The sequence below is a fragment of the Carassius auratus genome, chromosome 26 (assembly GCF_003368295.1).
Source record: "Carassius auratus strain Wakin chromosome 26, ASM336829v1, whole genome shotgun sequence".
NCBI classification, from domain to species: Eukaryota; Metazoa; Chordata; class Actinopteri; order Cypriniformes; family Cyprinidae; genus Carassius; species Carassius auratus.
The window spans coordinates 6109614-6181702 of record NC_039268.1 but is presented as its reverse complement, the minus strand read 5'-3'; the positions used below and the strand labels follow the sequence as shown (position 1 = coordinate 6181702).

At 38.8% G+C, this 72089-nt stretch overlaps 1 protein-coding gene and 1 long non-coding RNA gene across 2 annotated transcripts; both read left to right on the top strand.

Annotated features, from left to right (window-relative positions):
• The first annotated feature begins 23453 nt into the window (after positions 1-23453).
• Positions 23454-25244, top strand: LOC113044766 (uncharacterized). The gene is made up of 3 exons (XR_003275912.1): positions 23454-23564; positions 24422-24531; positions 24609-25244. It is a non-coding gene; the product is annotated as an uncharacterized LOC113044766 (long non-coding RNA).
• Positions 25245-41407: 16163 nt separating this feature from the next.
• LOC113043955 (uncharacterized) lies at positions 41408-43467 on the top strand. Its single transcript, XM_026203508.1, has 2 exons — positions 41408-41554; positions 41835-43467. The coding sequence occupies exons 1-2, from the start codon at positions 41408-41410 to the stop codon at positions 43395-43397; spliced, it is 1710 nt and encodes a 569-aa protein (XP_026059293.1). The 3' UTR covers positions 43398-43467.
• Positions 43468-72089: the final 28622 nt, after the last annotated feature.

Genomic DNA, 72089 nt, shown 5'->3' with positions numbered 1-72089 from the left:
AAGTTTGCAGGTGTCCAGGTACAGAAACCGTATACATAAATGTAAGATAGCACTACATAGTCTTCAGTTTAAAATAAAATATATAGTCAAACCAAAATGTATTCAGACACCGTCAACATTTTTTACATTATCATAGTTTATTTGCTATAGTTTAGAACATGGTAATAAAATAGAACAAGAACTCAGAGATAAACTGTCGGAACAAATTCATCTTGATAATGTCAGATAACTTTGATAAAAAGGATTACAATGAAACAAAACTTCTGACAACTGTTAGTATGACAATATTTACACATCCATCACTTTGTTGACCAATTACCAAACAATGATTAATTTCGTTCAGTCTGTGGTTCATTAGCAATTCAAGAAAAAAAACACTTAACGGTCCCGTTCTTCATGATCCCATGTTTTAAACTTTAGTTAGTGTGTAATGTTGTTAGAGTATAAATAATATCTGTAAAATTATAAAGCTCAAAGTGCAATGCCAAGCAAGATATTTTATTTAACACAATTCGCCTACAAAAAACGACATTTGGACTACATCCCTCTAGTTCCTGGGGAGCGTGGCCTTGTTGCGCTCCGACGAAGAAGAGGAAGAGCTGCATTTGTGTTTGTAGCCATGTCGTCGAAACGCTGTTATTTTCATCTCGGAGCCCAATCACCTTTGTTTGGGCTTCCCAGGGAAGCTGTACTTGGAGATTAATGGTTATAATTTATCTCATTTAACTCAGTTCCCGAAAATTATAATCCACATGTAAAACTATGTGCAGCACATTTTGCTGAGGACAGCTGCCTCAATCTCAATCAGTTAAATGCCGGATTCAAACAAAGATTATTCCTGAAAGATGGAGCTGTTTCCTGTTTGTCTGGAGAAGGCGTTGTTTAAGGAACACAACCGGTAAGTGTATTTTATTATTTAAGCTGGTGCATTTAACAGTTTCTGTAACTTATTACACAAAGAGCTTTGTTAACTAGACGTTAAGGCTGTGCAAAAAAAATTAGATGCGATTTTCATTCGCATCTCGTCAGTAAAAACGCTCCTGTGATTATAAGCAGATCTCCAGCACATGCTCCTGCCCATTTGCTTCTCAAATTTAGTCCAAAACTAGCCCAATCGCATTTCCAGGAGGGCAGCACGTGCTAAGCTGCTGTCGAATCACAACACAGGAAACGCTGGCACAATCAGAACTCGTAACGTATTTCTGAAGGAGGGACTTTATAGAACAAGGAAGTCATCAGCCCATTTTTATGACAGTGAAAACAGCGGTATACAGATGAATTGTGTGAAAAATACTGTGTTTTTTTACACGCAAAACATATACACATGTTATATTGGAAACTGTAAACACAATCAAAGCTTCAAAAAAGCGCTAAAAACGGGACCTTTAAGCAAAATATGGTCAGGTCAAAGTGTCTGAATAATTTTTGTTCACAAATAGTTTTTGATCAATTTCAATGGTAATCCAAAGTAAATGTTGGGGTATAATATGTCACAGTTCACTGAATTTTGCTGTACTCACTTACATAAACTGTAGTGTCCTTCACCCACTAATAAAAAATGTCAAAAAAAATATATCTGGTGACTGAATAATTTTCAGTTTTGCTGTGGATTCATTCTTGTTAAAACTACAAAGTAATTCAGTCAAGAGCAGCAAGTGATTTTAAGGAGGGCTCGGGTTCGGTGTTGCTGTTCGTGAGACGCGTCCACTGATCTATATATCTCTCTTGCACGCCGAACACAAGTACAGTCTTGTGTTTGAATGCTTAAATTTGCAAGGCTTAAAGGGGGGGTGAAATGCTATTTCATTCATACTGAGTTTTTTACACTGTTAAAGAGTTGGATTCCCATGCTAAACATGGACAAAGTTTCAAAAAATTAAGTTGTACGTTTGAAGGAGTATTTCTGTTCCAAAAATACTGCTTCCGGTTTGTCACAAGTTTCGGAAAGTTTTTTTTCGAGTATGGCTCTGTGTGACGTTAGATGGAGCGGAATTTCCTTATATGGGTCCTGAGGGCACTTCTGCCGGAAGAGCGCGCGCTCCCGTATAGCAGAGCACTGAGAGCACAACAGACATTCACTTATCAGAGCGAGAGCGTCGCGAAATGTCACAAAAGAAATGTGCTTTTGGTTGCCAGGGCAAGACAACCCTGCACAGATGACCAAAAGAGAAACAGCATTAAGGGACCAGTGGATGGAGTTTATTTTTACAGAGCATCAACGGAGTTGTGCAAGTGTTTGTGTTTGTTCCCTGCATTTCGAAGATGCTTGTTTTACAAACAAGGTCCAGTTTGACGCCGGATTTGCACATCGTTTATTTCTTAAGGATAATGCAGTCCCAACGAAAAAGGGTCACGATCGTGTGTTGGAACCGCATGCGGTGAGTAAAACTGCTTAAAATATCTCTGTGTTATTAACTTAGCTATCGGCGTGTAAGCACATCAAGTAAACAACATGCGATGTTGTCATCAAACTGCACTTTCAACATGTACAGCTTAAAAAAAAAAAAGACGACAAAGTGGAACTTAGTCATTTTCCAAAACCGCTAAGCAAATATATACAGTTTCAGTACATACCACATAGAGACTGGTTGCTGATGCTGCTCTTGTTCAATTTCAGCCTCTGGATCTGATTCTGGATCATAAATATATGCTGAATCTGACTGTTAGCCATGGATTGTTTTGGTTGGTTTTGTACTCTTGGTGTCACAGCTTCCAGACGCGCTCAACTCAAAAGCCTACTGGCGCTCGTGATTCTTTAGCTCCGCCCACACGTCACGCCTCCAGCCTGTCGTGTTTTTCCGGGAAAAATCGGTACAGACTATGTTTCTCTTATGAATATAATAAAACAGTACTACTCTATAGGTACTCAAGATTAACAGGATATTGAGTGAAAACGAGCATTTCACCCCCCCTTTAAAACACGTGAAAATGATAAGCTATGTGAAGAGCACAGCAGTGGCAGTCTACTGTCTTGAGCATCTTTTTAGGCTGGCCTCAGCCAGTGGTTGAGATTGTTGGTCAAATGGGGTTGCATACTGAGTTTAAAGTCACATCCCACAATCAGCAATGTAGTGGTTTTCTAATTAATGGTGGATGATCTTGTATTTCATCAAGTTTCTCAACATTAAAGGCAGCTATATCATGATTAAAGGGTTGTTACTTACATCAGACCTTTCTCAGATTGGGTTTAAATGAGTTTGACTATGTAATAGTGGATATATGTGCTGTAAAATTCCTTCTTTTTCTCTTATTGACTTTATTTGCCTTAACAGCCCTGTTTGAGAGCAAAGATCCAGGCTGAATAGAATATATAAATGTAAGCTCTTTCTATTTCGAGACATTGTAATTATCTTTCTCTCCAACATGTGATTTTGGGCTGCACTCCACTGCTCTGACTGCAGGGATTCATGCTAGCAGAATGCTGGCAAATGCTTTCTTAACATTGGCAGAATGTGAACCCGTGCCACTCAGGCTGAATTGGATAGCAGAGCTTAACACAGATTTCATTTGCAGTGTGGAAGCTAATTAGTTTGGGAGCATGAACTGAAACTCATGTGAGGCAAGTCCATAATTGAATATTAATGAGTGCAGTTGGATTTGACATTAATCAAAGCTCCCAGCATTCTTATCTGTTTTAGGTAGAGGAGATTAATAAGTACATGTGCCATTTGCTGTACTCATGTGGTAAGTTAGCCTGTGTGTTGATAGTTGTCATAGTGTGTGTGTTAGACCATGCGCCCGGGCGCACCAACCATTTTTCCATCATTAAAATAGCAAAAGTGGATTTGGACACGCCTTGAGTGCACCTGCGCCGTGCGCTTTACACTTTGCATTTAGATAATTTAAATAGGGCCCAAAGTGTTTTGGTCTAGCAACCAGGTGTTGACATTATAATCAAGGTATGCAGAACATCTCTGAATGCGCATCTCGTCAAACCTTAAAGCAGACGGACTTGCAGCAACAGAAGACAACACCAGGTGCCAATCCTGTCGGCTAAGTTCACACTGGCTCACCAAAATTGAAAATTGAATAGAATAGAAAATTAAAAAAAAAAGATTGTCTGGTCTTGTGAGTCTTGATTTCTGTTGCGACTTTCAAATGGTAGAGTCGGAATTTGGTGTAAATAATGTGAAAGCATGGATCCATCCTGCCTTGAATCAGTGGTTTAGGCTGATGCTGGTTGTTTAATGATGTGGGGGATATTTTCTTGGCACACTTGTGGTCCCTTAGTACCAATCTAGCATTATTTGAACACAACAGCGTGTTATGTTACTGACGTGAGTTCATGTCATGATGGATCAGAATCGTTGAGGAATGTATGCAGCACCTTGTTGAATATGTTACAAAGAATCATATAGGGCTGTTCTAAAAGCAAAAGGGGGCATGGTGTACTTATTAAAGTGGCTGGTGAGTACATAAATCATTGCTATTTTTGTTTATGCAAAAACTAAGGTGATGATCTTGATGAAAACTATTTGTTCTTGATCTAGGGATTTTAAGAACCATTAGAATACTTAATGTGTTTTTATCCAGCTGAAGTGGTACATTCAGTATGCATTGGTTTATGATTGTAAGGCCATCAATTATTAGTTAGAGGCTTGTGAGCACATTATATGGAACACATGCCAGTTGTGTGCCTGTGGGAATTGAGGTAATAAAGGAAGTACTGTCACTGAGCAGCCAACATCCTACACAGACAGATTTCAAACCCCAGTGTTCCTGTAGCATGGCCTCCTGTCAGCTGAGTTAGATCTGAGAGCTACAGCATACATGGTGAAAGAGTGGGAGTGAGGGGGAAACGGAGAAAAATCAGAAGCAGAATGAAATAATACAAACCTTTAACAAAATGCACAGTCTGTGTGAGACAAATAATAAAGAAGGAGAGGCTACAAAACGAGTGAGAATTCAGGTATATTTTATGAAAGATTCAGGGTGAAAAATATTTAATATTTGAATAGGTATGTTGGCCTAAGGAACAAGAGAGAAAAGAGACAGGGCAGAGGGAGCTCACATGACTGAGACAAGGAAAGAAACTAATCAAGTGCGGATGTGTGAAGAGTGAGAAGTATTAACACAATATAAAAGTCATTAAGTCATGGAGAAAATGCTGGTAGAGACAGAGGTGGTTAAAAAAGAGGAAGAGATTGTCAGACAGGACAATACAGAAAATATGAAGTAGTATGTTACATTTTTATTTTATTTATTTTTATAAAAAAAAAAAATTGTTAATCCACCTACAATGTTTGACAACCGATCTTAAACTATATATAAAATATTTCATAAATATTTCCAAAATGTGGATTGCCAGCCTTACATCAAACCTTATTCAGAGATGGTTGCTTATAAATAAACACATTTCATAAAATAATGAAGAGTGTTAATACAAATATTTTTGTTCAATATTATTATTATTATTATTATTATTATTAAAGTAGTATTTTAGCATATATTTATTTATGGAATGTATTATTATTATTATTAGTAGCAGTAGTAGTAGTATCAGTTTACATATTTAAAAAAAAACAGAAACAAAATCGTGTTTTATCATTAAATAATTCTTGTGAAAGTCAGATATATTACACAAAGCAATAATAATAGTAATAATAAATGCCTTATGAAATATTTGTAGGATGTAGTTGCCCTTAGAAATGTGTGACAGAAGAAAAGCAGCAGAGCAGGAGAAGAGCAGCAGAGCGGATGAATTATATATTAACACTCGCTGCTCTGTCTCTGCCCATGAAGTGACTTCTGCTCTGAATGTGTGGATGTTTTCAGAGCATTTATTCCTGTTCTATCATTAATTAATAAATGTTACTGTTTTCATGTAACTCAGGAGGGATATAACCTTACACAACAACATCATTCTCAAGTGCTTCTCATAATCTGTTATCCCTAAATCAACATCCATCCCTAAATCACTTCATTATAAGCTCAAGATTTTAATTAGGACCTTTAACACTGTAGACAGCGCTCACTTGTGTAAGTCAATTGGACAATTAATTAGTCAAATAAGTCTCACAGCATTTTGAATCATGTTAATCGTTGGTTGTTTCCTAGCCTCCTCACTTCACATTTTTATGTTATGTTTGCATCATCTCATGAAGTGATTCTGCATTGTTCATTAATCAAATCATTGTAATTCTCCATACAGGTATATCACAGCTCATATATGCCACAGAGTTCCAACTAAATTTTATTATTGAAGTTTATTATTAAGGTTTAAACCTGTTAGATGTTGTCAAAATATAATTTTGGATCATTATCTATCTATCTATGTAGAAAAATGTAAGCTTGTTTACACCAGGGGGAAAAATGTCCCAGGTCACATATATAACCATGGTTCCCGGAGGGAATGAGACACTGTGTTGGAAAATGCTTTGGGAACGCCCCTGTGTGCCCACACTCTGGATCATGTGAAATCAGTCCAACAGAATGGTGAAACATCACAGGAGGGATGATGTAGAGACCAGAGAGCTTGAAACAAGTAAAGGTTAGCTTCTGACAAGTTGTAGAAAGTCGCTCACAGGGATAAAGGAAGAATGGGAACGAGACACAGCATATGTAACCTGGGACGTTCCCAATCGGGAACTCACGCTGCGTCAGAAAATACTTAGGAATGCCCACGCCCCTATTCTGACAAATGCCTGTCTAGTGTGAAATCATGGAGAGTCTGGAGCATTACCACCTCACAGAACAAAAATAAAACATACCAACAGGTTTCACCCCAAAAGACTGACCACCCAAAGGGTAGTGGTAAGCAGCTATGGACACCAAAAACAGTCTAGGGTGGAGGGGGTCAAACCTCCGGAGAATTGATCCTGCAGGAACTCCAGAAATGAACCAGCCGTGCAGTTAACTGGGACCATCTGATTATTTCCACACTATCAAGTGAACACAATCCACTTCAAGGAGTGCAGTTTCCTCATGGAGGAGCTCTGGACTGGAGTATGGTCTCAACAACCTCAGTTGAGATACCAGAAGCTATGAGTTGTGCCCCCTCAGGGACTGTCATGTGACGTGATTCAGAGCGTGGGCACACAGGGGCATTCCCAAAGCGTTTTCCAATGCAGCGTGAGTTCCCGAAGGGGAAAGGAAATTGCGACTTCTTACAATTGTGAGAATTGTTGAGATAAATGTAACAATTACTTTTTAAGTTTTTTTTATTTTTTTTATTTTAACCCTCTCAAGGTAGGCATTGCTGATTTGCAACAGTTAAAAACTAACTACTAAAAACTTGTTACTAAAACTTAATTTGAGCCACAGAAGGTTAAGACAGCTGACTCCACTGTGTGACCCTCTCTCTCTCTCTGTCTCTCTCTCTCACACACACACAAGCTCATGTGCACACACACACACACACACACACACACAAAAACTCAACATTTGCATATTCAATAGGAAATACTTAAACTTATAAGAAAACATACTTACAGTAGCTGATTCAGAAGCAGCAGATTGTCGTAGCATAGTCAGAATGACCTCCTCTCCTAGGTTCACGAAACGGTCGTCCATAAAATGCATTGCTGTTCTGTTGTAAGTGATCTTAAAGGATTCTTAAATGCATCTAATTTCGGAAGGCCAAATAAAGCACTTTTGTCTCGCCTAGAACTGGGGTAGGCAAGTTCAGTCCTAGAGAGCTGCAGTCCTGCAGAGTTCAGCTTTAACCCTAATCAAAGACACCTGAACAAGCTCATCAATGTCTTCAGCATTACTAAGTTTACAGGCAGGTGAGTTTTTTTCTTTTTTTTTAAGGGTTGGAGCAGAACTCTGCAGGACTGCGGCTTTCTAGGACCGAAATTGCCTACCCCTAGCCTAGATACACACAGCATCTCCCTGACATGGCTGCTTCAACAATAATTTCAGTTACTGAAACCATGCCTTTCTTTCTTTGTGTGAACATTTGGGCGGTATTATGCTAATATTTCCACATAGTGATGTAGACGTCGGGGCGTGTTGGAATGAGCCATTTTAGGGGGACGTGGCAGAGTCTTAACTTTGATAAAGAATATCTCTTTGGATTTGAGAATTTAGTCTTTGCAACTTTACAGATCTTTTTCATGCACCAAGAGCTTGTAACACTACAAAGAAAAAGGAAAATTTTAATTTCATCAGATGCCAAAAAAAATAAAAAAAAATAAATGTAGGTCAACATATTGCATTTTAAATCTTTAAATCTTTCGAGAAGACACATTTCAGGTTATCAGCATTTGTTTTGGATGCTGTTATGCTGGTGTACTAGGCTTCTTAACTAGATTGAACAGAACGCTTCATTTTGTCAAACTAGCTAAATCAGAAAGACATTGCTGTTCAAATTGATCCACTATCAATATAATTTAATAATTAATTTAGTATCCTTCTGATATTACCATGATTCAGTCAGATTTACTTTCAGCATAACAGAAACGACGTTTTTTATCATTATAATCTTTTTTAAGCTTAATAATCTCCTTATTTTTTGCTGAGGTGATTGTGCTGTGTGCGGCAAAAATATGGTGCCACACAGTGTAAATAGTATAACCTGCTAAAATGGGTCTCAAAATAAATATGCAGACCTAACATATAATGCAATATGTTACAAGTAACATTCCCCAGCTGTACTGTACCTCAGAATAAACCTTTTTTATTCCCTTTGGGAAGAACATGTGTTGTATTACTCAGGAAGTGACAAGAGCCTCTCGCATGGCGGGCAAAAATTAACACTAAACTACAAATACTAACTCATCAAGTACAGAGCCAACATGGAATCGGTATGTAAAAGTAAGATAATCTTAGAACCTGCACCTGCATGCAAGAAGCAAACATGTGCAATTATGTGTCATCTAGGCTTATTGACAAACCAGTGTATCCCACAAATTTTGTAGAACTGCACTTGCAGCAGTCCTCAGATTTTCATGAATCAAAACAGCTGTCGTCTTTAAGGCCTGGCCTGATGATATTTGTGGTTTTAAATGAACTAGAAGAATGAAGAATGATTGAGTAAGAAATTAATATTGACATTTTTGCTGCCTGTGCATTTGTGTCAGCTTGTATTTCTTATTATATTATTTTCTAATTATAGATATGATTACTTTAATTTAGCAAGCTTTAAAATCTCAATAAATAACATTTTGAAATATATTCAATTAGAAAACAGATATTTTAAATAGTCTAGTAAAATATTTCAGTTTACTGTTTTGCTGTACTTTGGATCAAATAAAAGCAGAAGAGACTTGACTTGTATACTATAGGCAACTTTAATTATTCTCTAATTTCTAGCTTTAATTTGCTTAGAAATATATAACTGCTTGACAATAACAAATATTATATATATAATATTATATATATATATATATATATATATATATATATATATATATATATATATATATATATATATATATATATATATATATATATATACAGTATTGTTCAAAATAATAGCAGTACAATGTGACTAACCAGAATAATCAAGGTTTTTAGTATATTTTTTATTGCTACGTGGCAAACAAGTTACCAGTAGGTTCAGTAGATTGTCAGAAAACAAACAAGACCCAGCATTCATGATATGCACGCTCTTAAGGCTGTGCAATTGGGCAATTAGTTGAAAGGGGTGTGTTCAAAAAAATAGCAGTGTCTACCTTTGACTGTACAAACTCAAAACTATTTTGTACAAACATTTTTTTTTTTCTGGGATTTAGCAATCCTGTGAATCACTAAACTAATATTAAGTTGTATGACCACAGTTTTTTAAAACTGCTTGACATCTGTGTGGCATGAAGTCAACCAACTTGTGGCCCCTCTCAGCTGTTATTCCACTCCATGATTCTTTAACAACATTCCACAATTCATTCACATTTCTTGGTTTTGCTTCAGAAACAGCATTTTTGATATCACCCCACAAGTTCTCAATTGGATTAAGGTCTGGAGATTGGGCTGGCCACTCCATAACATTAATTTTGTTGGTTTGGAACCAAGACTTTGCCCGTTTACTAGTGTGTTTTGGGTCATTGTCTTGTTGAAACAACCATTTCAAGGGCATGTCCTCTTCAGCATAGGGCAAAATGACCTCTTCAAGTATTTTAACATATGCAAACTGATCCATGATCCCTGGTATGCGATAAATAGGCCCAACACCATAGTAGAAGAAACATGCCCATATCATGATGCTTGCACCTCCATGCTTCACTGTCTTCACTGTGTACTGTGGCTTGAATTCAGAGTTTGGGGGTCGTCTCACAAACTGCCTGTGGCCCCTTGGACCCAAAAATAACAATTTTACTCTTATCAGTCCACAAAATGTTCCTCCATTTCTCTTTAGGCCAGTTGATGTGTTCTTTGGCAAATTGTAACCTCTTCTGCACATGCCTTTTTTTAACAGAGGGACTTTGCGGGGGATTCTTGAAAATAGATTAGCTTCACACAGACGTCTTCTAACTGTCACAGTACTTACAGGTAACTCCAGACTGTCTTTGATCATCCTGGAGGTGATCATTGGCTGAGCCTTTGCCATTCTGGTTATTCTTCTATCCATTTTGATGGTTGTCTTCCGTTTTCTTCCACGTCTCTCTGGTTTTGCTCTCCATTTTAAGGCATTGGAGATCATTTTAGCTGAACAGCCTATCATTTTTTGCACCTCTTTATAGGTTTTCCCCTCTCTAATCAACTTTTTAATCAAAGTACGCTGTTCTTCTGAACAATGTCTTGAACGACCCATTTTCCTCAGCTTTCAAATGCATGTTCAACAAGTGTTGGCTTCATCCTTAAATAGGGGCCACCTGATTCACACCTGTTTCTTCACAAAATTGATGACCTCAGTGATTGAATGCCACACAAAAAAAATAAAAAAAAATAAATGTAGGTCAACATATTGCATTTTAAATCTTTAAATCTTTCGAGAAGACACATTTCAGGTTATCAGCATTTGTTTTGGATGCTGTTATGCTGGTGTACTAGGCTTCTTAACTAGATTGAACAGAACGCTTCATTTTGTCAAACTAGCTAAATCAGAAAGACATTGCTGTTCAAATTGATCCACTATCAATATAATTTAATAATTAATTTAGTATCCTTCTGATATTACCATGATTCAGTCAGATTTACTTTCAGCATAACAGAAACGACGTTTTTTATCATTATAATCTTTTTTAAGCTTAATAATCTCCTTATTTTTTGCTGAGGTGATTGTGCTGTGTGCGGCAAAAATATGGTGCCACACAGTGTAAATAGTATAACCTGCTAAAATGGGTCTCAAAATAAATATGCAGACCTAACATATAATGCAATATGTTACAAGTAACATTCCCCAGCTGTACTGTACCTCAGAATAAACCTTTTTTATTCCCTTTGGGAAGAACATGTGTTGTATTACTCAGGAAGTGACAAGAGCCTCTCGCATGGCGGGCAAAAATTAACACTAAACTACAAATACTAACTCATCAAGTACAGAGCCAACATGGAATCGGTATGTAAAAGTAAGATAATCTTAGAACCTGCACCTGCATGCAAGAAGCAAACATGTGCAATTATGTGTCATCTAGGCTTATTGACAAACCAGTGTATCCCACAAATTTTGTAGAACTGCACTTGCAGCAGTCCTCAGATTTTCATGAATCAAAACAGCTGTCGTCTTTAAGGCCTGGCCTGATGATATTTGTGGTTTTAAATGAACTAGAAGAATGAAGAATGATTGAGTAAGAAATTAATATTGACATTTTTGCTGCCTGTGCATTTGTGTCAGCTTGTATTTCTTGAAACTGAAACAGCAAACACAGATCAGCTGATTGTGTGTGTGTGTGTCTTGCTGTGAGCTCCAAGGTTCAACAGTGATTTGGCTTCATGTTTCACAACAGAGAACAAAGACAGGTGGAGAACAGCAGGACACCAATAATACACTCCATGAACACCACTACAACCCACCCACTCTTGGAGACACACATGCACACACATGAGCACACAGAGACGATCTTGCATATTACAAGCAATCACTGCTATAATTTGGGAAAAACATTTGGGGTTTTCATTGCTTGAGTAGTTTCCATTTAAACGCAAACTCTTTCTCAGCAGTTAATGGAGATAAAATTAAGTTCATTCAGTTCCTGCTATGCCATTTTTTTCCACTTCCAACTGTTTTTTTTCTTTTTTTTATATTTAAAAATGCATTATACATTTATTTATTTTAGTTGGTTAGTTAGTTAGTTAGTGGAAAGTAATAAAAAAAGTTTTTTGGAAAATATTCACCTTGGCTTCATTATTTTTTTTTGTTTTGTTGTACGCAGACTTTCAATCTTAAAGTTGCCTTGAGATGAAATATATGACCTGATGTGCGACGTACATAAACAGAAATCAAGGTGCTTTTGAAAATGATAATATTATTATAATTTTTTTTTCCATGAAAAAATGGTGCAAATTTATGAAACATAAAATGGTAAATATTACATTTTCATATTTTCAGACATTTTATTTCACTGCCATTTTCCACTTATATTTAAGTGCCTGTAATTGAAGAAACACCCATATACTTTATTAAAATTAACATGACTAATTGCAGGGGCGTAGCCATCTTTTCAGAAGTGAGGGGGACAGAAATTATATATATATATATATATATATATATATATATATATATATATATATGTGTGTGTGTGTGTATGTATATATGTATGTATATATATAAATACACACACACACACACACACACATTACAATAGAACATTTCTGTAATCTATAGCCTACCAGTCAACAGTTTTTGAACAGTAAGATTTTTAATGTTTTTAAAGAAGTCTCTTCTGCTCACCAAGCCTGCATTTATTTGATCCAAAGTTCAGCAAGAGTTTTTACTATTTAAAATAACTATTTTCTATTTGAATATATTTTAAAATGTAATTTATTCCTGTGATCAAAGATGAATGTTCAGCATCATTACTCCAATGTCACATCCTTAAGAAATCAAATCATTCTAATATGCTGATTTGCTGATTATCAATATTTAAAACATGAGTAAATTTTTTTCTGCATTCTTTGATGAAAAGAAGGATCCAAAGATCAGAATTTATGTGAAATAAAAAGCCTTTGCAACATTATACAGTATATCATTAAAAAAAAAAAAAATGTTTGGGGGGGGGGGGGATAAATTATAGATATGATTACTTTAATTTAGCAAGCTTTAAAATCTCAATAAATAACATTTTGAAATATATTCAATTAGAAAACAGATATTTTAAATAGTCTAGTAAAATATTTCAGTTTACTGTTTTGCTGTACTTTGGATCAAATAAAAGCAGAAGAGACTTGACTTGTATACTATAGGCAACTTTAATTATTCTCTAATTTCTAGCTTTAATTTGCTTAGAAATATATAACTGCTTGACAATAACAAATATTATATATATAATATTATATATATATATATATATATATATATATATATATATATATATATATATATATATATACAGTATTGTTCAAAATAATAGCAGTACAATGTGACTAACCAGAATAATCAAGGTTTTTAGTATATTTTTTATTGCTACGTGGCAAACAAGTTACCAGTAGGTTCAGTAGATTGTCAGAAAACAAACAAGACCCAGCATTCATGATATGCACGCTCTTAAGGCTGTGCAATTGGGCAATTAGTTGAAAGGGGTGTGTTCAAAAAAATAGCAGTGTCTACCTTTGACTGTACAAACTCAAAACTATTTTGTACAAACATTTTTTTTTTCTGGGATTTAGCAATCCTGTGAATCACTAAACTAATATTAAGTTGTATGACCACAGTTTTTTAAAACTGCTTGACATCTGTGTGGCATGAAGTCAACCAACTTGTGGCCCCTCTCAGCTGTTATTCCACTCCATGATTCTTTAACAACATTCCACAATTCATTCACATTTCTTGGTTTTGCTTCAGAAACAGCATTTTTGATATCACCCCACAAGTTCTCAATTGGATTAAGGTCTGGAGATTGGGCTGGCCACTCCATAACATTAATTTTGTTGGTTTGGAACCAAGACTTTGCCCGTTTACTAGTGTGTTTTGGGTCATTGTCTTGTTGAAACAACCATTTCAAGGGCATGTCCTCTTCAGCATAGGGCAAAATGACCTCTTCAAGTATTTTAACATATGCAAACTGATCCATGATCCCTGGTATGCGATAAATAGGCCCAACACCATAGTAGAAGAAACATGCCCATATCATGATGCTTGCACCTCCATGCTTCACTGTCTTCACTGTGTACTGTGGCTTGAATTCAGAGTTTGGGGGTCGTCTCACAAACTGCCTGTGGCCCCTTGGACCCAAAAATAACAATTTTACTCTTATCAGTCCACAAAATGTTCCTCCATTTCTCTTTAGGCCAGTTGATGTGTTCTTTGGCAAATTGTAACCTCTTCTGCACATGCCTTTTTTTAACAGAGGGACTTTGCGGGGGATTCTTGAAAATAGATTAGCTTCACACAGACGTCTTCTAACTGTCACAGTACTTACAGGTAACTCCAGACTGTCTTTGATCATCCTGGAGGTGATCATTGGCTGAGCCTTTGCCATTCTGGTTATTCTTCTATCCATTTTGATGGTTGTCTTCCGTTTTCTTCCACGTCTCTCTGGTTTTGCTCTCCATTTTAAGGCATTGGAGATCATTTTAGCTGAACAGCCTATCATTTTTTGCACCTCTTTATAGGTTTTCCCCTCTCTAATCAACTTTTTAATCAAAGTACGCTGTTCTTCTGAACAATGTCTTGAACGACCCATTTTCCTCAGCTTTCAAATGCATGTTCAACAAGTGTTGGCTTCATCCTTAAATAGGGGCCACCTGATTCACACCTGTTTCTTCACAAAATTGATGACCTCAGTGATTGAATGCCACACTGCTATTTTTTTGAACACACCCCTTTCAACTAATTCAACTAATTGCCCAATTGCACAGCCTTAAGAGCGTGCATATCATGAATGCTGGGTCTCATTTGTTTTCTGAGAATCTACTGAACCTACTGGTAACTTGTTTGCCACGTAGCAATAAAAAAATATATGAAAAACCTTGATTATTCTGGTTAGTCACATTGTACTGCTATTATTTTGAACAATACTGTATATATATACTACAAACACTTATTTAATCACATAAGGCAGAATAGTTTCTATACTGTAATAAATCTATGTCAATTAGCACTGTTTTGTTGATATACTGTACTTATCACCTGCTGGAGACAACTTGAAAAACCATATATTGTCGCAATCGTATATTAATGTCTTCGTGTTTCCAAAAGTTTCAGTTCTTCTGTCAAAACAACTGTTTTCAAATAGCGCTAGCTGGACGCTGTTGCCCATATTAGGAGTTTCCTGATATGACTTTCTGCTCGAGAGCGCGCTCAGCTTCGAGGATGTATGAAAAACAATGCAGGAGTGTATAGCGCTTCTGGGTCCGATTAAAATATCAGGTCTTGCGCAGACTATCCTGTCTCTTTGAGTTTAAATCTATATGTATTCACACCAGCTCTTGAAAACATCTATGGGAATACATTTGACTGAAAAAGTGCGTCCCCCGCGTAATCTACGCCCTTGACTAATTGTTTGAGTGAAGCCCATTAGCAGGTGGAGAATAAATGTTGAAGTTATGTAAAAAAAAAAAAAAAAAAACAAACAAACAAAAAAACCCCCGGAAAACTTCAGTGGCAACTCATAACCATTCTACTTCCTAGAGAGGAGCTATGCTTCATAATATGATCCAGGGCATTTGTGATTAATCTGAATATAGCTTTAGTGGAAACACAAACCCCAGATATACAACCATTTAGTACTTAATTAACTTTTAGTATGTTGTTAAATGTGATTGAGTGTGCTGAAACTGTTATTTTGGCTTTGAAACATACAAATGCATATGCTACACAAAAACAACAACAAAAGATGTGTGTATGCATATATCTGCTTGTTATAGACTTTGACCTTCATTGCTTCTTGGAAAGTAATATCTTCTCAGTTTATCTTTCTGAGATAGTGAGAAGTGTATTTATGCTCAAGTGAAAGGTGCTGTTTTTAATCATTTCATGTCTTCTGGTTGTACTCATTTGTACTTCACTTTCTATAACATGGCTAGAGCCACTATCGCTATAATTTTGTGGAGTGGTGCACTTGTCTAATCAAGCACTGACTGTAATTAACTTGGATGGCTCTTAACTTTCCAAGTGTTCCTGTGCAGCAGAGTGTCTGCATATTACATTTATAGTTTAGAGATATTCATTAGCAGACACTTGTGTTAGAATGACTTGAAGTTCATGAATAAAGTATGTGCACAAATAAGTCTGAGGTAATTTGTAATTTTAAGTTTTAGTGTTACACAAAAAAGTTAATTTATATATACAGTCTATAATATATATATATATATATATATATATATATATATATATATATATATATATATATATATATATATATATATATATATATATATATATATATATATGATATGTATATAATACTGTCATTTTCACTTTCACTTTTCACTTTCATTGTCAACATTTTGGGTACCCTTAAAAATATGATCGAAAAGGCTGTATACCTCTAAAGTATATTTCTATTCATATTTACACATTTTAGCTTACCAGGGTGATTAGGATATTTAGTGTGCTGTATCTATAATGTTGTGGGTCTGTTTTTCACTGACCACAAAAACACAAGCTTTTGCAATGGTCATCCCAGGTCCTTGACCGGAACCCTATAGAAAATGAGTGTGTGAATGGAAGAGGAAGAATGATCTCTGATCTCTTGTCAGGTGTTCTCCAAACTCATCAGGCATTATATGTGAAGACTCAGAGCTGTTATATTGACAAAAGGAGGTTGCAAAATGTACTGAATAAAAGGGCAATGTGTTCATTGGGTATTAAACAGAAAGAGAGAGAGGGGGACTTACTTCATGAAGATATGTGTCCCCCATTTAAAATTCCTATATATTCTAAAATGTAATTATGTATTTTTAAATAAATAAATGACTGATCCCAGCTATTGTTCTGTTTAATTGAAAATACATTTTTTTAAAAACCCTAACCCTAACCCTAACCCTATCCTTAGAGTAGCTGAATTCTAATACAGTTATGGAGATTCATTTCTAAACAAATTCTGACACTTATTGGAGGGACACAAGCAAGGTCTTTTGTCTGTACGAGGGGAAAAATGATCTCAATTACCCGGTAATCTCGGGTTCACCTGGATGTGACATTGTTCAGGAGTGGCTGGACCATGCCTAATGAAAAATACAATTCCATTAATCTCTCCAGTCTAAATCAATCTAATACAAAGACAAGTTCAACCAAGCATTTTAAAGAGGTGTGCCTTCCTCACAGTCATCATCTAGCCCATTCCCTTTGAGCTACTCTCGGATTAGCCCCATATCAGAAACTTGATAGCATTTTCAATAATAGTGCTGCCTATTTAAAGTGTATGCTGGTATCAGATGAGTACTCATAACAGATTGGGGACGAAGCAGCTGCATTGATTCTGTTATTATCTATGCACTTCAATGTTTTGGTTAATTGCACGAAAAGCCTCAATTAAGCGCTGCCAGTTTTTGTCCATCTGGTTGTGTTTGGTACACCTGGGATAAATTAATGAGAAAAGAAAAGAGAAGTATTAAGATGCTTATAATGGAGAAACAATCCAGTAAAAGGGAAAAGAGCGAAAATGGATTGTTATTTATAATCTATGCATATGAAGTCATGTATTACTAAGGGGTAAATACTACACTGAATATAGGTCTGCTATAAACACCTTAAAGGTTTAATGTGTGATCTACTTTCTCATGTCTCAACTTAATATGCAGAGACAAGAAAGTATGCCATTTCTAGGCTGATTTCCTCAAAATGCTGGTTTGCAGTTACTCAAATTCCTGATCAGCCCACACAGGAATACTGACTTCTGGGTGGGACTGTGCATTTCACCAACCAATGGCGAATGGAGCATGTGTTTGGGAAACCTGTTTAATGTTTTAAAGCCTTAAAGTAGTATTTCACCAAAGAAATGAATGTTATGTCATCATTTACTCACTTTCATGTTGCTCACCCCTTTCTTCCAGCACAGAAGGAAACAGCCTTTCATGTTGTTTGCAGGCAAATCCAATGAACTGGGGTTTCAAAAGCTTCAGAAAAGATGCAAAAGCACCATAACAGGATCAAAAGTGGGCTATAATTCAAACCTTCTGAAGCGATATATTTGATATATCATTGAAAGGAGAAAGTTGAATGTTTTTAAAAAAAGTAAAAGCTTAAAGTGAAAATCATCTGCCTCCAACCTCTTCTCAGTGAGTTCATGAGAGAAGTAGCAATGTTCAATATATGAAAGCAATCGGTCTTTTGAGACAGACCTTTTAAATGAATCAGGTGATTCAGTTTATTAAACCAGTCTGACTTAAGATTTACATTTAGCAGACTTTTATGTATTAAGCATCTTTTACCCAAAGCGACTTACAAATAAACGAAAAGAGCACAAAAAGATGAACAAAGCAAATAGTAGGTGTGAAACAGTATGTGTAATGAGCAGTATTTCTAAATTCACTTCTGATGAGATTTTTACAATACAATAATGCATTTATTTCAGTCCCCTGCTGAAAAAAAAAAAAAAAATAGAAAAAAAATCACATGGTTTGTACTAGTTTTACTGGTTATAATGAACGTTGTATTGTTTTAAAATGGAAACTGTAATTGGGCATGTTGGTTTCAACTGGTAATTGGTCACCTTCTATTGGAGGCTTGTTAAAACCGCTAAATCCTAATGGAATATGTCCCAAAAACACACTACAAGAAACCATTATTTAATAGTTTTAATGGTTAAAAGTTGATGGTTTGTTTGTAATGGTATTTGTGGTGGAAATCATTAGAATTTATGTGATGGTTTCTATTGTTTTTGTCAGTAGGGTTACCAAGGGTTTTGTGATCCTATTTGCCCTAAATGAAATAGGATTGATGTAATATTGTGAAATAGTAACGGCTGTTTGTAGTTGTGGTGGGCCTAATTGCGAGAAAATCCAGGGCCGTTTTTACTCCCAGTCCGTCCCTGTATGAGGGTGAGTAAATAATTCCATTCAGCTTGTGGGCCATAGTCTCATTTGCAATTTGCAAAGTCGTAGGATGTAAAAGTTTGACCCATATGCAAAGCATTCTTTTCTATTAGAGGTTGAGCTGCTACTTCTGTTCTTTTCTTTTTTTTTTATAAAGTAGGAGTAATTTCCGTATCCTGAAGCCCACCCTCAATGAGGAACCATCAGACCTCTGAAAGAAAAATAGCTTCAATCTTTCAGAAATAGTCTTTTTTCCCATTTCTTTTCTCACAACCCCATCTTTCTTTTGATCTTCTACCCCGTTATCCTTGGTCTTTTCCTTTCAATCTCTCTCTTCATTTTTTTTTTGCCTCCTCCTTTCTCCTTTTCCACTCTACTCCTCCTCTATATCCTCTCCTGCCCTACTCGCTCTCTCTTAACATCATCTATTTTTAGCGATGGCGAATAAAAAGCTATGCTCTTCCCCCATTTGCATCGCAATGCACTTGAATTTCTCTGCCTGTATTTCAATAATTCATGAATATTAATTGACGCATATCAGATGTGTCTGAAAATTTAATGTGCTTTTTTTCCTGAAGAAAAAAGCTCACCCACATTTCCCACATAGCATCAAGTTTGCTAAATGAATCATGGTGAGCAAACAAATTGATATTTTTAAGCTAAATGTGTTAACATTTCACCATAAGCAGTATGCGCCATATACATATCACCCAATACATCATAGTTTCATCAGTGTGTAGAGGAGCGGTTGCTCAGAGAGAACGAATGAGTGAGTTGCCTGTCACTTTAAGCTACCAGCAGCTGGAAACGGCAGCTTTCATGGGAGGCCCATGACTTCATCATCAAAGTGGTTCTTTTAATGTCACACTCTATCACTATTACCAGGATAAGAGAGAGCAGGAAGTCCACAGGCGCTAGCTGCCTGAAGTCTGATGTAAAACGCTGTAATAACTTCCTGTGATTTTAGCATGGGATATACATGGGATTTTACAAAACCAAAGATAAAGAGTCACAGCTAACTACTGCAGCATGTAAGTTAGACTCTCTCACAATCGTTTGGGTTTGATTCTTAAGAAAAGCTAACAGCTAAAATAACAATAAAAATATAAATAAATAAAAATCAGGCTGATTAACTGGCATATTGAGATACATTATTGGAGAAAATAACTGGCTAGTCATGAATGTTTCCCCAAAATTTAGGAGCTTTTTAGCACATCCATCATTTTAACCACGCTGACTAGAACTGTCGTTAATGACGTCAAGCAGATGTTGGAGTGATAACTTCCGATAATGAATCAGTTGGAGTTAAAATGAATGTCAGATTATTGCTATAAATAGTGAACATGTTGATAATGATGGAACTTACAACCAATATGAGTCAAATTCTTAATGTACCTGAATGTAAGTGATGATGGTGGTGAAGCAGTTGATCGGATTGTTAATACAATGGATTGTTAATAACATATCAGAACAGTTGTATACTTTTGGAGCAGTTTAGAAATTCATCATGTTAGATATACATTCTGACATCAAGGTAGACCCAAATATGTTATTGTGAAAAATCATTGCTTCAAGGGTTAAGTTATATTTTCAAGTTACCTGACAAATAATTTCTTGTGTGTGCCATATGATTTCAGGAGTCTAAAATACAGTGCCCAAGTGCATCTTGGTGCTCATTTTGGAGCTTCACAGCCCACTACCAATTAACTTTCATTGTGTGGTAAAGAGCAGCCTGGAAACATATTTCACCTTTTGCTCAACTGAAAGAAGGAAAAACATGAAGGTTTGTAACAACATAAGTATGAATAAACAATGACTGAATTTTTATTTTGGGTTGAACCTAAACGTTTAATGTTTGATACAGCTGGCTCACAAAGGTTGTAGCATGTATATTTTAAGACTCTAATACCTCAGTGTAGCAGCAGGAGTTTCTTTGTCTGTTCCTCTGAGAATTTTAAATTCTTTTGAAAATTTTAGCAATAGAAGCTCTCGAGAGAACCAGTTTCCTCCACAGTACATTTTTGTGTATGTGTGTGGACATGTGGATATAAGGATGCTTCATTGAATCAAAGCAATTAACTTTGTGATCAGATGTCGGCAGAAAATTAATTTGTTGTGATAGAAATAAATGAAACAAACTTTACAATTACATTTAATATTTAAAGTAATTAACACATACAAATTTTTTTTTTTTCAAATTACACCAGTGTATGTAATTGTGTGTGTGTGAGAAAGATAGAGAGAGAGAGAGAGAGAGAGATGGAATAATGCATTTTATAGTTAAGCTGCCAGCAACAAATTCAAAACAAACTAATTACTGCATCTTCACACTAAATTTGAAGAATATCCTCTTACCCATAGGGAAAACATAGGTAGAGTTTTACTTCTATGCTTGGGGAGGTGTGGGTAAATCATACACTGCATTACCGCAGTCTTCGGTGTCATGTGATCTTTCAGAAATCACAAATATGCGGATTTATAGTCAATGTTGGAGAAAGTTGAGCTAAATATTTTTGGAACCTTTTTTAAATAAATAAAAACTACAACACTTATTTTAAACAGAAGTCTTTTGTAACAATATACACGACTGTTAAAAATGTGGGTTCAGTAATTGTTTTCTTTCTTTTTTGAAAGAAATTAATACTTTGATTTAGCAAGGATGTGCTAAATTGTATATTTTATTGTTCCTAAGTATTCTATTTCTGAAAAAAAAGAAGACAACACTTGTTCTTTTAAAATATGAATTGAATCCTTAAAAAATAAATACATAAAAATGTATAATGGTTTCCTGCAAAATTAGCGGCACAACTGTTTTCATAATATTTTACATTATCATTATTATTTTAATAAATTTTTTACTATGTTTGATCCAATAAATGCAGCCTTTATGGGTATGAGAGACATCTTATAATGTTACAGATAGTTAAAAGGTTTTTTTTTTTTTTTTTTTACACATAAGGTTAAGCTACATTCTAGCTATTTTTAGGTTTAATTCCCTATTGGCCAGTGTCTTATACATTTTTGCACACACTCAGGGCTTGATGAGTGACAATTTTTTATATATACAATAAAAAGTGGCCTTGGATGTACAGTTGTGGGGAACGTGCACTTTAATTTTAGGAAACGTTGTATCATTTGCTTACAAATAAATAAATATTCCTGTTCTATCTGTTGTGATTCCTGGTAGTAAAGGCTGTTTAATGTGAATGTATGAGGGTATGCAATACATGAGAGGTTAAATATAGCTTGGTAACTGCTGTGGTGACAGTATTCTCTCAAAGTTTATTGCTTTTGAGCGTTGTTTTGTTTATTGTGTGATGACAGCAACAGCATATTGCCACACAGATGCATGTTCTGCCCTTAAACTGCAAGATGTCAGGGATCGTATGACCTCAAAAAATAGACAGCTTGAAAACAGACTGCTATTTAACATTGTCTCACACAGTCATTCATACACAAGCTCCGCTTTTCAGCCTGTTTTGATTAACTCTATATAGCACTTGGGCATTTGCTTTGATGTGCAATCACAATGTATTCTCATGTATGTCAGCAATAAATCAAAAGAACACATGAATTTAATTAAATGACTGCGTTCATTTCCTGGAAGAAGATCAAGAAAATGTCAACTTGTTCAATATATGCATCTTTATTTGGTGTTTAGCAATGTTATTTGTCAAATTTGCATTTATAGTCATATCAGATCCAATTCGCAAATGCATGCATGACTGGTGTGCATGTGTAATAAGACAGTGAGAGAAAGAGATGTAAAATAATTATTTAACCAAATGAGAAACTCAAACAAATGTAAAATGCAATTTTGTCTGTCCCTAAATAGACCGGACATGATGACAGCCTGTTCAAAAAAAAAAAAAAAAAAATCTGTGGAAAAAGACAAAATTATGATGTAAGTTGTAATACTTAACAAAAAAAGATTTCATTTGTTAACATTAATAGACTACATTAGATATAACATGAACCAACAAAAAACAATACTTCTTCAGCATACTGTTCTTACTTACTAATACATTTTAAGCTTAAAATTGTATCTCTTTATTAGTATAATATCTCTTTATTTATTACTAACTTTAATAAATGCAATGCCAATATTAAAATATTAAAAAGGTAATTAAAACATTAACCAATGTTAACAAATAAGACCCTGTAAAATGTTACCTTTATTTTGAAATAGTAATTTTTGGTTGTACACTGAACAAAATTATAAAGCCAACACTTTTGTTTTTGTTATTTCTCTCAAATATTGTTCACAAATCTGTGTAAGTGAGCACTTCTCCTTTGCCGAGATAATCTATTCACCACACAGGTGTGGCATATCAAGATGCTGATTAGACAGCATGATTATTCCACAGGTGTGCCTTAGGCTGGCCACAATAAAAGGCCACTTAAAAATGTGCAGATTTATTGTATTGAGGGGTTCGGGGAGGGTCTGAAAATCAGTCAGAATCTGGTGTGCACGCTGGAATGGCACTCAGAGATCATAAAATGTAATGACAAAAAGCATGGCTAAGAGCTAAAACTAAAAGTAGAAGGTAAGAGCATAATTTGATGGTGTCCTGAGTATTTAAACTGGCCTTTCGGCAACACCTCAAATGTTATCTTGACCATTTAGTTATTGTCTTTGCTTGGGGAGTTGCAATGTTTCTCCTTCCCGTTCATAAATCATATCTTATCAATTACATGGTCCGAATTTTCCCTCTCCTGCAGGGTATCATTTTGGACATGATTCCTATAACAAGAATATGATACATTTGACAAATAATTGATTTTCAGCTAAGCAATGAACGGTTATTAATTTATAAGTCTTTTTGAGTTCATTTTGGTGCATCAACATCTGTAAAAGACCAGAGGTTAAAAGGTCCCCTTAACGGAATTTCAGTCTGGTTCTTTTCTTCTAGGTGGGGGGGAAGTCAATCCAAAGAGCTTGTGATCATGATTACTTTCATGGATTTCCATGTGATGGTCATGCTGTGCATCTCTTTCACCTTCAATCTTGATTACTTGCCCCAAAATTTAACAATCCGAATTGGAATTGTCAATAATTGTTCTTTTGGTCTAATGTTGAAAGCTGTTCAAGCTGTTAGTTAGTGGACTTTCTTCCGACTTGTGGTGCTAGGAATTGATTTAAAACATCCTATTGTCTTGAGCCTTTCTGTGGAATTTGTCTCCTCATGTTTCAACCATGCTCCCGATCGAATCTTTAATTTGTCTGGTTTGGGTTGGATACAAATTCAGCAAATTTTCAGAAATGCGAATGATGATAAAATTACAGTTGAATACAAAATATTCAACTGTAATTTTAAACTTAAATTCAAGTAGCTGGAAGGAATGTCAGCTATTCCAGAAATCTTTCTTTAAAAGAGTTTAAATTTCTGTTTCATAACTACAGACTGTGAAAGTACAATTGATCAATATAAAGGATCGTCACTCCCACTGAATCCTGCCCCCCACCCCTTCCCCAGATGACTATAGAGATCCAATCTTTCATTGTAAAAAAAGGTGAATCTTGTAAAACCATTGTAAATGGTCCTTATTGTACTCTAGTTAACAATCTTTTCTTCGCCCTTCTCTTTTAGAAAGCCATCTAAGATGGTTGTCTAATGATACAGGTTTAGCCAATAGTGACTCAGAATCTATTGCAGTTACAAACAGGAGTATACTTCCATCTGTTCTTCGGCACTTTACTTTTTCCTCAAGAACATGGTAAGCCAAGACTTATTAAACTGCCACCCTCACAGGTGTTGTGCTGAGTTGAACTTACAGAGCTTTTCACATCACAGTGATTATTTGAAATGGAAAGAAAAAAAAGATTATGATGAGACAGAGTGAAAGGGATGGGGACAGAAGATGAGTACACAAGAGTGAGAGAATACAACATGAACACAACTGGCTTTGCCAACTTTCTTTTATCAGAACAGAGATTGATTATAAGTATTTTAGAAACTTACTGTATGTGTTGTGAAGGTAAAAGCTTCTGTTTTCATTACATGGAGGTATGTGGTATTATGTAGAGAAAACCAGAATAATCCCTACTATGGGAGGTTTATTTCTTAGCATTTTTGTGCCAGTTTATTTTATATTTCATTAGGTGTTACAATGGTAACTACAATTTTAAGAAATGTTCTTTGTGTTATGATAATACCTGTAGAAATCCACACGATGAATCAGATTTCACCACCAAGTGTCCTGTCTATAAACTGATATTTTTAAAATAAATTGGTGGCTCATATTTTGCTTACAATAAAAGTTATACAATAACTACAATATTTGACTTTGAAACTTCCTGCTTTTTCTATTAAATATTACTGTGCATGGATTTAATCTTTAATTTGTATGGTAATTCATAACTTTTCTTTCACACATTTTGTTTTAAAATGTATTATTGTTGTTGGCTTTATTATCATTATTTATTTTTATTAATTTTTTATGATCAAATAAATGCACCCTTCAAAAATCTTATTGACCCCAAATATTTGACTGGTAGTGTAATGTTAAACTATTTATAATGTTTCATTGGTTATGGTTTTTACTTGTGCTGTATGCACTGTGCATCAATATTCTTAGTGTGAAACAATAAAATTTATTGAAATAAATAGTCATTCCTCAAAAATCCTTCCAGCATGGCCAGTTTCTTCATGATATCTGGACAAACACAACATCATACGAGTACAGAATTTATGGTAAGCACATAATTAAATCTAGTTAAATTCAAGTTTATTTGTATAGCGCTTTTAAAGATATAAATCGTTGTAAAGCCAGTTTACAGAAAATGTAAATTTACATAATGTAACTTTGACTTTTTAGCACCTTTGCAAAATAGGTGTTGCATTATTCAGTAGAAACAACAATAAGTATATGACTTTATCCGATGCAACGGTGGGGATTTAAAGAAGAAGAAAAAACCCTGTACTAGTTTATTACTGAAGGAAGTTACTGCCTGACAGAGCAGTTTTTATGATTGGATTCTCATATTTCAAAAATGAGCAAATAACAGTGTAATGTGTTTTTGATGATGAAGAACATTACAGTGCCTCAGGCATCATTTCCCTTGGCCAAGCCCTTGCGTTCAAATCCACAAACCTTACAGTCTTTTCAGAGGCCCAATTATGCAAAACAGATCATGCGTTCAGGCGTGGCAAAGCCGTTTAAAGCGTTCCACATATCACCATAGGTTTCCTTCGGTTCCATGGCATGATTAACTAAGTGAAACAGTGCTTTTAATAAAAACAGAAGCAGAGAGAAAGACAAGACAAACTGAGAAGCTGGCCAATTAATTTGTATAAAATAATTTCCAGTCCATTTTCTTTTAACACAAAATAGCACACAGAATGTTTTTACATAATGCTCCAAAATAAATAACTATTAGGGTCGTGTTTGATGTCAAAATCATTTTGGATTCTAGCTGGACTTTGTTGCCTGTGGGTCATCTTTGATTAATCAATTAAAATCAAAGGCTAGTTAATATTCTAGTGAAGTTTTCTGTCAGCGTACCATGAAAACTAGCAACGCAAACACCCACACATGCACATAGGCAATCAGCTCTCTCCCTACACCTTCTCATTTGAGTCTATTAGGGCTGTAATTTACCGACTAGCTGAGTACATGATGGTGTAATTTTATGTCAGAAGGTCAAACACTATATAAGGAAGGCATCAATCAAAAGCTACTTTGGGTTTTTAGATAAAAAAATAAAAAACTAGTGAGCCTCGAACACAAAGGTTGTTCCTAAATGTAGGACATTTTGCCATCTAGGAAACATATTTTGAACAGATTCCATTGTGGAATTGCTTGTAATTCTTTGCAGAGGAGACAATCCCATACTGGATTACAATGAGCTTTGTGGAAAAGGTGCCTTGTGTACTAAAATGCCAATTCCCTATTATATACAGTAGGTGAAAACTGTATGAGGAAAAGTACAAAAATATCCAGATGACAAGCTACTTCTGTCTAGATTCTTAGGTGCATGTACGATGGACATTTTATAATATAGGTATGCGATTTTGGATTCAGCTGTAGTGTTATGAATACTGAATATACTTCAAATATATTTACATTTGATTCAAATCTGAACTTTATTGATTAAATTATTTAATACAAATGTTTTACTGAATAGTTGTGTATGCAATGGATTATTTAGGTTTAGTGTATTTGGTTAGCTTAGCAACAAGCTAAAGTTGAGCACTGTTGGACTCAATTTATATTTCTTATCCTGCATATGAATATGCAAACTTTGTGCCTATACAGTATGTGAACTTGGATCATAAAACCATAAGTATTTTTTTTGTAAATATACAAAATTCCTTTTTCTGGAATATATCCAAACTTAATTTTTGATTTGTAATATGCATTGCTAAGAACTTAATTTGGACAACCTTAAAGGCGATTTTCTCAATATTTAGTTTTTTTTTTTTTTTTTTTTTACCCTCAGATTCCAAATTTTCATTGGATAAAATCGTCTGCTAAATGCACAAATGTATACTAACAAACCATACATTAATGGAAAATGTATTTATTCAGCTATATAACTAACTAACTAACTAAATAAATGAATAAATTAATTAATAACAGTACCTCAGCAAAATAGTAATCTCAAACATATTGGAATCACTTGTGCAGAGTTGCTGCCTCTGTATGACATTTCAAATCAGTCATGTGAGGTTTATCTGATCTTGCATTCCAAAACAGCTAAAATGAGTTTGAAAGAATGGTGCACAATGCAGGAGTCTCAAGACAAGTTCAACAACCTGACACACACACACACACACACACACACACACACACAAAAGGGTTTTTAAAATGTAATACCTTTGCTGTGATATGCTGAAAAAACAGCTTGTTGAATCAAGTTTACATAGAAAATGTCCACTAAAGTATAGTTACAAATAACATGGGTACAAGAACACGTCCATGGTGAACGCCTGCCTGTGTGACATTAGACAGCTCATGTTTTGAACAAAGCTATATACTTCTGATCCTACACAAGTTGCTAGAGGAGAAGACCATGATAAAAGAAGAGAAATTGGGTTATATATAGAGATAAGCTGACATTTCTCTCTTTTTGCAGCCTGTGTGAGAGATGGAGGAGATCTCACAGCTTCAAGCACAGCTGGCAGGCGTATGTGATCCTCAGCTGAGAGGTTCCTTTCAGCCCAGTGGCTTATGAGAGTTTGAGAGGTAGTCTAGTAGAGCTCTTCTTGCTTTGAATACTGATGCAGTGCCAATTAATATAAATGCTAATCAGCCAACAAACCTTAATTTAGCTGCACCAAATAGGTCAGCATACATAAGTTTGTTAAATTACTTTAGTGGACATTGAATGCACCCAGAGACCTGGATAGACATTTTAAACCCCTAAGAAGAAAGTTATTCATGTTCATTTTTATTAAAAGAAGGGCAGATAAAATCCACATCCAACACCTATAATAGCAGTGTGATGTGAAAACCAGCACAAACCCAGGATCTATTATTGCTGATAGTGACATTAATTGCTAAAATAATTTAATGTAAATGCAGCAAGTGCAGACATTTCTGGCTTAATTTTGTGCCAAGCTTTATGACAAATGCACTCTTTTGTAATCCAATACAAAGTCATTTCCAATTATCATCAGCTTCAAGAGCTTCACAGTCCTCCTCTGATAGAGTGATATAATCAAACACTTTGGAACCAGACGCACACAGATCTTATGGAGCTAACTGAAGTACCACTGATAACCCATACCTGTACCTAATAACAGCCCTGACTAACAAACAACCCTCCAGAATATCCTGAAGTGTTTGTGTCTGCAGGATGATGTCTGTTGGATGCCAATTAGCTTGGTTGCTGTGCTAGGTGTTTCAGATTCATAGCAGAATGAGTGAGATTCTCCAGAGCTTAAAATAATCCATCATGAGGCCCAATATTCCAGAATGGAATACTGTATGTTAAATCAAGGCATATCAACAAAAATCACAGAATTAATCAAAATGGTCAAACTTTCTTGGAGAAAGAAAGAAAGAAAGAAAGAAAGAAAGAAAGGAGTCATCGGATGCCCATTTTACTCAAGTTGATATGATTCTTCAGGGTCTTAATGAAAAATCTATAACATTGGTTAAAACTGCTCAATGGCATAAAACACCCATTTTACATTGCATCAGGTCTGTTCATAGATTTAGTTCATAAGCCGTTTCCTTGCATGTCGCTTTAAATGCTTATGAGATTTGCTCACCCTGCCCCTCTCTTCCAGGTGAGTGTAAAGATTAATAAAAAAAAAACCTTATAACCCATTCCTGAATAAGTGTGCAAACATAGACAGATTTTGGCAGATCAGGGATTGGCACATTCCCTTCAAAAATGAAAGTAACATTAATCCTCTGCATCTTCAGCTGTAGGGCATAAAATACAACTGCTATGTTCATTATTACATCCAACAACAAAACACCTCAATCACTTAATCAGAGTTATTCTCGTTTTCGTAGACCCACTCAAGATGGCCTTGTCAATCAACTAGCATTCTGTTAGGAATCTGAGAACAACCTGATTTGAAAAAAATATATATATATATCTTTTTCGTTTTGATCAATTTATATTTTATATCTGTATTGTCATGTTTGATAAATTCAAAAATCCTTGCTGAGTAAAAGTATTAATTGTTGACCCCAAACTTACAGAATTGTGTGTGTGCATGTGTATATATAAGATGGGGACATGAAAATGTCCTGCATAAAAGTAGCAACCTTTTTTTCCTGTACACTATAGTATGTCACTATTGATGTCACTATTTTCCACATCATCTGGGTTATATAAAAGCATCTTCATTATATTCAAAGGCTAGGCTGAACAATATTAAAAGAGAATATGAGTAAAAATAACCCTTTTAATGAAGTGTGCTGAAATGGATATTATTACCACACCATAACTCTCCAATTAAAGTCCAGTTTTATTTGCAGCAAGTTGGTTTTGAGCAAATTCCATTATATATATATATATATATATATATATATATATATATATATATATATATATATATATATATATATATATATATATATATATATATATATATATATATATATATATTAACATTATTATTATTATTATTATTATTATTATTATTATTTATTATTATTATTTTTGTCTAAGCAGCTGTTATACTAAAGTTTAAATACCCAATGTGTTTGGTCTGTGTCTTTCTCTCTGCCTGTCTGTCTTGTTCCTGACGTTATGGAAAAATAAACACTGTCTGCAAAAAAAAGAAAAAAAAAAAAAAAAAAACCTCTACCAGCCAGACAGTGTGAACAATGAAATTCCTGAGCAAGGTAGTTTGGATAGAGAAGGAACATCCTCATCATTGTCAACATAGACAGATATGCAAACCCTCGCATAGTGTGCATGCTTTTTACAACCATCTTATTCAGGGGATGTATTGATGATTTTTTTCGGCAGAAGGATAGACCAGTTTCAGGAATATAAATGATAAAATTAAAAAGAAATAAGCTGTTGAACATGACAATGTGTTTGAGGCCACACAGCTTGATATCAGTTTGTAATCTTCTCACTAGCAGAGAGTAAATAAACAACACACAAATTAAATTAATGGAGCCGAAGATAAACTGCAAATTAGTGATGTGTCGTTCTTGAACGAATCTTTAATGTAACTCGGGAAGAACGAGTCGTCTCGGGGGATGATTCATTCAGTCGCGCATGCGCAATATTCTATAGGTTCTGTTCCGCTAGTAGTAATTCACCTGTGTCAGTCAATGCAGTCTTGAGCCGGAAAGAGAATTGATTAGTTCATAGTTCGGGTCAATCGGGTTTTTGACTCGTTCCTTAATCACGTGCCAGACCCATATGCTATTTCTGACATTTCTGTCACTGTGTTTTTGTTACCGTTTCTTCAGGATCTGTGGTGTGTTATTATTTTACGCTAAACCCAATGCAGTCTGAGCCGGAAAGAGAATTGATTAGTTCATAGTTCGGGTCAATTCGGGTTTTTGACTCGTTCCTTAATCACGTGACAGAACCATACGCTAAACCCAATGCATTCTGAGCCAGAAAGAGAATTGATTAGTTCATAGTTTGGGTTAATCAGGTTTTTGACTCATTCCTTAATCACGTGACAGACCCATACGCTAAAACCATAGACAGTAAAAAAAACGCAGTATTGAGCCGGAAAGAGAACTGATTAGTTAATCTTTCGGGTCTTCGGGTTGTTCAAAATGTTATTTGCTTTTATTTTATGTCATTATGTCCTTTTTGAGCAATCTTCTTGTACATATATAGACTAAAATGTCAAGTTTGCCTAGGAAAAGCAATTATTATACCAGCAAACTCAAAATTGGATTAAAAATGAACAAACTTGGCTATAAAACTTTGTATTTTAGGCATGGTTCAGCGTATGGGTCTGTCACGTGATTAAGAAATGACTTGAACCCGAAGACTTGTCAGACAATAGATGAGGTGAGCTAATCACAGACTGAAAACCCAGGAAAAGAATGAATTAATCTTTTCTGTATCTTATAGCATTTTAGTTTTGTATTGTTTGTACTGTGATCAACTTTGCGTAAGTACTAGATGTATTGGGGAAGTAACACGTAACATTTTAATTACATTTTGCTAAAATAAACTAAATGAACGAAATGACTCGAAAAAAGATTAGTTCATTTTACTGAACGTGACTCAAAAGTCTGCGTCGGTAAAATTCAATTAACGGGTTGAAAAAAATGGTTCTTTTACGCTTGACGTAATGACGTCATTGGTGATGACGTAATGGCGTTACGTCTATCAAACATTCAAATATATAAAGTCAGTAATCATATCTTAAGTCAGTTAAAAACCTCATAATCATGAAAAGTTTACAATTAAGTTTTGCAACAACCACCCAAATACAGTAACAGCAATAATGAGCATAGGAGGATTTAAGCCTTGAAGATATAAATAAATAAATTAGGTGTCATCAGTGCAGAAACCATGATCCACTTACTATACATAATCCATTGTGATGTATTTGTTATTAAATTAACTTACTTCACCAGATTGCCCTTCATTCAAGCCCTCGGTTTACCTGCTCATAACATTAGCACAGAATCAGTTCAGAATCAATCATTAAAAGAATCAGTTCGGTTCAGACGCGCTGTGAGTCAGTCGGCTTCATGCTGAATCATGCATGCGCAGCATTATTAGCTCCTCGGTTCTCGAATCGGACGCGTCCGAAAGAAACTGTTTTCGGTTCAGTGTACTGATGATCCGAAAACCAAACTGGTTCTTGACTCAAGAACGAGAATTGCTCTAACTGGCACGTGCTGCAGTTCAGTATCATCAGCTGCTCTATTCGTGTTTATGTTCTGTTTACTACAAACTCAATTTGTGAGTGTGTCATCATTAACTATAAATACAGTACAGATATTTCATAAATCATCCCTTATTCCTATTAAACATAGAGTCTTTAGAGTCTTAAACGATTCTCGGTTCAGTGTACTGGTGATCCGAAAACCGATGCAACTGGTTCTTGACTCAAGAATGAGAATCACTCCAGCAGTGGGCGTGTTCGTTCACCATCTGGCTCTGCTCGGTGTCCATCTTCAGTTGGGTCTTCACAGCAGTTCATTCAGTGTACTGTTTGAGTAAATTAATCACTCTGGGATATTGGTTTATTCTGACTCAGAGGGAGTGTCAGTCACGTTAAAAAAGTTAACAGCTTAAGTAATTTGTGGATTAATACTTATTGTAGACGCGGCCCATTTCAAATGATTCAGTTCGATTTGGTGAACTGGTTCAACCGGTTTAATAAGAAGAACTGGTTAAATTGAACGATTTGTTCGCGAATCGGACATCACTAGTTTCAAGATGAATCAACTGGTGTTGATTCAGCGGTTCGTCTGGGTTTCCTGCGTCAGCTCCGGCATTCCCGTGAGCGCTTCAGCACCTCTAAAATAACTTTTTCTATTAAGCTAAAAGAGTAAGGGCCTGAAATTGCGTCTTTTTTAGATGTAATTTCGCCCATGTGTTTCTGGGTGCGGTCGGTATATTGCTCCTCGTGATGGCCACAATCGCTTTGTCACGTGTCTGGGCTTTCAGCACACTGATACTATGTTTGTGGATAGCTTATGTTCTAATTGCGGGGGCATGACCATCTCGGCATTAAGATCGAGGCTGATTACTTTAAAAGGTATAGAGACCCCTCTGCCACACCCCGTTCTTGCTCCTCTTCTCGTAAGAGGGCTACTTTGGATGGCGGCCAAGGTTATCTGAGTGTTACCGTGTGGGCTTCCTCCAACAAGCCAGCCTTCTCAGCCCACACCCTCTCACAAACGCCACAGCTGGTTGAGTTTCCGGATGAGTTTGCTGTTTGATGAAAATCGGCTGCATTTCCCCCTTCAGGAGTTGCCAGCGTTGCCCGAGTCCGATCCCGAGCTTACGGCCGTGCTTTCCTTGGCAGCTGAGAGCATCGTGGTTGAGTGGAATCCTCCACCCTGGCCAAGCACTCGAGGCTGGATGATTGGTTCCTGGGGGGTGCTCGTGCTGATCGCCAGCACCCCCTGCTGGTTTCTTTAATCTGGAAGTGCACCAAGAAGTGACCAGCACCATTAACTTCCTGAAACAATTCTGGTACTTCCTCCGCCTTCACTGCCTTCGATGGCGGAGCGGCCAAGAGGTATGCTGGGATTCCCCAAGTAGAGCGTTCTGTTGCAATTCAACTGTGTCTGCAGAGCGCCTCCGCATGGTGTTTTGTCCCAAGCTGCCCTCCAAGACCTGTAAGTTCTCATCCATGCTTGTGGCCAAGGCATACAGTGCTGTGGGTCAGGCCGCCTCTGCCCTGCTTGCCATCGCCACCCTTCAGGTCTACCAGGCCAAGGTGCTCAAAGAGTTTTGTAGGAGGAGCGCACTGCTACCGACCTCGCTCTCTGAGCAAAGAAGGTCACTGCGCGCTCCTTGGGTCAAGTGATGTTCACTTTGGTTGTCCAGGAGTGCCACCTATGGCTGAACCTGGCAAACATGAGGGAGTCTGATCTGGCTCAGCTCCTCAACTCCCTGGTCTCCCAGGATGGGCTCTTTGGCGATGCGAGTTTTGCCCAGCAGTTCTCTGCCACCCAGAAGCAGTCTGAGGCCTTTACACACATCCTGTCCTGACGCCCTGCTGCTGCCTCCACTCTGCCACCAGCGCAGCCGCCTCAGCCTACTCTATGCCGAGGGCGCCCCCCTACAGTCTTCTCCACTCCCGCTCAGCCACAGAAGCACCCTTCACCCTGGCCATAGCGAGGAGATGGCCGCAGAAGGGCGGCACACCCCATCTCTGCCCCTAAACCTGCCAAACATCAGGCCAAGGGTTGGAACGAAGGCTGTCTCCTTCCACCCTGAAGGTCTATGTGGCTGACATTTCAGCTCACCATGACCCTGTTGAAGGTAAGTCTCTTGGGAAGCATGATCTGATCATGCTCAGGGTATTTCCCAAAGTCCCCACCACTCATTTTAGGAATCGGGTGGTGAACTTGCAAGCACTGCCCTTGGAGGGTGAGAGGGTGAGTGCTCCGCACTTAAGTAGACTGAACTCAGTGCCTTAGGACCTCAGACCAGCTCTTTGTTTGTTACAGAGGCAAGCAGAAGGGAAAGGCTGTCTCCAAGCAGAGGTTATGCCACTGGATAGTGGATGCTGTTGTCCTGGCTTATCAGGCTCAAGACCCACCATGCCCTGTATGGGTGAGAGCTCATTCAACTATGTGTAGCTTCCTCCTTAGCACTGCCGCATGGTGCCTCATTAACAGACATCTGTAGAGCTGTTGGCTGGGTGACACCTAACACATTTGCAAGATTTTATAATCTCTGTGTAGAGCCTGTGCCCTCCCGTGTACTCACCCCTTTGGCCCAATAAGGACCTGCTCAGTGTCAATCCGCTTGCTGCGCCATTCCACTCCATGGACTGGATCAATGCGCTATTCCCCTCAGGTGAGGTCCTCAGTTCAGAACCCTGGGTTCCTCCAGCACTGTTGATGTCCAGCACTTGCGTACATGCCCTTTTGGTCAGCCCTGTGTGGGACTAGGTGCATCCATGTGTTGTGATTCCCCTTTCTGGGTAATCCCAAGTGTGTATGTCCAGAGTAAGTCTCTTCATAGCATGGGTCTTTCCCTTGGCAAGCCCCAGCTCTGTCGTTGAAACTTCCACCCTGCGGGCTGGGTACCTCAGAGTTCATGTGTATCACCACCTTTGGTTGATACCTGCCTTTCTAAGTCCTCCTACGAGCAGGCAGCCTGCTAGCATACGTCCAGCTGGAATATGCTACCCAGCGTATTCTGTGTTAGCTATAGGCCCTCACTCATGCTGGGTGCTATCACTCACACGGGTCACTGGAAGGCAGCCATGTGGAGTTTTGTAAGGGACTCCATTCGTCTCTTTCTGATGTAACATAGAATGTGACCGACTGAAAGGGGGCATCTCGGTTACATATATAACCCTCGTTCCCTGAAGGAGGGAACGGAGACGTTACGTCCCCTTGCCACATCACTGTTCCGCTGAACAGCCGGGTCACTGGGCTCGGCTCCTCAGCGAAGACTTGAGTGCTTGTTGCTCGTGCTGCTCCTTATATACTGGCTCTGCAGGGTGGAGCTCGCGATGCAAATCCCGCAGACCATGGTACTCTGTGTACCATTGACTCGTTTTGTAATCAATCGAAGGTGATTGAGATCTCGGGCGAGATCACATTCGTCAGTCTCTTTCTGATATAACGTCTCCGTTCCCTCCTTCAGAGAAAGAGGGTTAAATATGTACCCGAGACGTTTTCATTTTATCTTCACCTAGGATCAGATAATTAAGTCACTAAGTTGGTGACTCAGTTATCAGGTGTAAGAAATAGCATTTCATTTGTATCTTCACTTCATATGAGTTCTTCTGAGATCAGATCTTAAGAACCATGGATCAGTCTGATTTATTATCACTTAAGTCGTGGTATTGCCATCCCGAGACTCGAACCCATGACTCCTAACACTAGGTTTGTGGATTCGAGTCTCGGGCTAGCAATACCACGACTTAGGTGCCCTTGAGCAAGGCACCGAACCCCCAACAGCTCCCCGGGTGCCACAGCATAAATGGCTGCTGTGGCACCCGGGGTTTGTGTGTGTTCACTGCTTTGTGTGTGCACTTTGGATGGGTTAAATGCAGAGTATGGGTCACCATACTTGGCTGAATGGCACGTCACTTTACTTAAACCAGTTTTGTGAACTGGAACAGAAGATAAACCAAATCTGTAAGAGAATGAAATTTTTTAAAGATTTATATATCATTGAGTCACTAAGTTGATCTTGAGAAACAGACAAATCTGATACGTGAACAAAGCAGTTTTATGAACTGAATAGAATAATTAACCGAAAAGAGTATTCTGAGTACTGAGTTACAGTAGCCTAATTTCCCAGTGTTTTTTGATGCACATACACTCAAATTGTCTGGGGTGTTTTTGGCGATTTATTTTATGATATTAATAAATAATATTTGATGAGCCGCAGATGTTCTGTGTGGGGATCATTTTCCCCATTTGGGACTCTTTGTCAACTCTTTTATAATTGTCCCTCAAAACTTTTGAATGACTTCAGGTGTCTTTAGAGGATAATAAACTAAACATTACCTGATGTAAACTCTGATTATGACAGAAGACTGACTGTATACTCTGTTAAACATTCACACACAAGAAAACAACCCTTCAGAGACTTAATTAAGCTTTTTCGGCAAAGTACACCAGCACACCCAGTTTATTTTGTGTGTATGTCTAAATGACTTCTGACTTGGTTACAGAGGTCCCTCATACTTGTCAGTTTGAGTCTAATACATCCTAACAAGCCACCTGTGCTGCTTCTTTTGCTCCGTCTGTATGCGTATGTACCTGAGTGCTTTATATTGATAATTATTAGGTCTGTAACTGCAAAAAAATAAAAAATAAAACGATGCATGTCCCGTGTATGCACCAGAGATGCTTCACACACACTGCATGCTGTAACTCTGGAAGCAACAGGTAAAAGTTTATTTAAATGCAGTGCACTCATTTATATATATATATATATATATATATATATATATATATATATATATATATATATATATATATATATATATATATATATATATATATATATATATATATATATATGATTTATATGCCATGATTTATTCTGATTTGACTTCATGTGAATACTAAAATTAACTTGGTATCATAATATTTAGTCAAGATGGATGGATAGATGGATACATTTCTTTCAATAATGTTTTTGTAAGATCCAATTTAAATGCTTAGTTTCATGTCAAAGCTCTGTATTTATTTATTCAAAACATACAAAGTAACACAATACACTGATTATTGAAAGATGCAAAAAATTAAAAAAAAAATATTTTTTTATAAAACTAAACAATTTCTGCAAAATACTGGTGTATCATATTTGATACTCACATTTTAATGATTTAAAAAAAAAAAGACATACAATCAAGTAAACCTAATGTCGCGTTCACACCATGTTGTAATTACCGTAGGTTTGAGAATACTTTCTATTTGGAGCAGTTCACATCCTCAGACTGGGAATTATGCAATGTTATCAACACTTAAATGAATCTGTAGTGCTCAAGTGGTACAGAGGTCAAATGGTACAAGTAGGAGTTCTCACAAAATTTCCATCTTAAAAGCTATGATTACCAGTTCTACAAAGGACATGAGCAATTTTTGCATGTCGAAACCTTGAAATTACAGTAATTTCAACATAGCGTGAATGCACCTTAAGTTGCTTCAATAGTCAATATTCATCTATGAATATCACTAACAATATAGAAGTTATCATTATATTTACTTTATTAAAAAAAAAAAAAAAAAAAAAAAAAAAAAAATTGCACCACAAAACCTGAAGGGAGATGTTTTTAGAATTAAAAGATATTTTAGAAATGTGGCTCTTGGTGGGGTTTTTTGCCATTGTCTTGGTCCCCACTGACTTTTATTTAAAAAGCAAAAGGCAATTGTGCCTTAAGTTTAAATTAGTTCAAACAAATAAGCTTTAAAGTTTTATATTTAAGTAGTCATTTAGAAGATACTTTTATTTTAATGATTTGCCCATTGTGGTGTGGTTCTTTCCAATCAGAAAAAAATTCCTCCAATGAATCACCGTCAAGCTCAATAACAAACAAGCAATTTGCTGAAGGATTTGTCAACCAAAAAATGAGGCATTAGCAAGGTATTGAATTGTGTACCTTCACTGTAAAGTGTCTCCAGTCATTTCCAAATGATTGGCTGAATCCTGACTGTGAAGAAGATCAAAGCACATTACATGTGAAAACAGACTGAGCCTGTACCATAAATTGGCCACAATCAACTGCAAAAAAAGCAATCAAAATAAGATTGCCTCTGTTTCTCCATGTTTCTCTTTAGGCCATTAGAAATATGGTCTGTGCTATCAGAACACCATGGATACTTAGGTTTTCTGAGATTATCCATTGAGCATAGCTCTGTTTTCTGCCAGCTCTTGTAAAGGGCATGGTTGCACTGTTGAATGATCATTGTGCCAGATTCATCATGTTGATTCTCATTTTTCACCTCAGAAAGTAAAATATAATTTGCTGTTATACTCCTGTTCACACTCCTGCAATATACAGTGCAGTGTTACTCTGTTATTAAACAATTCACAGCTTACACATTGAGTTATGGTATCCTGACGCTAGCAAACAACCAATATAAATATGTAAATGCACAAGCTTGATAAATGTGATTGTAGCATTTGTTTCTGAATGGAACCATATAGAGGTCATTTTCTATTTGTTTCCAGGCAGGAAACAACTTTCATTTGTCTCTGTGACACATGGATGGATTGTTAATTAGGTACTGAGGAAGGGATGGTGTAATTTTTGCCTTGCAGACTTAAGGAAAAAAGAAACAAAAATCCTCTCTGCTCTACACTTGTGTACATCATCATAATTGGTACTTTCGTAAATCAGTTGTTGACAATCAAATGCATCCTTATGCTTTGTTATTGGATGTGTTGTGATTGTAATACCACTCATATGGCAGTAAGAGTACAATGTTAGCACATTGCTGCTTCCGGAAAAACACATACTTGGATTTTTCAACATGCATGTGCCAAGCAGAACAGAATAAGTTCAGAATAAATATGAATAAATAATAAATATGCATTTTCTGATGAATTCGTCTTAATCTTCCTTTTTTTAAGGTAGGGGATATTTGTAGTTCATTGGTCAGCAGCTAAAATCTTCGAGTTGAGACATTTATTAACAGCTGAAAGATCTGCTTTTGTGTATTTTGACTATGACAAATGGTGAAGTATGGAATTTAAATAACGATCAGCCATGTGAAATATAAATTGTGCACATCCAAAACAATGCAGGAGTTGAGAATTGCTATGAAATAACCACTAAATAAAATAAAAAAAAACTTTTTACAACAATTTTTGTATTTATTTACTTATTTATTCATTCATTTTTTAGCAAGGATGCATTAATTTGATGACATTGGTGCAAATTCCATTTCAAATAAATGTTTAGTTAAACTTATTTTTTGAGGAATCCTGAAAAAAAGTATCACATTTATACAATAAATAAATAAATTAATTAATTAATTAAATAAATAAGTAAATAAAAAAATATTAAACACTTTAATAAGAAGAATGTTCCTTAAGCATAAAAATGGCATATTAGAATAATTTCTAAAGGATCATGTGACACAAAAGACTGGAGTATGACTTGATAATTCAGCTTTGCCTACCACAGAAATAAGTTTTATTTCACAATATTACTATGCTATGGTAGTGTTTTTGTTTATTTTTTTATTCAGTTCTTTTCCCCTTATGAACTGATCTGAATATCCAATACAGAGGTAAAGTTTATTGTTGTTGTTTTTTCTTCTTTCTCTTTTTTTTTATTCTGTTCAATGAGGTTCTTACTGAGAGTTTTTAATAGACTGCTCTAAAACCGGCATGTCTGGTCACCTTGTCTTCTGATTGGTTACTTACTGTGACTGCTCAGTGACTGTTTCAGTTCACCTCACACTGGTCTTTGAGTGTGACTGCTTCCTGGGGCTCTGCTCCATCTGTGCAGACCTGGAGTACAATCAAAGGTGCTGCATCGCATGTTACCTCAGAGACCCCCTTCCCACTCACAAACACCACCTACACGGAAATGCATCTGTTCCTCTCTTCTCCACACACACTTATCTAACCCACATCTAACCTAGTCCTCTCCAGACAAATACAGCCTGTGAAATTTCAACTATATGCCTCCATCTTTCACCCTGATCACGAAACCTAAGAGAATATTGACATACTGTGTGAACGTGTGAATAGTAACTATACTGTGAGGATCAAAGAGCAGCTTGATCTTATTCAATCCCTCAACAGGCCTTGGCCGCTAACGTGGTGTCCTGTGTGCACTAGAGAACCCAGAAAAATAGTCACAAACATGCTCATCTATTGAAAGGAAAACCTGAGTCATGTTTTGTAACTGACCTCTAGCATATTGCATCAGATGGTCACTGGACTAAAAACAGAAAGTCTATCGTAAAGCCTCTCAGTGGGGAATCAGCTGCACCGGGACTGTTATGATGTAAAAAGGAATGTCCTACAGATAAATCTCTGTTAGATGCCATGGTGTTGTTTTTTAATTGGAACTTGATCAAAACAACATGTCCTAACTAGGGGTAATTGTAGCCCGCCATTCCTTGTGTCCCCATGTATTTTAATGTTATGTATGTACATAAATAAAGATGTAGAAGATATTTGCATGTTTTGTTTCCTACAACGGATTGCGACTAAATATTCATCTCATTCAGCTCTCTTTTTTATTTCTTTTTTATTATAAAGTATCATGTTATAATTTAAGAAAGTGCTGCAAATGATTCAGTGCGTTAGTGAATCCTCAAAACGTATCAAACTGAATCACAAATCTTATTGTGAACTTGTTAAGTGATTCATTTAATTGGCAAAATAATCTTATTATAAGACCAATTGTTAACACTAGAACTGCCATGACGGTCTAAATGACCGTTTTGAAATGTATATGTACAATAACTTTGTTGAATAAAAAAATACAATCTTGCTGGTTTGTGACTTTTCCTAAAAGTGTTTCTATTTTTACTTACAATAGATTGTATATAAATTACATAAAAGGCAAAAAAAATATGAGCATTTCTACCTATTAAAGCCATAACGGTCATATTGACCGCTCTAAATCTCGCGCGATTCTATTGTTCTTTCCCGCGGTTTATTGTCTCTGTCAGCGTCACCAGTACTATTAGCATATGCTCATTTGATTATAAATACAAATTCTTGGACTACAAATTATTATTGCCTTTTAAAAAATAAATTTATAAAGAGTTTATAGGGAGCGTTTAGAAAATGTCTAATACAAATAATAGAATGAAGAGAAATATGACTTTTGCCATGGCCTTGGAAATGCTTCACAATCTGGACAGTGATGACTCTGATGCAGGGGCGCTGTCTGAGGTGGAAAGTGACAGCGACCTTTCCTGGGTGCAAGACAACAGTTCATCCTCATCAGAGAGTGAGTCAGAGTCCGTAAAAAGGAAAAAGAGGCGGTTACCTTCCTCGGAGATTAGGGAACCAGATGTTCCATTCACAGCTGACGTTCCAGGTAAACTTGGATGCCCATATTTACTAGTTCTGCTGTTCATATTATTATTGTTATTTTATTATCTTATAATATTATAAAATTATTATTATTATTAGAATATTACTATCATTCTTACGTAATTGTTATTGTTATTATTATTAGAATATTATTATTATTGTGATATTATTATTATTATTATATTTTTGTTATTATTATTCTTATTAGTGTTATATTGTTGTCCTAGGCCTTCCCGAACCAGTACCTGCACTTGAGCCAGCTGGAGTGCTCAGCCCGCCCTTAGAGTCATCTCGGCCGGAGGTGGCTGTGGAAAAGGGAAAGGATGGGACGGTGTGGACCATCCTTCAGTCAACTGAACGTCCAGGGAGAAGGCAGAGCCAAAATGTTCTGACTGAAGCTGCCGGTCCCACCGCGCACGCGAAGCGCAACATCGAAGATGCGCTCACTGCCTTTCTGTGTTTGTTTGACGATGGCATGTTGAAACACATCAGGGACTGCACTGTGGCTGAGGCACATCAGCACCGTGGTGACAGCTCATGGGACCTGACAGTGGCTGAACTGAAAGCCTTCATAGCTCTGTTATATATCCGTGGAGCACAGGGTGCGAAGAACATGGATTTGGGGAGCCTTTGGTCGGAGAAATGGGGCTTCCCGTTTTTCAAAGAAACCATAGCCAGAAATCGCTTCAGGGAGATAATGAGATTTCTGCGGTTCGATAAAAAAGAAACCCGACGTGTGCGTCTGCAGGATGACAGGTTTGCCCTGGTATCGGCCACTTGGAACAAGTTTATTCAGAACAGCATAGCCTGTTACAAGCCCGGTGCTGACATAACCATAGATGAGCAGCTGTTCCCCACCAAGGCCCGGTGCAGATTTCTTCAGTACATGGGGAATAAGCCTGATAAATTTGGCATCAAATTTTGGCTGGCTGCTGATGTCCGTTCGAAATACATGCTGAACGGGGCTCCGTTTCTGGGTAAAGAAGAGGCACGGAGCAGAGGTCAGCTCGTGGGAGAGAGTGTGGTGCTGAAACTGGCGGAGCCATTCTTGGGTAAGGGAAGAAATATTACAACGGATAATTTCTTCACTTCACTGAAACTGGCCACCGCCTTACAGGCCAAGAAGACCAGCCTGGTTGGCACTATGGGAAAAAGTAAGCGCGAGTTGCCCCCCTCCGCAAAAGAGCAAGCGCAGTTGTATAACACAAAAGTGCTAAAATGTGCGGATGCGACGCTCACGATATACCAGGGAAAGCCGAGGAAGAATGTGTGCATTTTGAGCTCCGTGCACACAAGCGTGGGCATCACCGATGGGCCGAAAGCAAAGCCGGAGTCTGTGACCTATTACAACAACACCAAGTATGGGGTGGATGTCCTAGATCAGATGGCACGGGCATACTCTGTGAAAGGCGGTATGCGTAGATGGCCAGTGGCTGTATTTTACAACATCCTCGACCTTGCTGGAATCAATGCCCACATCCTCTTCAAGGAGTGCACCAGCAGCAAAATTGCCCGGAGGAAGTTCCTGCTGCGACTGGCAGAGGAGCTGAGAGCGGAGTTCATGGAGGGAAAAAGGGCAGCATCGCAGTTGACACAAGGTCCCAACCAAAAAAATCAACCCCCGCAACTGACACCAAAACGGAGACAGTGCCAGGTGCGGAGAATCTGCAAACAAAATAAAACGCACGACACCTGCTGCAAATGCCACAAACCCGTGTGTGGAAATTGTGCGAGAAGAACAGAAGTAACTTGTGTTGACTGTGAATCTTAAATAGCCGAGCACAATATAGATTTATTTAATATAGAATTTGTAGCATAATTGTTTTATGGTTCCAAACTTCGTTCGTGACTCTTTTTAACTTTAGAGCTGCTTGTTTCCAGCTTATGTTCTGTGTTATAATGTATCATAAATGTTGTAACATTTTTTTTCCATAATCAAATAGATCATTTTAAATGTTATTTTGTTGTTCTGAGTTATGTAAAATAAATACAGAGAAATACTGAATATGCAATAATTACATTTTACTATGAAATGATGCGAATATTTCTAAATTTATAATTATCATTTTTAACTAAATAAAAAATGTAAATGTTGGTGTTATTTGTTTTTTTAAAAGATATTCTAACACAGTTAATACATTAATCTCTCATTTGGGCAATTTATTTAGAGATTATAGCGTTTATAATATAGCGGTCAAAATGACCGCTCACGGCTGTTCTAGTAGTTTTGGAATTCTGGCGCTTCTAGTGTTAATGCAGTCGCACCTTCAGCTTTTCACTTTGTAGCCGAGCTTTTCAACTACCAAGCAAGAGTGTCATCAAGACTACCTGTTCGCGAGTGTTGGTGTAACGGAGCGTCATCAGGGATTGCCAGCTTCCCATTCTGCAGTCATGCTGGACTTCCCCATTGACGCTTCAACACTTTGGAGATTTTTTTTTTCTAAAAGAGCAATTACTAAAAGAGCTCCACGAGTGACGCAGTATCTTTTTATAGATGACCAACCACAATGTGTTTCTGGATGTGGTGGCTTCCTGGCTCCATCTGATGGTCACAATCGCTGCATCTCGTGGCTGGGCCTCAAGCACGCTGAGGCAGGGTTTGTGGAGGAGTCATGTTCTCCTTGTGGGAACCGGACCATTGCGATGTTGCAATCACGGCTCCTGTTCATCAAAAGAGGAGTCCCCCTCCCCATGCCCTATTCTAGTTCCTCCTGCCAGAGGAGGACCACTTTGGTTCATGGCCAAGGTGTGATCTGAGGATTATAGTGAGGACTTCCCCGCTATGCGAGTCTCTGTGGGCCCCCTACTCTTCCACCTCATCGCACCCTTTGGTGTACTGGGATGAGGGGGCTTAGGCCTCGGACATGGCGGAGCCCAGCACCTCTTCTGGGCCACCAGCAGATGACCAGATGTTGATCACTGCATTGGGGAAGGAACTAGGCTCTGAAGATGAGGACTTGCCTGCATTGCCGCCTCCTGGGAAAGTAGCGTTGCCGCTATGCTTGCGCGGGCCACCTAGAGTGTCGGGTTGCAATGGAAAGCCCCTCCATCTCCCAAACTCACAAAGCTGGATGATTGGTTCCTGGGGGTGTCACATGCCGATTGCCGACAGCCACCTCCGGTTCCACTCTTCCCTGAAGTGCATGAGGAGGTTACTAGGTCCTGGAGGGAACATCTTTCTGCCAAAGTGCCACCGCCTGGCGGGGTAATCCACACCTTCTGCCCAGGGCCTGTAAGTTCCTGTCTACTCTGATGGCCAAGGCTTATGGAGCTCCTCGAAAGGCCACCTCTGCCCTGCATGCCATGGCCCTTCTGCAGGTATACCAGGCCAAGGCGCTAAAGCAGATGCACGAGGGTAGTTCTGACCAAGGTGTGATGCAGGAACTGCGCACTGTGACAGAACTTGCCCTATGGGTGATGAAAGTCAAGGCGCAGTCCCTGGTCAGATGATGTCCGCACTGGTGGTCCAGGAATGCCCTTTTTTTACCCTGTCAGATATGAGGGAGTCGACCGGTGAGTACCGCTCCTTGGACTCTCCGATCTCCCAGGCTGGTCTCTTCGGCGATGTGGTGGAGAGCTTTGCTCAACAGTTCTCCATAGCACAGAAACAGATGGAGGCATTTAAGCATATCCTACTCAGTTGGCCGTTGCTGTTGTCACCTCGCGGCCAGCTGCAGTCCCTCCGCCTGTAACTTTGTAACTGACCTCTAGCATATTGCATCAGATGGTCACTGGACTAAAAACAGAAAGTCTATCGTAAAGCCTCTCAGTGGGGAATCAGCTGCACCGGGACTGTTATGATGTAAAAAGGATAAATGTCCTACAGATAAATCTCTGTTAGATGCCATGGTGTTGTTTTTTAATTGGAACTTGATCAAAACAACATGTCCTAACTAGGGGTAATTGTAGCCCGCCATTCCTTGTGTCCCCATGTATTTTAATGTTATGTATGTACATAAATAAAGATGTAGAATATATTTGCATGTTTTGTTTCCTACAACGGATTGCGACTAAATATTCATCTCATTCAGCTCTCTTTTTTATTTCTTTTTTATTATAAAGTATCATGTTATAATTTAAGAAAGTGCTGCAAATGATTCAGTGCGTTAGTATGAGGGAGTCGACCGGTGAGTACCGCTCCTTGGACATCCTGCCCATTGCCAAATGTGTAGCCTGTAAAGCGCCAGGACAAGTGGCGTCCCTGAGACTGGCAACCTGGAGACTCTGGATCCTGCTCTTCAGGAGATGGTGATGGCACCGCTCCTTTCCCCGGAGGAGGGCTGGGTGGAGAATCTTTTGTTTCCTTTTTGTTTTGTTCCGCAACATTTGTTTTGTACCCAAACATTCAATAAAAAAGCAGTTTCCCCTTTCTCCAGGTCTCAAGAAGGCAAGGGTGGCAGTGTGTGAGTCTCAGCCTCGGCACTCACATCCCATTCACCAGTGGGCAGCAGGGCCTGGTTCAAGGATGCTATGTCTTCTCATGCATCCCCTGCCCAACCATGGAACCAGGTAAGAGTCACACCGCACACTCAGACCACACTCCGGAACGCTATGCCTCCCAGGTCAGGTCCCTGTGCTCATCCCTCCCTGCCCCACTGCGGGTACATCGGTGGTTCCCGTTGTTCACTTGTTCAGTTTCTGGGGGCCTGGCTAGTGCTCCACAGACATCACGCTGGCTCACAAGAACCATCAGCTATGCGATTCAGTTCGCCCAGCATCCTCCCAAGTTCAGGGGCATCCGGTTCTCCTCAGTGCTAGACAAAGATGCTCCCGTCTTGTGAGCAGAAGCCTCAGTCCTGCTGGTGAAGGACGCGATAGAGCTGGTCCCTCCAGCCGATATGAAGTTGGGGTTTTACAGCCCCTACTTCATTGTACACAGGAAAGGTGGTGGGTTACAACCAATCCTGGATCTGGGCATTCTGAACAGGGCCCTTCACAAGCTCCCATTCAGGATGTTAACTCAGAAACTTATCTTTTCGTGCATTCGTCCACAATATTCACAGCGATTGACCTGAAGGATACATACTTTCAAGTCTCGATCCTCCCAGACACAGGTAATTTCTCCGCTTCACATTTGAGGGGTGAGCATATCAGTGCAAGGTCCTCCTCTTCATGCTGTTGTCCCTCGTCACACTGAGGGAGGGAAGCATTTGCATTTGCAACTACCTCGACAACTGGCTCATATTGGCCCAGTCCCGAGCTCAGATATGCGAGTACATGGATGTGGTACTCAGCCACCTCAGCTGGTTGAGGCTTCAGGTCAACTGGGAAAAGGGCAGGAGGACGGTTCCACTGAAACAATTTCAGAGGCTCCTGGGGCATATTGCATCTGCTGATGCTGTCACGCCACTCGGATTGCTTCAAATGAGACTGCTTCAGCGGTGGCTTCAAGATCAAGTCCCGAGATAAGCATGGCAATGTGGCACCCACCGGGTCTTTGTTACCCTGTCCTGCTGCCAAACCTTCAGCCTTTGGCTTTGGTTGGACCTTGCTTTCCTTCAGGCAGGAGTTCCCCTAGTGCAAGTGTCCAGGCATGTTGTTGTATCAACAGTTGCCTCTGCTATGGGCTTGGGTGCCATATGCAACGGCCATGCAGGATAAGGTACTTGGACAGACCCTCGTCTGAAGTGACATGTCATCTCCTCCTTTGGATTCAGAAGCATCTGAGGTCACTTCATGCTGTTCATGTCTCAGGCGACCTGCCTTTCCGTGAGAATGGCGACTCCACCTGAGATAGTCCAGCTGATCTGGAGACACTTCGGGGACACTCTGTTAGCTGTTCCTTGGCATGGACGCACAGGCACACAACTGGCCTCGGGGCCTACGCAAGTATGCATTTCCCTCAGGGAGCCTTCTTGCACAGACATTGTGCAAGATCAGGGAAGATGAGGAGCAGGTCCTTGTTTTAGTGTAATATTGTCACACATCACAATGCAGTAGATAGCAAGTTCGTTGGGAGGCACAACTTGATCATCAGGTTTCTTAGGGGTGTGAGGAGGCTGAATCCTGAAGCCCTTCAAGCCTCTGCAGTCAGTAGAGCTTAAGTTTCTGTCACTAAAGACAGTACTCATCACTGCAGACCCATCCATCGCTCTGCTCTGTCCCATCCATGCTTTATGCATTTATGTGGATAGCACTCAGAGCTTAAGGACCTCAAACCAGCTCTTTTTCTGCTTTGGGGGACAACAGAATGGAAAGGCTGTCTCCAAATAAAGACTTGCCTACTGGATAGTGGAGGCTATACTCTTAGCAAATCTGGCCCAACGTTTACTGTGCCCCCTTGCAATAAGAGCACACTCTACAAGAGGTGTGGCATCTCCCTGGGCATTGGCACGGGGTACCTAGATAGCAGACATTGGTAGAGCTGCCGGCTGGGCGACACCTAACATGTTTGCAATGTTCTATAATCTCAGTGTAGAGCCTGTGTCCTCTCGTGTACTGACCTCAGTTGGTTAGTAACACCAGACTCACTCAGAGTCAATGACAGTTGCTGCGCCATTCCCCTCTGCGGACAGGCTATGTGGACTTAAGTGTTTCTCAGTTCAGTTTCCTTTGTGGCGAACCCAGACGCCAGGTCCAGCACTCATGTGTATGCCCAAGATCAGCCCTTGTGCTGTGCTAGGTTCCCCCTTCGGGTGATCCCACATGCGTATTCTTCCACGGTACATCTTCCCTTATGGTAAGCCTGTGTCTTTCCCTGGCAGAGTACTTCTGCCATCTCTGCTGTACATTGATCTCACCCCAGGTTGGCTGAGTCTGCTGCAGGGACTTCCATATGTAGTACTGCTCTATGACCAGTCCATATGTGTAATTTCCACGTTACCTCCAATACACATAATGTGGTTTCCATAGCGTTCCTACTACTTGGGCACACTTTCCCAGTGTTATCCTATATCCCACTATATGTAACAGCAGTGGGGGATTCCTCTGCCTAAGCTCTGTCTTATCTTCTGCCCCAACTGGTGTAGGGGGACTCGCCAGCTTTCAAAGGACACTGAAGGGGGTCAGCAGTAGTGGCATTTTCGATTCAGATCAAAATTTGTCAGTCACTGACGTTGAACGTGAATGTGACTGACTGAAAAGGAATGTCTGGGTTATGTATGAAACCCTCGTTCCCTGAAGGAGGGAATGGAGACGTTACGTTCCGTTGCCACAATTGCTGTTCTACCACTGTACAGCAGAGGAACACCATCTCAGCTCCAAAGCGAAAAACTGAATGTGTGACTGCATGCACTCTCCTTATATACCTGTACTGTGGGGCTTGGTGCCTAATGCAAATCTCGCACGCCAACATTCTTGTTTTGTTAATACTCAAAAATGATTTGTCTCTCCCAATTCACCAGTCACTGACATAACGTCTCCATTCCCTCCTTCAGGGATTGAACATACGTTAAACATACGTAACTGAGACGTTGTTGTTTTATTTTATTTTTTTCTAAAATATTGACTTTTACAGTGAACAAAATAATAGTAATACCAAAAAAAAATTGTGTTTAATACATTTAATTTTATAAAATAATAATAAGTATTGTTGGTGTTATTATTGTTAATCACTGATGTATAATCACAATGTTTATTTATTTATTTATTAGGGAATTGTGCAGCTCTAGAACATGCAGACAAAACAAATTCTATAATTTCTTTGAACTCTTATGAAATACCTTTGTGAATGTGACTCTCACTGGCACTCTTGTTCATTTGTGACAAGCCGTGTTTAAGTGTTGAGTCAGATCAAAACTGACTACATGTGGTGCTGATTTGGAGCAGCTGAGGTGATGTCACATGACTCGAGGCTAACACCATGATAATGACTTCAGAGTTTCTGCTGGACTTTTAATAAACAGACTGTCTCAACATCCCCTATGTATTACTAAACGTGAGAGCCATTGGTGGTTAGCATATCTGTTCTAACAAAACGTTTGTAGGTTTGAATCTGGGTTGCAACATATCCTGTTCCTTCATCTCTCCATTATTTCTGCCATCTCTCCACAGTGGTTCAGTAATAAAAATACCAAACAAGACCGTAAGTAAACATGACTCAAATAGTTTCAACCAAAACTATTGCAGTTGGTCTCACGTAGCTACATATTAAATGTTGCATTTGTCTGTGTCAGGTCAATAATAGCTCCATAAATTAGCCAACAAGGATTTATTCTCAGTACAGTGAATAAACTGCCTTTTTAGACAATAGTTTATCATATGATTAATACATGGGTGATAATCAGGATTTATTTATATCGCTACTTATTCATTTCTGTAGTCTCCTCCAACAGTTACTGACAGCCATAAAACTCTGAAAAAGTTTCATAGCTGTGGTTGAAATCAGACTGAATAATCACATGTAAATTATAAGCGAATTATATGCATATAATAAAGATAAGCTTTGTAAGTAAATTATATGCAGTGGAATATATATATATACATATATACATATATATATATATATATATATATATATATATATATATATATATATATATATATATATATATATATATATATATATATATATGGTTTAGTTAATCATCTCAGTCTCTGTTTATTTTCTTTTGTTTAAAATATTATATTATATTATATTGTTTAACAATACTTAAAAATTAGAAGCAGTTGTGTTGAAAAAAGGTATAAATACAGGACCCTCTCCAGGAGCAGAGTTTGACAGTTTATTACATTTCCTGTAAATATATTACACTGCGTGTGTTTTTCAGTGCAAATGTGGTGTATAGAGAGGCTTTTAGGAATATAAGACATAATCTAAACGCAAATCCAGCGATTCCCATCTCAACTGAAACTTATTCAGAGATGGGGCAGCAGAATAAACACAATCATGCATTATCTTTTTCCTTCAGGGCATGTAAAATTGCTATTACATTTAATTCAAATTCAACCTTTAGCTTCTCTTTGCCCTCTAAGTGATAGCAAGGCTGCCATCTTCTTTTATTAATTTTTCTCTCTCATGTTTTGACCAGCAGCACTTTGGCCAGCTTTCTCTGGAAAAGAGAAAATCCTTTGGAGATTATGTAAAATCATTGCTTGCCACTTAAATCAGACTCTACAAAAGAAGAATAGAAGATAGAAACCTATAGATGTGGAGATGAGCCTTATCATAACAATGAAAATGCACCCCCCCCCCACCAATCACAGTGAAGGATTCCATTAATCACTCATAAAGACTTGTTTCGTTCCTTACTGTATAAACAATTTTTCAATAGGATCAACAGAATAAAATCAAGTTCTTAATTTGTTTTCTTGCTTCAAATGTTAGTTTACTGATCTGCACTTGAACATATTGGCCAAAATATGCTGTTGCATCAGATGCTGCAGCATTCAGACACAGTCTGAGCAAATTTTTTTTCCTGCAGGAACTTATTATATCTTGTCTTCTTCTGTTTACAAAAGAACACCATTGTCATGGCTTTTTATCACACCTAAAGTGCATATATTTTAGCACCTTATTTTGGAATTTGTAATAGCATTTTCTATTTATTTTTATTCATTTTTTTTATTAATTTCTTATTATTTTAATGGATCACCAGTGACCTATGTTTAAAAATATATATTTTTTAAGTTTTAAGCAGCCTATGCATAGATAATTCTTCTTTATACACACATACACAGTAAACATTTTTTTTATTGATCTTCTTCACTGCCTCTATGCAAACCAAAGTAATCTTGAGTGCTGTATGACAGCATGGCGCAATAGGGTAATTAAACAACAGTACGATGGAACTGTGAGTAGCCTAGGTTTCAACAGCAGCCACATGAAAAGATCAGATCATGCTAGTGGCAAAAACAGCTGACATTTACACAAAATTAGATATTTATGGGAAAACACATCTCCCTAACTAATTTCATATAGTTTGGAGACTATGAATCGTTATTGGTAAATTCAAATACAAATGATGTAAACCTGTTCATGTCGTCAGGAAACCACACACATCCAATCTGTTAGTCTACAGAATCCCAATTTAAGCTAAACTTTCAGCTATGCGTTTTTTGCTTCTCTCGAGATCTCACAATCTTTAGAAACAGCTGTTATTTAAATGTAGAAGAATAGTTCACCCATCATGTATTCAACCTTATTTGGAATAACATATTCTACTTTATGTTGTTTCAAATCAAGACAAAAACAGAGTGTTAGGCAGGTTCATGCTGCTCTTTTCTGTCAGATGTGAGAAGTCTTCATTGTGTGCATATTTAATTATAATGTACTGAAATCAGATACATAAGAACCACATATGTCATCAAGGAAATATGCATGACACATTTTACAAATACGACTGAAATTTATATACAGTATTGTTCAAAATAATAGCAGTACAATGTGACTAACCAGAATAATCAAGGTTTTTAGTATATTTTTTATTGCTATGTGGCAAACAAGTTACCAGTAGGTTCAGTAGATTGTCAGAAAACAAACAAGACCCAGCATTCATGATATGCACGCTCTTAAGGCTGTGCAATTGGGCAATTAGTTGAAAGGGGTGTGTTCAAAAAAATAGCAGTGTCCACCTTTGACTGTACAAACTCAAAACTATTTTGTACAAACATTTTTTTTTTCTTCTGGGATTTAGCAATCCTGTGAATCACTAAACTAATATTTAGTTGTATGACCACAGTTTTTTAAAACTGCTTGACATCTGTGTGGCATGGAGTCAACCAACTTGTGGCACCTCTCAGCTGTTATTCCACTCCATGATTCTTTAACAACATTCCACAATTCATTCACATTTCTTGGTTTTGCTTCAGAAACAGCATTTTTGATATCACCCCACAAGTTCTCAATTAGATTAAGGTCTGGAGATTGGGCTGGCCACTCCATAACATTAATTTTGTTGGTTTGGAACCAAGACTTTGCCCGTTTACTAGTGTGTTTTGGGTCATTGTCTTGTTGAAACAACCATTTCAAGGGCATGTCCTCTTCAGCATAGGGCAACATGACCTCTTCAAGTATTTTAACATATGCAAACTGATCCATGATCCCTGGTATGCGATAAATAGGCCCAACACCATAGTAGGAGAAACATGCCCATATCATGATGCTTGCACCTCCATGCTTCACTGTCTTCACTGTGTACTGTGGCTTGAATTCAGAGTTTGGGGGTCGTCTCACAAACTGCCTGTGGCCCTTGGACCCAAAAAGAACAATTTTACTCTCATCAGTCCACAAAATGTTCCTCCATTTCTCTTTAGGCCAGTTGATGTGTTCTTTGGCAAATTGTAACCTCTTCTGCACATGCCTTTTTTTTAACAGAGGGACTTTGCGGGGGATTCTTGAAAATAGATAAGCTTCACACAGACGTCTTCTAACTGTCACAGTACTTACAGGTAACTCCAGACTGTCTTTGATCATCCTGGAGGTGCACTCTAAAAACTGCTGGGTTGAAAACAACCCAATTTGGGTTATTTTGACAACCCAGCGCTGGGTCAAAAAGGGACGAACCCAGCGCTGGGTTGTTTTAACCCAACCAGTTGGGTTATCATATTTAACCCAGCCTGCTGGGTTGCCTTTTTTATGGTTTAAAATGACTATATTGCAGGGTTTCAAAAACCAGAGCAGGTGTTTTTTATCACTGTATTTCAGAAGGAAAACTACTGTATTTAGAAAATGTTCGATATCATTCCGCATGTGCTTGATAAGGCAGCGTTTGTGAGCTCAGCACCGCTCTGCAGCCGTTACCGGAGAAACCTACCTCCCGCTCTTAGCGCCTCCTGCTGGCAGAAAATAAACTCGAAGAGTGCAGCCATGTGGGGAAACAATGCATTTCTACGTTAAAAATAACCCAAATTGAGCTAAGCATTAAACCTACAAATGTTGTTCATTTTAAATATCACTTTTACACACAAATAATAATTACCAAAAGGAAAATATTTATTAAAAACAAGAGAAAAGTCAAAAAGTAACATGTTAGAAGAAATGCAGAAAGGGATGGCATTAACAGCTACAGAGTTCATAAACAAAGCATTGAACATTTGACGAATATAACTTAAGATCAAATTGGACTTTGTTCAATTGTATATATTGTATAAAAATATACGAAAACACATACAATAAATTTACAATTAGTTAGGTTTTTTTCCAACTATTCTGGCATGACAGTACACAAATAAATCACAACATTAACTTTGATATTCTAACATTTAACAGACGCATGTGTGTGTGTGTGTGTGTGTGAAAGAATGTGAGCAGGTGTATGAATGACAGAGTGTAAACTCTTCTACTAAACAACGCAGAAAAAGCATTTAACTTTTTTTTTTTTTACAAATTATACACTTACAGTTTGTTTCAAAGTCCATGAATACAGATCATGCATCACAGTCAATTTTCATGATCTCTTTAGCATAACTGATGTAATCATGAAGAAACCCCATCAGCACAGCATGTGACATCATCTACATCATCCAGGGCAGCGTCCTCCTTTAAAACCACCGCTGTTTAGGGGAAAGTTTCTCCTCTCTGACCAGGATTCATCCCAGTCACCGCCTGCTCTTCATCAGTGGCCTAAGAGAAACACATTTGAAAAAATTAAACATTTAATTAAACTATCCATTTTCAGGTAGAGGTGTATTCACATCTGTAAGGATAGGTAAATAATCGGTTTTAAAGTTTCAACACTTTGTGCGGTTGTTTAATGTCTCAGTCCACCACAGTGCTCCAGAAGTCTATAATGGCAGCACTAGTGTGAGGGCAGGCGATATTGTTTGAATAAATATCGCTTTCAGAAAGCTTCTTTACTGAAACATTAAAACAGACATGACATTCACATACCTCACAATATTCACGTACATTGAGGGCTGCTCTTCAAACCGTTAGTTCACCAAATAATTAAAATGTTTATAATTTACTCTCCCCATGTTTTTCCAGACTCATACAAAATCTGCACATTTTTTGGAAAACGTATGAATATATTTAATATTCTCTTTTTGTGTCCTCCATTGCTGGTCTGGGAGACCAGTATTTTATTTTGAACATACATGTTTGCTATCATATAATTTAAGATGTATTCATATATAAATATCAGAATTTACTTCTACAATAACTCTATATTTATGAAGCTTGAAAATACTGATTATCTAAACTATAAATGGATTAACAAATATTATGAGAAAACTAAAAATATATTAATTTATGTTGTAAAGACAGACAAAAGTCTTATAGGTTTGGAATGACTTGAGGGCAAGTAAATTATTTTTTGTGTGAACTTTACCTCTAAGAGCGAAGACCAAGAATAATGACTCTCCAAATCAGACAACTCCAAAGTTGGTTTGAGTTCTGCAATAAAAAACACAGACATCATGGGTTTTAATGAAATGAGCACGTAATCACACTGTTGTTGCATCAAAATGTGAAGAAAACTGGCAGGAGACAACAGAAAAATTTATTTTCTAAAAATAACTTATATAAAATCTCAAAGGAATGATGCTCTCCCATGTCTCTTGCTTTTAACATCTACAAAAACAAACATTATTTTACTCTTAGTAAAACACAACAACAACTGATAACATGAAATTATGAAGTTTACTTGCCTTAAACGATCTTTCCCTCTCTTCAGAAGAAGCTGAGAAAACCTCCTCCTCACACAAGCAGACTTCTGTGTCCTTAACTCCAGATAGTTTGAGTTCTGCAAAGAGGGACATCAATGGCTTCAATAAAATATTAACATATACATACATACATATATAAAATCACACTGTTTTTGCATCAAAATGTGAAGTTAACAGGCAGGACACAACAGAAACATTAATTTTCTAAAAAAAAAAGTAATAATAATTTAACTTACATCAGTCTCAAAAGAATGAAGTTATCTTGTCTCTGGATTTCAACATCTAAAAAAAACACACACATTATTTTAGTCAAATTTTAGTCAAAATAAAGATAACTTGATGTTATTCTGAAGTTTACTCTCCTTAAACCGTCTGTCCCTCTCTTCAGAAGAACACCTCCTCCTCCTCATCCTCACACAGGTCTGTGACTCCTCACACAAACAGTTTCTGTGTCTTTAACTCTCAGCGCGAAGACAATGAAGACACAAGCTTGACAAGTCTGAAATATTACATGTAAAACATACTTTTAACAGTTAACACTTCAACAGGCTCAAAATAATTATGCTAGCCTTTACTACACAATGCCGTTTCCTTTAGGAGACAAACATACATTCAGTTTAACCGCGAAAAAAAGACAAATTCACATGAGCGTAACCGTGACCATAACCGTCTGTTAACGCCTCAAAGAGAACAGATAATGTAAAATCTTATGTGAATATGACAAAATACATTCACAGACGTTATATTAAAAGTACATCCTCCGTTCAGTAACGTTACATGAGGCAAGACCTCCGTGTCCGAGGCGAAAACCGCGTCCGTTTTTTATATATATATATAACGTTAAGCTCCTTTGTTTCTGCCTTTCATAAAACCTTCCGCCTTTCAAACAACCGGGTAAACAATAAAAGATAACTTTACATTTTGAATATTTAACGTTACTTACCATAATCTTTCACTCGCTTCTCGCTTCTATCACGCTGAGAAAATGGCGGCTGCTCGCACTGGAGACGTACGATTTTGACGTGACGTGCGTGCTCTCCTTCACGTCCGCGTCCTCAACCCACCCCCGCTGGGTTAAAAAAGAAAGTTATTTTCAACCCAAACTTGGGTTAAAACATCCCAAAGTCCTATCCAACGGCCTCAACCCAGCAGTTGGGTTGAAAAAACAACCCAGCGTTTTTTAGAGTGTGATCATTGGCTGAGCCTTTGCCATTCTGGTTATTCTTCTATCCATTTTGATGGTTGTCTTCCGTTTTCTTCCACGTCTCTCTGGTTTTGCTCTCCATTTTAAGGCATTGGAGATCATTTTAGCTGAACAGCCTATCATTTTTTGCACCTCTTTATAGGTTTTCCCCTCTCTAATCAACTTTTTAATCAAAGTACGCTGTTCTTCTGAACAATGTCTTGAACGACCCATTTTCCTCAGCTTGCAAATGCATGTTCAACAAGTGTTGGCTTCATCCTTAAATAGGGGCCACCTGATTCACACCTGTTTCTTCACAAAATTGATGACCTCAGTGATTGAATGCCACACTGCTATTTTTTTGAACACACCCCTTTCAACTAATTCAACTAATTGCCCAATTGCACAGCCTTAAGAGCGTGCATATCATGAATGCTGCGTCTCATTTGTTTTCTGAGAATCTACTGAACCTACTGGTAACTTGTTTGCCACGTAGCAATAAAAAAATATACGAAAAACCTTGATTATTCTGGTTAGTCACATTGTACTGCTATTATTTTGAACAATACTGTATAGAGACAGCATAGTATATATACACTCACTGGCCACTTTATTAGGTACACCTTGCTAGTACCGTGTTGGGCCCACTTTTGCTTTCAGAACTGCCTTAATTCTTCGTGGCATAGATTCAACAAGATGTTGAAAACATTCCTCAGAGATTTTGATCCATTTTGACATGATAGCATCAAGCAGTTGCAGCAGGTTTGTCAGCTGCACATCCATGATGCGAATCTCCTGTTCCACCACATTTCAAAGGTGCTCTATTGGATTGAGATCTGGTGAATGTAGAGGCCATTTAAGTAAAGTGAACTCATTGTCATGATCAAGAAAGCAGTCTGAGATGATTTGAACTTTGTGGCATGGTGCATTATCCTGCTGGAAGTAACCATCAGAAGATGGGTACGCTGTTGTCATAAAGGGATGGACATGGTCAACAACAATACTCAGGTAGGTTGTGGAGTTTAAACAATGCTCAGTTGGTTCTAAGGGGCTCAAAGTGTGCCAAGAAAACATCCCCCACACCATTACACCCCCACCAGCAGCTTAAACCGTTGAGACAAGGCAGATTGAATCCATGCTTTCATGTTCTTTACGCCAAATTCTGACCCTACCATCCGAATGTTGCAGCATAAATCGAGATTCCGCAGAGCAGGCAATGTTTTCCAATCTTCTATTGTCAAATTTTGGTGAGCCTGTGTGAATTGTAGCCTCTGTTTCCTGTTCTTACATGACAGTAGCAGCACCCGGTGTGGTCTTCTTCTGATGTAGCCCATCTGTTTCAGGGTTCGAAGTGTTGTGCATTCAGAGATGGTATTATGCATACCTTGATTGTGATTGAGTGGTTATTTGAGTTACTGTTGCCTTTCTATCATCTCTAACCAGTCTGAACATTCTCCTCTGACCTCTGACATCAACAAGGCATTTTGTCCACACAAATGCTGCTCACTGGATATTTTATCTTTTTTGGACCATTCTCTGTAAATCCTAGAAATGGTTTAGCATGAAAATCCCAGCAGATCAGCAGTTTTTTTTAAAAACTCAGACTAGCCTGTCTGGCACAAACAACAATTCCCCATTCTGATGTTTGGTTTGAACCTCACCAAGTTGTCACCACATCTAGATGCCTAAATGCATTGAGTTGCTGCCATGTGATTGGCTGACTAGCAATTTGTGTCACCAAGCAATTGAACAGGTGTACCTAATAAAGTGGCTGTTGAGTTAAAATACAGTAAAGTAGAAAATAATATTGTTTATAATATTGCTGTTTTACTGTATCTTTGATCAAATAGCTTTGGTGAGCTTGAGAGATTTCCAAAACAACAAAAAATAAATAAATAAAAAGATATGTATTACCCCACATTTTTTAACAGTAGTATATATAATCTACTTTAAGAATAATTTAATGGTCATTTTCATGATTTTTCATTTATTTAATTATTTATTTATTACCTTGATAGTTGTCACCATTAAATTTAAATGTAAAGGCAACTGGGACATTCTTCAAACTATATTTTATATTTCACAGAAGGAAGTCAGTCACTGAGTTTGGAACAACATGAGTGTGAGTAAACGATGAGGTACGGTACTATTTCTTTAAATATTGCTGTCCAGACATTGAGGTGGAAGCACGATTACATTCCATTCTGAGCCTAGGATCAGAGGTCAACAGCTGGAGTTTCTCTCAACCAGCTCTCTCGATTATTACGTACAGCTGAATGGACTCCTTTGTCCCATGTGTTCCCTTGTAGTTCATAGCAGTATCTATGAGCAGATCTGTGTGTCTAATCTGAGTGTCCATGTACACACATTCAGGCTTTCTCTGCTCTTGCCTCCAGTGTCGACACTGATTTTGGCACCACGTTTAACATGGCTTGACTTCCCCACCTTTCACTCTGTCAATCAAAGCCTTTGATTGCTCAACTGATTACCTTCACTGCTGAGCTAATGCACTCGGGAACTACAATAGAGTTCAGGCACTGCAGATTACAATTCTGTTTCCGAGGGGAGGCTTTATTATGCACCGACATTTACCTCAATGGTTACTTGGAAATCAGATATGCTAGGATGCTGAATAAGGGCCAGTGTGAATATGATCTGACATTTAGAGAGGAAATTGGGCTCCTATTCGAAGCTAGATTAATGTGTGATCAAGTAGAGCACAAAGGGAAAAAATGTGTGTGTGTGCGTGTGTGTGTGTGTGTGTGTGTGTGTGTGTGTGTGTGTGTGTGCATGTGTGTGCATGTGTAAAGAATGAATGACCATAGGCGATTAGGAGGATGTAGCACTCACCAGGGGGCATCAGTCAGAACGCATGGAAGAGGAAGTAAGTAGATTCATGGCTTTTTCTAAAAGTTTCTCAATAATGATACAGCAAACATGCAATACACCAGTGGTTCTCAACAGGTGGGAATCAGTTCTGTTTTCACTGTCACATAGTAGGGGGGATACAATGCTTAAGGCAGATTATAATATGTAGCTAACCTAATATAAATATAACGGCCATGGATCTTTATAAAAAAAGGTCTGCTGATTTGCTAAAAAGACCTAATATTACCTAATTTAATGAGTGCTTCCGGCTTTGCTACCGTTCGGACGTTCTAGCTTACTGCTCTGCGCTTTGCTTCTTATTTCTGTACTTTTCTCTGATTTTTCTAAGATTTTTATCAGCACAGTGCTCAAACAACAGATTTTTGGCACAAACGCTAAAACTAAAAACATTGGGACTGGAATAATACTACAAAAAGAAGACTTTGTCTCCCACTGCGAACAGCTTACATTCTGGAGACGGGAAAACAACTGCCTACATTCAAACAGAAGAGAGAGAAAATGCCTCCTGTTGGATCTACTTGTTGCATGAACTGCTGCAAACTTCTACAAAGGATTGTGATTCTTGAAACAAAGTTACTTTCTGGACTTCCAAAACAGACGGAACACTTAGCAGACCATCGTCATGGACCCTCTCAGCATACAGACGGTGAGTCCCATGAATCTTCTGAATCTCAACAGTTTATACCAAGTGTAGAGGAACAAGCCGAAACTGATTGCCACACTAATTGTTGGCACAAACAGGGAGCGAGACCCAAAGGAACACGAGATATCAGATTGTCACGAGTTTCTCGTTTTGCTGCCATAGCTTCCTTTACCCCAGATTCGATTATGACAAGGCTTGTGAATACTGGCATTCTACCACCCCCTATACATCTGGAGAACAGATTTGAAGCATTAATAAATGTGGGTGAGGAATCCTCAAATGTATTTAAACATGGATCTGATCAGCCAGCAGCTAACACCGCTACTAACAGGCGCTCAAGGACGAGCAGACAGCGGCATTCAGCTCAGAGCGAAGCCGAGCCAAGGACTCTAATAGTGAGTGACTCTGTTATCAGAAACATCCGTAGCAGGACTACAACAACATGCTGCCTTCTCAAGCAAATCATCATCCATGTGGGGAAGAATGATATTTGGAAAGAGCAGTCAGAACTCCTTAAGAAGGACTTCATTGAACTCTTTGAAACACTTCAAAGACTCAAAGTTCAGTCAATCATCAGTGAGCCACTCCCAGCAAGGGGAACAAATAAGTTTCTTTGTAGCTCAACACATGGCTACAAAGATCTTGTAATATAAAAGGAGTACATTTCATCGACAACTTCAATCTTTTCTGGGGCCATAGACAATTGTTTAAACCGGATGGCCTCCACCCAAACAAACTTGGTGCAAGAGTCTTTAAGGACAATATCTACTTCTCCCTTCGTCATCCTTCAGCAGAGTGTGTCAATCCATTCAGCACACACACACAGGGTCCGAGTCATCATGTGGTTGACATATCCCACAAGGACACTGATAACACCTTGCAGCCAAAACAATCACTGCTCATGGACACTATCCCTGCTGAGCCCTGCCCACAGAGATGCCAGGATTCTGACTAGAACCAGAAAATCTGAGCATATCACACCAGTCCTCAGGTCCTTACACTGGCTTCCAGTTACATTTAGGATTGATTTTAAAGTACTTTTACTCGTATATAAGTCACTAAATGACCTAGGACCAAAATATATTGCATATATGTTCACTGAATTTAAACATAACAGAGCACTCAGATCACTAGGATCAAGTCTGTTAGAAATACCAAGGGTTCACACAAAACAAGGGGAGTCTGCCTTTAGTTATTATGCCGCCCGCAGTTGGAATCAGCTTCCAGAAGAGATCAGATGTGCTAAAACAATAGTCACATTTAAATCTAGACTCAAAACGCATCTTTTTAGCTGTGCATTTATTGAATGAGCACTGTGCAATGTCTGAACTGATTGCACTATATTTTCAATGTTTTATTTTATTTTATTTTTTTATGTAAAATCATTTTCTAACTGTTTTTAAATGTTTTAATCATTTTAAAAGTTTTAAAATTGCTTGTTTTATTTTTGTTATTATTTTTCTTCATGATTATTTTACTTTCTTTTATGTAAAGCACTTTGAATTACCATTGTGTACGAAATGTGCAATATAAATAAACTTGCCTTGCCTTGCCTTGCCTAATTTGATGATGTCAATAAAAACTTTCCATTAAACACTTAAACAAATGTAGCATTACACATCTATTTCATGTTTACATTTTCTTCTGTCACTGGCCATAATTCTAACCTTGAAATGAGGATTATTCATAAAATAATGTATTCAGAATGATTTGTACATGTAAAAATCAGCTAAGAAATTGAAACAATAGTTGTAACCTCTCTCAGAGGATGATAGAAATCATGTCTTTGCTGCCATTTTTCTGGTGAATAAGGGATAATACAGGGATAATCTTCTTCAACTCACAAATGGTTTTTGAAAGCAAAAATGCCATGCAATCCACATCATATTTTGTGAGAAAACGTGGCATGCTACAAGATAAACATGGCACTTTTGGAATATGCACCCCAAAATTAGTAAGACACAAGTATTGTATTGTAAGTCTTAAAAGGGAGGATGAAATACTGATTTGTTAACATCCAAGGCCATGCATTCAGAAAAACTTGATGGAATTTTGGTGTAAATTCCTGTCTCACCTGAAAGAAGCTAGACAAATGAAGCCAGTGCCACCATAAAGTTGCATGAAATGTCCACATGCTTAAAAACAATAAACAAAGCAAAACAAGGCAAAAAACAAAACCAAAAAACACCTCAACAGACAAGATCAAATTGGGGTTTACTTGTAATGAGCATAATATATATATACTGTTTATATACTAACCCAATTCAAAGAAGTTGGGACACTGTACAAATTGTGGATAAAAACAGAATGCAATGATGTGGAATTTTCAAATTTCAATATTTTATTCAGAATACAACATAGATGACATATCAAATGTTTAAACTGATAACATTTATCATTTTAAAGGAAAAATAAGTTGATTTTAAATTTTATGGCATCAACACACAAAAAAGTTGGGACAAGGCCATGTTTACCACTGTGTGGCATCCCCTCTTTTTTTTATAACAGTCTGCAAACATCTGGGGACTGAGGAGACAAGTTGCTCAAGTTTAGGAATAGGAACGTTGTCCCATTCTTGTCTAATACAGGCTTCTAGTTGCTCAACTGTCTTAGGTCTTCTTTGTCGCATCTTCCTCTTTATGATGCACCAAATGTTTTCTATGAATGAAAGATCTGGACTGCAGGCTGGACATTTCAGTAAACGGATCCTTCTTCTACGCAACCATGATGTTGTAATTGATGCAGTATGTGGTCTGGCATTGTCATGTTGGAAAATGCAAGGTGTTCCCTAAAAGACACAATGTCTGGATGGGAGCATATGTTGTTATAGAACTTGGATATACCTTTCAGAATTGATGGTGCCTTTCCAGATGTGTAAGCTGCCCATGCCACACGCACTCTTGCAACCTCATATAATCAGAGATGCAGGCTTCTGAACTGGGCGCTGATAACATCTTGGGTTGTCCTTGTCCTCTTTAGTCCTGATGACATGGCATCCCAGTTTTCCAAAAAGAACTTCACGTTTTGATTTGTCTGACCACAGAACAGTTTTCCACGTTGCCACAGTCCATTTTAAATGAGCCTTGGCCCAGAGAAAATGCCTGCACTTCTGGATCATGTTTAGATATCTCTTCTTTTTTTGACCTATAGAGTTTTAGCCGGCAACGACGAATGGCACCTGGATTGTGTTCACCGACAATGTTTACTTCAAGTATTCCCAAGCCTATGTTGTGATTTCCATTACAGTAGCTATCCTGTATGTGGTGACGTCTAAGGGTCCGAATATCACAGGCATCCGGCCTTGACCCTTACGCACAGAGATTGTTCCAGACTCTCTGAATCTTTGGATGATATTGTGCACTGTAGATGATGATAACTTCAGACTCTCTGAGAAACTCCTTTCTGATATTGTTCCAATATTTTTTTCACCTCAGCATTGGGGGAATTGGTGATCCTCTGCCCATCTTGACTTCTGAGAAACACTGCCACTCTGAGAGACTCTTTTTTTTATGCCCAATCATGTTGCCATTTGACCCAATAATTTGCAGATTGGTCTTCCAGCTGTTCCTTACATTAAACCAGCTGTTCCTTACATAGCTCTCATGAAATCCAAAGTGAGCCAATATTAGGCATGACATTTCAAAATGTCTCACTTTAAACATTTGATATGCCATCTATATTCTATTGTGATTGTATAAATTATATTTTATTTAGGGTGACCATATGCGCCGTTCATACGGGACACGTCCCAGCCAGGATTTTAATATTGCCTAAAATATCCAGGTTTTGGCTATTTGTACGGTGCAGATTGATTGTTGTGAATCATGAGAGCTATAAAGAGCAGAGCAGACGGCTCCTTATGCTTTTGAATCGCTTTTACGTGTATGTTCGTTCGTTTGACTTGAAGGATTGTGGCGCACTTTAGTTTTTTTTGGATTTGTGCGCAGCGACGCTTCAAGTCAATCGAACGAACAAACACGTACGCATGTTTGAATAGCTTTGATTGTTCCTTCTAGATCTCACCTTCTAACATGCAGCCCCTCGACTGGTCGACTATGTACAATACCTGCATGTTATTGGTCAAGCTGCTCTGGATGTTTAAGGCATTATTAAAATTATGTCTGGGACGTGTCCCGTATGAACGGCGCATATGGTCACCCTAATTTTATTATATTTAATAATTTATAGATTTATAATAAATTTGTACAACTCACAATATGCGCGTGTGTGTGTGTATGTGTGTGTGTGTGTGTGTGTGTGTGTGTGTGTTTAAGGACATTTGTGTTAAATACATGAAACTATAGTAAATTCAGGTCACTGATTTTAGAGATACAAATATCTATGCATATGCATATCTATTACTGATAATATGACATAGTGCATGACCCTGTAAAGACTGATTACAAATACAGACTGTAACCAGACAGAACAAATTAACATTAAATTTCACAAGGAATCTTCATAAGCTAATAACTGACATAAAGTATGTCCAAACACTGCGGTCTGACTCACAAGGTCACGTTCCATTATGATCACACTGGAACAGATGTGAAAAGTTTACTATTAATATGTAGCCTATGAAGTTAATAACTTTCACAACATAAAAAAAGTTCATACAATTCTGTTTATACCTGTCTGGCTATGTTGGTAGAATGAAATTACAGAAGGAAACTGTTAGGAGATAACTTTAAGAAAATGACAAAATTTCTGAGTGGATTTTTTTTGTATTGCTCTAGTTCCTGCTAAATTAATATATGTGAATTTAAATTAAAAATGTAAATTAATGAGGGATATTGACCTCTATTCATTTTTGATGGACAGAGTTGATGCATTAAAGTTGATGGACCGATGAGACAATGATTAACCTTTATTTAAATGATTAAAAAGCAAAAGTGTGGAGAAAAAAGGGAACTGCAAATTATCCTAAGCATACAACCTCATCTGTAAAGCTTGAATTTATGTGTTATATATATATATTTCAGTCACTTGAGACACTCCGAGTTTGGAGCTAACTTTTTCACAAGCTGGTCTCAATTTTTAAGCCCAGACCACAGCATGTGTGATAAAGTGTGCTAAGCTTTTCATGCATTTATTGAAACATTTAAGATCATATAACAGGATGTCATAAATGGCCCACTTCTAAAAGTTCAAAGCTGCTGTGGTAAATGGGACATTTTTGAGAAGCCAACGTGTCTGAATGGTTCAAACTTTCTGCTTAACATTGAGACACAACCCCAGATTTTGATCTTTCTGATGATATATTGTGATTTATTTATTTATTTTTAGTTTTGTGCACATACTATACTGTGATTTTTGTTGTTACTGTGTTTATATTTTTGTTGTTGTATGTATAGCCAGGCTTTATTTATTATTTTTTTTAACCATACCATATTTTATATCCTCCTTCCATTTCCATTGAAGATTTTGGCAGTTAATTCATACCCCAGCCAGATTAAACAGAATCTAGCTGAGAAGACTAACATCATCTAGGGACAAGTCAGTACAGAATTATGCACTGACTGAAATCTTTGTGTTAACTTTCCAGCCTTCCCTTTTCAAGGTAAAGTGTTAATTATTTCATACTTTAACAATGTGGAAGAGGGTCAACCAACAGTCAAAATTTTCCATCATCTGATGTAACAGTTTACATTTTGATGAGTGTTTATTATTCATGTGTGGCTGTAGAAAACTGCTAACATCTTTTTTAAAAAACAGAACAAAACAGACCCTGCTTCTCAGTCTATCTTTCCGGCCATTCCCTTTTTTTCCCCTCTCCCTTTTGTTTTTTGAGGGGAGATTTCATCCTTGGGGTTATCTATAATTCCTTTTGAAAGTCAATCAATACATTAGCCTTTGAAATGACACTTTAGGAGTCTCCTGCCTGCAGAAAATAATAAAAATTTTACCAGTCCTTCGTGATAAATTGGAATGGCAACTTTGATATAACTAACTCTGAGTACAGCATAGAGCAGTCTGTGCATTAGTTGTGAAGATTTCTTCAATGATTCCAGTCAGTCTTTAAAGGTGCCATATGCAAAAATTGAGGTAAAAATATCCATAACATGACCTACACGCATCAAAAGAATGAGAAGAAATAAGGGCGATGATGTCATAAAAAAAATGTCAAGTTATAGTGCTGCAGAGATATCAACCTTCATTAGCATTAGCATTACTAGCCCCGGCCCGACAGGTGTTGTAATACCAGTTTCGGCCGTGGGAGGCGGTATGCGGGCAACATAACCACCAGCCAACCTGCAATACACGAATAACTCGCAGGGCGTAGCTGAACCTGAGTCAACATCGGCACTGCTTTTAATCGCTGGAGACAACTGATGGACCTGAAAGAAATGAGGTTCGACTCCGAACTTGCAAGTTAGATGCTGTTAGTATTTCACTAGAAGTTTGTTTTATATGTTTGTGTATTTGTTTTCGGGAAGTTATAACATAGAAATGTATCGAAGGCTGTTCGATAAACGTGTTAATGTTAGCGATGGCTAACCGTAGCTGCTTTTGATAATTAGCTAGCTATAACTTAACGCTACCCATTTTATTATATAGGGCTGTGCATGTCTTTACTCATGTACATCTCATCATCAGTAAAGACGAGGAGATAGACATCATCAGGAGATATACTCCTGTAATTAGGAGTATATCTCCAGGATGTGTGTTCAGATCAGGATTGCCAGGTTTTCACAACAAATCCTGCCCAGTTGCTTCTCAAAACTAGCCCAATCTCGCTTCCAGAAGGTTCCCCGATAAAACATTGCTTCCCGGGGTTAAAATATAGGTTTTTTAGCAGGGTTGCCTTGGTATAATTCGCATTGTAGGGGCTAAATATCACGTTATTTGTATTGGGGTCGCTGTGACCAGCGGACATGAAAAAAAAACACCACAGACTTGGCAACACTGGTTGGCATTTACTACATAGAGCCGTAATTCACTGACAATCTACACAACATCGATGTTAAAATCGCAGGCGATTCTTTGTCGATTTTGTGTTAGTTGTCGGTAGACTAAGGCTCTGTGCAGTAACTGCCGCTCCACCTGAACCAGTGTTGCCAAGTCTGCGGTTGTTTTTCATGTCCGCGGTTTGAAGCAATCCCAATACCAATAACGTGATATTTAGCCCCTAAAATGCTAATTTTACCAGGGAAACCCTTCCCAAAAATGTATATTTTAACCCTGGGAAGCAATTTTTATCGGGGAACCTCACGGAAACGCTGTTTTGGACTAGTTTTAAGAAGCAACTGGACAGGATTTGTTGTGAAAACCTGGCAACCCTGATCTGAACGCACATGCTGGAAATATACTTCTAATTACAGGAGCGTCTTTACTGATGAGAGGTGCATGAAAACGTCTCAGGTTACAAATGTAACCTTGGTTCCCTGAGAACAGGGAACGAGACAATACGTCAACGACGCTATGGGGAACGCCTCAGGTGTGACAGGTGTCTGAAATCAAATATCAACTCACAGCAATCATGCTGACCGGCGACAGCCGTGAATCATCAGCTTGAATGATGAGCGTGCGACCTGGATATAAAAAGGGCGCCTTGAAACCATGACAATATCCTTTCGTCTGAAGGGACTGTTTGGCAGGCCGACCCTGAGGCATGGCTGGGAGACGTATTGTCTCGTTCCCTGTTCTCAGGGAACCAAGGTTACATTTGTAACCTGAGACGTTCCCTTTCGAAGGGAACTTCGACAATACGTCAACGACGCTATGGGGAACGAAATACCCACGCCACCATGCTAAAGGGAGTGCATGCCCAATGGCAGTGACAACTGTCAGAACCAGCAATTCAATGAACGCTAGAACCACTCACCCTCAGGTCACACAGGGCTGTCAGTGACAGCACTCCCTACGGTCATAGCCCAAGCTATATGATACCACAGAAAACCTCCATAAACATAGTTTAGTGAAAGGTCTACCTGGGCCTGCTCAAGGGCCTAGGACCACAACTTCAACTTCTTAGAAGGGGTCCCTTCTAGGGAATGTGGCTAGGGAACCCGAGGGAACCCCAGCCAGTCACTATTCAGGGGAATGTGCCACCTGAAATGCCACCAGGCAGGCCTGACCTGGTGTCACTACATAAGACACTACAGACTGTCCACTTCCTGTCTGTCCGAAGACAGAGCCTCTGGACACTTGCCTTTAGGAAGGCATCCAGCCCGAGGAACTGCGAAGCAGGCAGTGAACCACTCGGCCCGGATCTCAGAGACGGGATATCCTGGAGAGTATGACTCAGCATAGTGCTTTACAACCCTTGCCAGCGAGGGGAGTTTCTCTACTCGATCCACGGATCTACCCAGTGTTTGTGTTTCAAAAAACACTGAGGAGGCCTGTGAGGGCCTAAGGACTGATCTAACTGGGAGGCCTCATGAGAGGCCTACGACCGACTGACCAGACTCAGGAGACCACATACTCACATTGACCCTCAGTGAGGGGAGCATAAGATCTACCTGGTAGGCAACCAGGCTGTAGCAGGATAAAAAGGTTCCAGGAGGGAACCCGTAGCAGAGAATAAAAACTTGAGCCGAGCCAGGGTGCAAACTCACCTCCGGTAGCTGCCTGATAAGGACTGCTAAACTGAAAGTAAGTGGCCACTAGCTTACGAAACCCAGCATCACCGTGAAACTACTCCCAGGGAGACCTGGAGAAGCCTACTACCTGACAACCACAGTATGTGGGAGCTCACAGTATGTGGGAGCTCACCTTCAGAGAGGCCTGGTGAAGCCTGCTATCTGATAACCACAATATGTGGGAGTTCACCTACAGAGAGGCCTAGAGAGGCCTACTACCTGTTACCAGATAACCACCTTAAGTGGAAACTGAAAGTCATTTGGAACTCAACTCCAGGGAGGCCTGGTGAGGCCTACTACCTGACAACCACAGTATGTGGAAGCTCAACTTCAGGGAGGCCTGGAGAGGCCTACTACCTGAAAACCATAGCTGATAGTGAGCCAGACTGGCAGTCCAGTTGACTGTCTTTGGGGCTTTGCCTTCAGGGAGGCCTTATGAGGCCTACTACCTTACAGTTCAAAGAAGCGGGAATTCAACTCCAGGGAGGCCTGTGGGGCCTGCCACCTAGTAACCACAGTATGTGGGATTAAACCCTCAGGGAGGCCTAGTAAAGCCTACTACCTGACCACCACAAAATGTGGGAGCCCACCTTCAGGGAGGCCTGAAGAGGCCTACTACCTGAAACAGTCTAATCAGCTGGATGTAACTGCTGCTGGGGACTCGCCTAACAGGGAGGCCTGGTCGAGCCTGCTAGCTGATAGCGAGTCTATTCTGCTACTTTACCGAACACTGCTGGAACCATACTATTAAAAACTGTTCCTATAGTTTTGTCCAAGTGTATGTTCCACAATGTTGCGACCCACCTCAGAGGAGGCCTGTTAAGGCCTACTAATCAGCAGTGAGCCTTCTGCCCGAACTACCAGGGCCAACCACCGAAGGTGAGCTGGCCTAGGAGCCCTATTGGGGGCTATTCCGTCAAGGAGGCCTGCTGGGGCCTACTACCCAACTGTGCAGCCTTCGCAGCAGAAATCTGTTGCTACAGCATCCTGGTACCTAATCACATTGCCAGAGGCAGTGTACTCAGCAAATAGCAATACCCTTATAGCAGGGGAGTACAACATACGCCATTCTGCCTAGTGGAGGCCCCATTAGGGGCCTACCTACTAAATGCATAGGCGTCAGCCCATGGCAATGCTCTGGCTTCAAAGGGAGCGGAGTTCAAAAACCGGAATGAAATGTAGTTTAGAACTCCCTGCTCAACCGGAGCCATCGTGGTGTGAGGTAGATACATACAGAGCTGAGAATGGACTACTCAAAACTACCCTGAGTTAGCGGGGGAGTAACAACCATATGCCCCTGCAATGTTAGACAGGGAGCAGGCCTGCAAGTGGCTCCAAAGGGTGACAGGGATTTGTCCTGCGCCCAGCCTAGGGGAGCGGGGGGGCTAAATTGCAAGCCAACCCACTTCAACCCATCGGTCGAGCGATTAGTTCAACGGGCTGAGTGGAGCCAGCTCTAGAGGCCCAAAAACATCTCTGTTCGGCAGGGTCTGACAAACTCTCACTTTGCAGAGCGAAAGATGGCCTAACCCTGCCAGACTGATCCTACCTCAGCTACCACCTTGCATTACTCTATCACCCCTGAATGCAGAGAAAGGGGCGGGCCTTGGCCAACAACTCCCATTTAAGGGAGGAGGCTGAAATCAAGGGGAGGAAGCCTAACACATAATGAATGTGGCAGCTATACTTAGCAACACGCCTCCAACATCCCTAGCATAGCTTAGGCCAGCTACAGAGGCGGCCCGGATGAGGGCCGACCTACAAGCATAGATCTACCTGAGGGCTCGGAGGAGCCACAGCCTACTTGATTGAGAGGCCGTGAAAACACGCAACCTACTGAAACCCAACAGAGCTCAGGGGAGCGAGTACTCAGGATACCAATGTCACAAACCGATAGGCAGGACATCTATCTGAAGATCTATCTGAAGCGCCAGCGTCAGTCTAAACCTAAAGCAAAAAAGTTTTTTTTTTTTTTTTTTTTTTTAGGAAGACCAACTACTCTACCCTCTGGGTGGCTAATAGCCCTGAGGCTAAACAGAAATGAGCGGTGGCCCACCACGCATATAAAATGTTATGACAGGAAGGCCATCACATACTCAGCACAGAAGCCATATCTTCTTTGAGCTTCTTCCTAATTCGTTCTAGCCACCAACTGGGGGAGGCTTCAGGGCCCTAAAGTCCATACTTTAATTGCTCCTCTAAGAATGACCCCCTAGGTCTATACAGGGAACAGGGTCTGTAGAGAAATACAATCAGTGTTAGTAATACACACAGATTTTTACAAACCAAAAGTTCACCTGCGGCGTGCGGAGTGAAGACTCGCCAGAGAGTTCTCAATGAATCTGGGGTCCCCCACTTTTACATGCCTAAAAGAGGCGCTCACATCAACCAGTTGCTACGGTGGGCCATCAGAACATAGTTCTCACCATAAGGCCCATCCCCAGGGCTGGTGTAACGTAAACGCCTGGGGAGTCAAGAAGAGGGAGAGGGCTGGTAGAAAAGGCCCTCCAGGGAGATCAAACCCTATTTCCGCTGAGCGTTGCAGCGCTTGTGCTTAATGACCTCTCTTAAGTCCCTCTTTTTGTGGGAGGCCCGCCTCCTCTGTGTCCTACTCCTCCATGGAGGGGGGGCACGAGAGGCGACACTAGACCTCTGGTCCTGCCTACGGTCCTCAGACCAAGACGGACCAGGTCCTCCCGCCTGCCTGGGCTGGGGCCCGGATCTCAGAGGTATGCAGGTCTTAAATGCAGCTGAGCGCGCCTTCGCCTCCCTAAACTTTCCAACCACCGCCTCAACAGAGGTGCCAAAAAGTTTAGCAGGCGAAACTGGTGAATCAAGGAGAAGGGATTTTTCTTTCTCCCCGATATCAGCCAAGTTGAGCCACAGATGCCTCTCTGTGGCCACCATCGCTGCCATCGATCGGCCGATCGCGGCAGCAGTCTGTTTAGTGGCCCGGAGGGACAAATCTGTGGTCCGGCGCAACTCAGCGACTGCCTCAGGGGACAGCCCTGCCCCCTGGTCAAGATCCTGCAGCAGGTCAGCTTGGTAGGCTTGGAGCACTGCCATGGTATGAAGGGCAGCACCAGCCTGACCTGCCGCCGTGTACGCTCTGCCATTCAAGCGAGCCGTGGCTTTAAGGGGCGTGGATGGCAGAGTCGGAGCTTTTAGTGTCGACACCCGCCCAGAAACGAGATAGTTCGCAAACGTCTCTTCAATGGGCGGCATCGACACATAACCGTACTCACCGATCCCCTCAACATCAGCATAGTTGCCCCGCTGATGTCGATGAATACGGGCAGAGTACGGTTTCTTCCATGCCCTCTCGATCTCTGAATGGAGATCAGGAAGGAATGGAAGGCTCTGCTGAGCTGGTGGTCTATGTTCAGGGAGAAACCGATCATCCAAACGACCGCGAACGATCTCTCCCTGAGCGCGCCGCCATGGCAACTGAAGTTTGTCAGTGGCGCGCTCCATAACTTCCACCAGCTCTGCGTACACGGGGCAGGATGGCTGACGAGGTTGAGGATCTAAATCATCCTCCTCAGCCATCTCTTGCCCGGCCTGAAGAGCACTCGCTGCAGTATAAGTAGGAGAAAAGTCTCCGTCATCCACCTCCAGCTC

Excerpts from the sequence above, each read along its gene's own strand:
- LOC113043955 (XM_026203508.1), top strand. The coding sequence starts at position 41,408 with ATGACTTTTGCCATGGCCTTGGAAATGCTTCACAATCTGGACAGTGAT. Across the intron at positions 41,555-41,834 it reads CAGAGAGTGAGTCAGAGTCC|TGTTATATTGTTGTCCTAGG; the intron begins GTAAAAAGGAAA and ends TATTCTTATTAG.